The sequence below is a fragment of the Pygocentrus nattereri genome, chromosome 17 (assembly GCF_015220715.1).
Source record: "Pygocentrus nattereri isolate fPygNat1 chromosome 17, fPygNat1.pri, whole genome shotgun sequence".
NCBI lineage: Eukaryota > Metazoa > Chordata > Actinopteri > Characiformes > Serrasalmidae > Pygocentrus > Pygocentrus nattereri.
Window position 1 is genome coordinate 21,363,533 of NC_051227.1, and position 72,089 is coordinate 21,435,621.

Consider the following 72,089-nt stretch of genomic DNA (forward strand, 5'->3'; position numbering starts at 1 on the left):
TTTCATCTGTTGTGTACTTTGGAAAAATTGGTGCTTAAATCAACTTGCAACATCATATACCCTACTGTTCCTCCAACCAGTATAACAAAGTATAGCATTTTCTTTATAATTCTAAGTGTAATTCAGTTGAAAGTGGTAAATACATTACAGATAAGTGGGAATGGATGGCATGTATTGCAATACAGTAAACTTGATCTATATAAAAAAATAGTATCCTGCATCTCAGTGTCAGTATGTTTGGAGTACTTAAGAATGCAAAAATTTACATATAGTTCAGTTTAAACTTTTCAGGTTTAAAATTCATTGCATTTCAACAGTTGACTGAATTAGTAGTTTGTCCTATGAATACCAGCACTCACTGCACAGTTGACAGGTGGAAATATTCCACAAATACATTAACTCCCTTTTAACCAATCAGCAGAAAGCCGTACCATCACTATTAGTCCGTTTTGTACAAATAAAACGACAACAGCAGTTTCGAAAAGGCACAAGCAAAATTATGAAAAAGACAACACAGAAAAAAATAAATAAATAAATAGCTGAATAACGAATTGGTCACATTTAGGTCATACAGTTTCAGTCCAGCTAATATTAGCAGTAAGACTTTAACAGGTCACGCTCCAATTTGCCTGGAAAAAAAAAAAAGATTAGCCTTGACAACACTGCAAGTGACGTTTTTACGCTTTGCTCCAGCGCTCAGAAAGCAAAATGCATCGCAACTTGCCACAGCATATAAGCATGATCTGCAGAGGGCCTCTGGACTCCTCATCCTGTAGGAAATTCAACATCTTTACAAAAGCAGTTGGTCCTAACAGCCAGAGGCTGGGCATCTCTTCCATGGTCCAACCATAGATTTTTAAAAAGTGCAAATCCTACCAACAACGTTGTGCAGCTCTTGTTCTCTCAAAACTACACCCCACCCCACTTCTGAAATCTGTCACTGCAACGTGATTTGCATGTTCAGCTGTCAACTAGGGTGCTGAAAAGTGAATAGACCATCTGAATGATCTGATAAACTGGGATTCAAAGCTTGCCAGGTTCTAATTTAAGCATGCTTTAATTGCTAGAGGAGTATGAGTGTTTGTTGAGTAACCAGTACATTTTGTCAATGTCCACATAAACATGGGGGAAGTATTCTTGACTCAAATTGAGAATGTAGTAGTTTAAAGAGTTCACACTACTCCATGCTAATGCCACATCCTCAATAATTTATAATTATAGCTGCATTCTGCCACCGCATTTGAGGAAGCAAAACAAAGAAACATGTATTTTAGCCACTCGCTAAGCTTGTTGCTTGGGCACAGGTATCTGATGAATGATCCAGTAACAACCACAGCTATACTATGTTCTCAGCTGAAATTCGTCTTACGCAGATCCCTGTTTGGAATCTCAATGGCGCTGACCTGCAGCGGCCAGGCCCCTCCCATGATGCCTGCCTGGAGGGCCACTCCAGTCACCACAGCCAGGTCAGGGTCCACAGACGTGTTTGGCTCCTTACCAAAGTACTGGCTGATAATCTGACGAATACGGGGGATCCTCGTGGAGCCCCCTACTAGAACAATTTCATCGATTTCGTCCTTATCTAGACGCCCCTCTACCAGAACGGTCTCAATGGGAGCAAGAATCTTCTGGAAGAGGTCTGCATTAAGGTCTTCGAAGAGCTCGCGGGTCATCTCCTCTTCGAACACAACATGCTTCTCCTGCGGACCCTCGGCTCCGGTGATCTGCAGATGGAGAGGAACTTTGAGAGTTACGTGGGGCTCCACAGTCAGTCTGAGCTTGGCTGCCTCTACGGCCTGTCTGAGCCGATGGACATCCTCCTTCAGCGTGGGGGCCACTCCGTACTGCTGGAGCACCCGCTCACTGGTGTACTGGAACAAGCGCTGGCTGAAGTCCTGCCCTCCCAACTTGTTATTACCTATAGATAATAAGGACAAAGAGGTCAAATTGTGTAGAAGAATTTGAGGTTGCAGTGTTTTTAGAAGCTGTTAGGACAATGAGAGACAACATGCTGATTTGCATTCGCTGTATTCATGATCAATGTCAATTGTATAGAAAGGATTTTTGGCAGTGTTAGTAGAGCCATTATAAGACAGAACTGATTGATGTCTAAGACATCAATCAATGCTCTCTTAGTTTTAATTCAGAAGCAAAAAAGACCACTTCTGTATTTTATTCCTTTAAAAAAAGTTGACATCTTCATGCTGTTGTTGTACTTATTTTGATGTGTAAATCCTGACATCACAAAAACAATAAATTCAAAGGGCTGTTTTTGCGTTGCACTTTTCATTTATGGACCGTATGGACTGGGCAGTGAATGGCACCTTTTCCAAAATGTCACGGAAAGTTCAGTCTTGCCTGATATGGGCCATTTAATTTATGACATTAATCGTAAGCTCTTGGTGACATGAACTCTGTTCTGAATTTGTGTGCACACTCATTCAGAAACTACCACAGAGCATCCCACAATAAAGACAGCATATTTCTTGTGTAGTGATAGAAAACACAGTAGCACATAGTTCTGCATACAAATCTGTTTTACTATGACCAACATGGACACACCCACACAACTTTTCTGGGGCAAATTTTAAGGTTTTAGGGGACAATGACAAAGTCCCTGAATCTGTCTCCAAACAATGGTTAGTAAGCAAAATACATATTTTTGTTTTTATATTCTTACCTGCCATGGCTCTGGTAAGAAACATGCCACCCTGCTTGTTGAGTAGAGATACATCCAGTGTCCCTCCTCCCAGGTCCACCACAAGTACATTAAACACATCCACTTTATGCAGACCATAGGCCATCGCTGCTGCTGTGGGCTCATTGATAACCCTTAAGATGTCTAACCCTGTTAAAAGAAAGTGATTAATTACTATTAAACAAAAACAGGTATTACTCATGTACCATGTACTGGCATGTACTATTTAAGTTTAGCACTATTTCTTGCTGAAAAGCCCTCATGTTGCATAAACAAAAAGCCTACCAGCTACATCAATTCCTGATTGAAAGTGTTAATGTCTAATCAATAGTTTTAACTAGCAAATGGATGAGATTTTAGATTAAGCAAGTGGTTTATTGGCAGACTGACCAGCCAGGTTGGCAGCTCTGATCGTGTAGTTTCTCTGCATTTCATCAAACTCTGCAGGCACAGATATAACCGCTTTCTCAATGGGAACACCCAGATGCTGCTCTGCCATCTTTTTTAATTTCAACAGAAGGCGAGATCCGATGAACTCTGGACTCGCTGTGAAAGTACCGTTCGTAGACACAAAAAACTCTGCAGTCCCGTTGTTGAGCATTACCTATAGAAAATACAAGCATAATAAAGAAGGCCTGGGTGAGTTCTCTTCATGTGCTTGGGGGGAAAAAAACAGAAAGCCAAAGAATGTAGATAGTGAGGTTAAAGACACATGCAGTTATTAAAGTGAAAAAAAACATTACCTTGAATGGGTAACGTGCACTCTCTTTGTCCAAAGTCTCCTGGTCAAAAGTCTTTCCTATAAATCTCTTGGCATCATAAATCGTGTTTTGTGGATTGATGTCAGATAATTCCTGGCCTTCGTGTCCAGCATAAATGCCAGTGCCATTGAAGGACACCACGCTTGGGATGCTTTTTCTACCCCTATCGTCTGCGATGACCTCCACCTCTCCTGTTCCCGGCTGGAACGCTCCCACTGAGCAAAATGTGGTCCCGAGATCTAGTCCAATCACCCGGGGTTTAGGAGGAGGCAGATACTGTTGTCCGAGATAGCCAGCCAGGAATAAAGCCAGAATAACGGAGCCTGCACAGAAATCCAATCAATAAATTTGAAGAATTTGGCTTGAAAATGGTACCTTCATTAGCTCCAATCCACTACAAACAGCTGAAGATGTGATGGTTACTAAGTAATGATGCTGATGTAATGTGGAGCTAGACTAAAACCAAAAAAAGTGACAGATGATAGATGATGAACAAGCACATAGCTACTAAAGTTAAAGTGTAGTGTAGAACACGTGAAATGGAGCTGTATTAAAACCATATTATGTGGATGATGTGAATACTTATGACCAAGTAACTATGGCCAGCTTTCCAGATTCAGATTAAGAATAAGCATATACGAAAAATAATTTCTAATGTTCAATCAGCATTGGCAGTGTGACTTAGTCCAAGTCTGGCACATCTGTAGCAGATGTGATGTTGACTGAACTGTATTATTATCTACCTATGAAGGTGACTGCTGCACTTGTGTATTCAAGTCTAAATTCTTAAAAAGGCAGGTTCTTCAAGAGTTCTTTGCTAAAGACAATCACTCTAAGGACTATGGTTAAATGGTTTGTATAGGCAAATGGTTCTCTAGACTGACTGAGAACGTGCTGTAACTATATGATTATAACGTTAACCTTTCTGAAAATGGTTCTATATGGCACCAAAAGGGTACTTCACCATGCAAAGAACCTCTTAGCCATGGTTCTATTAGTGACTCTATACTGAAACGTTATCTTTCCTAAAGAACTTTGAAGAACCATCCTCTTTTTAAGAGCGTACCTTTAGACAACGTGAAGCTGTATTTGTACCTCTGTTCCTGTAATACTCAGTAACAGCTGCTATCAGGCTAGCCGGCTAACCGCGTTAGCTACACGCACCAGGAAATTCGCAACCACCACTAAATTGGTCTGTTTGACTCGAGTTAACTCAGACGGTAACCGGCTAAAGTACTCACCAATTGCGGACATTTCCCCAGCCATTTCTTTACCCTGGTGTGATAACTATTCAGCAACTACAACTGAACCGGCAGACGGACATTACTGTGTACATGTACACGTCCAACTAACAGACGTGTACTACGTGTATGGGAAATGTAGTCCATTTCAACAGTAGTGCCGCTATGAGTGTACAGCGCTCTAGTGCTTTTAAACAACATTTCCCAAGATGCTTTATGTCCACTAGAGCAGCCGGGTCTTTCCCAGCACTGTTGCGCCAAATCTGCGCCCCCCGGGAAAATGACGTTTGTTTCCGAAGCTACGAAGATGGGTTCCATTGGACAACGTCACTGTACGCTGTGCGCGTGCGCGCGAGGACTGGCCCATTGACGGCTTTCGCAGCGTGTAAAGTCATTAAACAGGAGCGGCGGTGGGAGAGGCTGCCCAGAGCTGTGTGTCCATTCCCGCAACGTGTGAGGACAGTAACTGTGGTGAAAGATCACCGAGAGGTCGCACTAAAGAGAGAGAAAAGGCAGTTAATCAGGTTTTAATCAGAGAGGACAGGTGACTCCCCTCCACACGGGAATGTGCAGCTGCGAGTGAGGGAGTGAGCCACATCAATCGGCTCACCCCAATAATGAGTCGTCTCTTTCGGCTCCCAACGGCATGTTTGGTTCTTGATGTGTTTCCAAAATTAGTCAACATAGCGATATTTTCTAGCTTGTCATTTTAATTTACAGAAATGACTTTTTTTGTTTGTTTTGTTTTTAATCCAATAAGTCAGATGCATACATTTACATTGGATAACGTTACATCTCAAGAGGATCACAAGACAGGCAGGCAAACTAACGAGTAACAGGGTTTAACCGTGGACCATATTTTCCCAAGGAGATCCAGGAGCGACTCGGCTACAGCATCATAAGATCTACCCATTTGTTTTTTATTAACTTGTCTTCTTTTCTTTGCGAGTCGGCTCCCAGCGTTCAACTAAAAGAACCAGCTCGAAGAGTCGACTCGTTCATGAACGACACACTGCTAGCACGTAACTGTGGTGATGTGTTTGCATGTTTTTCATATACTTGTATTTTTTATTTTTTGTAAAATATAGAGAAATCATCATTAAGTATTTTGGCAAAGAGAAATTAAAAATATATATATATATATATATATATATAAAAAAAAACATGGACAATTCCAGTTAATGTAGCTACTGGCGGGCTCTGCCGTTATGATGACGTGTCAAACAGTCACAGTTGCCTGTAAGTGCTAATTACTAAGTCAAGTGAAGGAAAGTTTAAAAGTTAAAATAGTATTTATAGTACTTGTAAATGATTACATATTCAGTTCAAATAAAGAAAGAAAAAGAATAAACAACTAGAAAAGTGCATTTCCTGAAGATAATACAGTGATTGCACAGCTTAAAATAGCTAAGATGTTGCTATGTGGTTGTTTTAATATCCTAGGTGGTTGCTAAGGTGTTGCTGTGGTTTCTCACATGGCCTCTAGGGTGTTGATAGGTGGTTACTGTAGAATCCCGAGATAGTTGCTAGGCAACGTGCAATCACTAATAAAGACAGATATTGCACAAACGTAACAGAAAAGTAACAAATTGTCTTCATACTGATGTTTTGTATGTGTGTATTTGTCCATGTTTAAACTACTGCAGCATTAAACGTCTAGTATGTAGAGTATAAAAACCATACCTAATGGTATAAAATATTATATATTATGAAATATATGATCACCTTTCAACATAATGATAGTGTCTTTGCTTTCAGTGGCAATGCTTGCTTGTTCTAGAGGTGTTTTAAGGATAAATTTTAGGTGTAAAATGAAAAACTATCCTGTAAAGGAACAGCAATGAAGGCTCAGTCATACATAAATAATTTATTAAATCTTAGGTGAAGGGGTATTTATATACACACAGTAGGAATGTAGTAACACACAACACATCGTTTCACAGAATGGGAGAAAAAAGTATAAATATGAAAGAGAGCAGATATCCTGAAATGATGAACTATAGATTTACAGTTCTATGCATATAACTAGGTGCTATTAATAATAATAATAAACATTTACTGATATTGGCTAATTGAGCTTTGCAGACTAAGTAGGTCTGTGTTGCTCAATACTCATTGCGACATGTTTCAGAGGAAGCAGATGTTAGACGGCGGGCGAGTGATTTTCTATGTCCTCTCTGCCAGTGTCTGCGCACTCTGCTGGGATGAAGCAACCCGAGTCTCTAGGACAGTCGTTACCCTCCTCGTCCTCCTCTTCGACCTTCATCTCCACCAGGTCGTCTCCTGTGGGCCACAGCAGAGTGAGGTTAGGGCTTTCATATACCCTCCTGCTGCCTAATTACATCTCAGCCAAGCAAACCAGGTTTGGGTTACGCGTGCGGCCCTAATGAGTTAATGTTAATTAAATGACTGCATCTCTTGCTGGTTATTAACTGCATGTTGCAGGTCAGAGCCAGAACAGCCCAGCCATGCACCACCTGTTCACAATGAACCCACATCCATGAAGCCATTAATCCTGACCTGAATTCACGCTACCACTCCACGTTTGACTTTCGTGCTGTAGAGATTAACACGCGTGTTTGCAACATTTGTTTGCTTTGGTGTTATTCTTGTAGCCAAAAAATGTTGAATGTGAGAGATCTCTCAAAATTTCTTTCAGCCATCAGGATTAGTTTGATGTAGAGTTTTAGTGCCTGCAAGACACTTTCTATGATTTGCAGTTTGTTGTGGGTCTAACAGAAGCTAAAAGGACCACATCCTACATTATTCATACATTTCACTTTTTTGTCTGAGGTCCATTTGTAATGTTTGTGTGATTTTATGTAACAAAAAACACTCCTAAATGATTACATATATTGCCAAAAGTATTCGCTCATCTGCCTTCATACACATATGAACTTGAGTAACATCCCATTCTTTATCCATAGGGTTTAATATGATGACAGCCCACCCTTTGCAGCTATAACAGCTTCAACTCTTCTGGGAAGGCTTTCCACTAGGGTTAGGAGTGTGTTTATGGGAATTTTTGACCATTCTTCCAGAAGCGCATTTGTGAGGCCAGACACTGATGTTGGACAAGAAGGCGTGGCTCGCAGTCTCCGCTCTAATTCATCCCAAAGGTGTTCTATCGGGTTGAGGTTAGGACTCTGTGCAGGTCAGTCAAGTTCTGAAAAACAACCCCACACCATAATCCCCCACCCCCTGCCAAACTTTACATTTGGCACAATTCAGTCAGACAAGTACCGTTCTCTTGGCAGCCACCAATCCCAGACTCGTCTGTCAGATTGACAGACAGAAAGCGTGATTCGTCACTCCAGAGAACACGTCTCCACTGCTCCACTGTCCAGTGGCGGCGCTTTACACCACTGCATTCGACGCTTTGTATTGCGCTTGGTGATGCAAGGCTTGGAAGCAGCTGCTTAGCCATGGAAACCCGTTCCATGAAGCTCTACGCTGTTCTTGAGCTAATCTGAAGGCCACATGTATCTTGGAGGTCTATAGTGATGGACTCTGCAGAAAGTTGGTGACCTCTGCGCGCTACGTTGCTGTCGTTCCTAATCACTTCCACTTTGTTATAATACCACCGACAGTTGACTGTGTAATATTTAGTAGCAAGGAAATTTTACGACTGGATTTGTGGCATCCTATCATGGTACCACGCTGGAATTCACTGAGCTCCTGAGAGCGACCCATTCTTTCACTAAAGTCTGTATGAGCGGTCTGCAGGCCTAGGTGCTTGGTTTTATACACCTGTGGCCATGGAAGTGACTGGAACACCTGAATTCACTGATTTGGATGGGTGAGTGAATACTTTTGGCAATGTAGTGTATTTCCGACCTTTTTATGTCCCACGGAATTAAACAGTCTATTTATATTTTACTGTTTAAGTAAAAATAACACATTCTCTATGGGGAATAGACTTAAATTTGGCATTTCCTTCTAATTTTATTGCATAATCTCTGTTAATTTTATTAATTAATTACCAATATATTAAATCTAGCAAACAATAATTGTACATTAAAATGTGCAGAAGTGTGTTCTCATGACTCATGTCTGTGACAAAAACAGCATATTTAAAAACATTTCTGTGACTTCTGTTCCATACATGTATGTATAGACTGGAGAGCGAATTGTATGTTTTGAAACTTTAACAGTATTTGCACACTTCATTCTTTATATACCTATATTTCATTTTTAAAAAGTGAAGAAAATATAGTTTTTCATTGTGTAGGTCCTTCAAAATGTGGCCTGAATATTGAAAACATTGCAAACATGCAACACCAGACAGATTGGATACCAGACTCTGTAGTTCAGAATCACTTTGAAAATGTTTTGAAACAGACAGACTCACTGGCCATGTCGTAGATGACCTCTGAAGCAGCCAGTAGCTTGCGCCTGTGCTCTGGATCAGACACATTCAGTTCAATCAAATGCTTCTCTTGCAAGTGCTTTAGGTCATCCACTGTCTGGTAGCCATTCAGGAGCAGCGTAGAAGCGTATTCCTGAGGGAACAGGTTGGAAAAATTGTAAAACAGCAGAGCACATATCTGCGTGACTGAGAAAGACTCTGGAGTGGGACTGCATTTCTAAAGGTGTTCGTGTTTAGTATTCTTACCTCCAAATGCAGTCTCTCCAGTAACTCCAGCAGGGTCTTGGGTCGGGGTCTTTTTGACAGTCTCTGAGGTCTAATCTTTGGAGCCTCCTCGTCTTTCTCAGCCAGCACATCCACATAGATGAACTTGAAATTTCCCACTTTATTTTTCAGCATGCCGGTCCATATTCCCATAGGGGGTTTACTAATGATGTTGATAATGTCTCCAACCTGAAAGGAGAATATTATAAAGAACATAACATTGACTCAGCATTCTCTAAAAAACTCCAACAAATTCTGAGAATACCCCTCATTCACACTGTTCCAGAACATCGTTCCTGTTTCACACCATTCCTAGAACATTCTACCTCAATCACACTGTTCTAAAATGTTCTCTCCCCTTTATACAACTCTTAAATGTTCTCCTCCATTCACACTGTTTTAAAATACTCCCCATTCACACTGTTGTAAAATGTTCTTCCCTATTAACACTATTCTAGAATGTACCCTCCCCTGAATTATAGAATGCACCCCTATTCACCTTGTTCTAAACTGTTCTGTCCATCTAACACTGTGGCAGAGTGTTCTCCCCCTATTTATAGTTCTCCCTCAGTCACAGTTTTAAAACACAGTTTTCCCTATTCACAGTTCCAGAATATTCTTCCTGTTCGTATGGTTCTAGAATGTTCTGCTCATTCATATTTTTTTATAATGCTCCCCCTATTCACACTGCTCCAAAATGCTCTAACATGCACACTGTTCTAGAACACTGTGCTTCAGTTTTGCTCCCCATTAATACTATTCTAGAACACTATGAAATGGGATAACAGTGTACATATACGATATGTGGGAAACAACACTTCTAGGATGTTCTCCACATTTACACTGTTCTTTAAGTGTTGATCTCCATTCATACTGTTCTAGAACATCCCATCATTCATACTGTTCTAGAATGTTATCCTATTTTTACACTGTTCTATAATGCCCCTGTCCTTTATAATGTTCTAGATACACAATGCTCTGCAACATTGTTCCCCACTGGCACTGTTCCAGAATGTTCTCCATATGCACACTGTTCTAGAATATTCTCCCTGTTCACACAGTTCTAATTCCTAATTCTAGTATGTTCTCCTTATTCATATTGTTTTAGAATGCTCCCCCTATTCACACGGCTCTAAAATGCCCCAAAATGCACACAGTTCTAGAACACTATTATTCAGTGTTGATCCCCATTCATACTGTTCTAGAACATCCCCTCATTCACACTGTTCTTAAATGTCATCCTGTTTCACACTGATTAGAATGGTGTCCCCTATTTTCACTGTGCTAGAATGCCATGTGTAATGTAATATCCTCTCTTTCGCATTGCTCTGCAACGTTCTTCCCCACTAGCACTCTCACCCATCCACACTGATCTAGAAAGTGCTTCCCATTCATACTATTCTAGAATGTTCTGTCCATTCAGACTGTTCCTCACTGTTGTTCCCATTCATACTGTTCTAGAACCCACCCTCTTTCACACTGTTCTGGAATGGTTGCAATGTTCTAGAAAGGTGCCCCTCATTTATCTTGTTCTAGAAAGTCCTCTTACGCACATTCCTGTGCAATATTTCCCATTGGCACTGTTCTTGAATGTTCTCCTCCATTCAGACTGGTCTAAAATGTTCTCCCATATTCACTCGTTAGGTCTGCCAATAATAGAATGCTGGTGTTTGTTGGTTTTGAGTTTTATGGCTTTAGATCATCATTGACAAATTCAGTTTTATTGTACTAAAATTTTAAAATAATTGTGTCATCTTCCTGAAAAGACTGCGACAGTTGACATAGTCAGAGGTGAACACTGATCTAAAAAAAAAAGCAGATGGAACGCCGACCTTGAGTTTGAGGGAGTCTGTGTCATATGGACTCGGCACAAAGTCTGTATGCACTCTGGCTCGCCCACAGAACTGGCTGGTGAATGGCACCTCCTCCTCCAGCCTCAGGCTGTCTCTGTTACTGGACACATCTGAACTGCTGGTCACTCCACCTGAGCCAATAGGATATAATAAACTGTGAATACAACCATGCTGTCTGGCCTTCCTCTCTCCAGTAACGAGATCTGACGTGTGGGTGCTTACTGGAAGAGCTCTGTCCACTGTGGAGGCTTTCTAATGAGTTGCTGGTTCTGTGAGAGGTCTTGGCTGCCGCAGAGCTGCCGTCTGCTTCCCCCTCTGCTTCTCTGTCTGTGTCATCACCCTGCAACAAGAAGAGCACAGAATGAGAAATGCAAACCACAGTGCTTGTGTAAATTTGTGTGCGTGTGAGTGTTTACACACAAGGTATCCGTTTTTCACTGAACTGACATTTCCAAATCTCCTCTTACTGCATATGAGGGCTTGCACGTCATCTCCTCAAGCTCAGAGCTGCATTAGTTCCATATTGGTTACCAGGTTTTGCTTGGTAATATTAGTTATAGTTACTGAATAATAGATCTTCTGAGTAAAAATTTCGCCAGTTTTTGAAAGTTTCTTCATCATTCAATCATTGTATTCGATCATTAGGTGATGTAGACTACAACACAAACATGTCCATTTTTAAGAAGCACCTAAAAACGTATCTCTTTTTTTTTTCTAAGTTAAGCATTTAATTAAAACTCTACATCTCGTGGTATCAGTCTTCTAATTTGATCTTCATCATTTTCTTCTGATTCTAAATAAATACTAATGATTTCTTGTATAACTATGTTTTATCACCGGTCTGTGAAGCAACTTGAGCTGCCACCGGCATAAGTGCAATCTAAATAAAATAATAATAATATTATTATTAAAGGTGAATGATGCAGTTAGAGAAACTTCTTAGAAAACCGACTCCGCTTATCTGACTTTTAAACTGCTATTTCAGGTTTTAGGGGTTTACTTGCAGCAGCGCATGGACAATATATTTTAGCTTGTTTTTTTTTTGTTCTCCTGACTCTTTAATACCACTTTCAATTTTAGCTAAAAAAACGTACTCTGCAGCTTTAAAGAACTGTCACTTAAAAAAACTGGAAGTGAAATCTCTAAAGCAATCTAACACTTGCTTTAACACTTGTTAACGCAGAGCTCAAAGTACAGGGCAACAGTGCTCTTGTCAGCTGTTGTCTGATGGACAACAAGCCTGCAAAAAGGACGCCTGTTATCATCAGGAAGCAACAGTAAATGTTAAAAATACAAAAATACACGGACTGACCAATGAAAAAGTATGAAGTTGCCCATAGCTTGGACTAGCTTGGTAGAATAAACCTCTACCATATCCTTTTGGCTTTTGTTTTTGAGTTAATGTCAGCAAAAGTGTTTTTTAGTTGAATCACTTTTGTGCATCAAGTACTCTGACAAAACTAAATTAGAGGGCGTTTCTGAAACATTGGTTCTGAAGAATGAACATGAGCAGATGACATTTCACTTGATAGCTTGTCTCACTTGTGTGACCAGTTTTACCACCTGTTCAGCAGCATGAACTAGCCAAAAAAGAAAAGGGGATTTTGTCCCAGGGCATATGGCTCTGGGACTCTTGGGAACCAAAAGTGAGTCATCTATGGCATCAGTCCAAAAATGCTCTTTTATTATTAAGAGTGAAGGTTTCAATTTAAACAGTGAAACTGTTACAACCAAGGTTCTCAGAACTGAAAACTGTGGCAGTGCACCGTGGTCAGGGTGGTGTAATCCTGATGTACTTCTAGACTAGATCAGGCTGGTTTCTTCATCTGACTCACCATGTCTTCTGAACAGGATTTGCCGTGTTTTTTGCCAATTCTCATGCGCATAGTCAGGGAGATGGCCTTCATCTTCTTCCCCAAGCCACTGTGCTTGTCACCGTTCTCTGTCCCTGACTCACCCTCTGCCTATTGGAAGCACACAACATAATGAGTATTGACATCTATGTGGGCTAACAACACTGCTGCCAAATGCTCAGCAAGCTTGTAGCTATGGTAGCAGGCTCTTAGTTAATAATTCATAACTGAATGCTGTAGTTTGTTTGGCCCTATATTTAGCATCTGAATTTTTTTTCTCCCCAAAGTGTAGGTAGAGTTCCTTATCAGAGTTCAGATCTAATATTTCTTACCACAGTTGTTCCATTTTCCTCAAGCCTGGTCGGGGAGTGGTGATGTCTGAAGCCGTCAAACTTTCCGAAACTGGTGGATCGCTGAACGAGAGAAAGATTTGTCCAATTATACAGCAAAGCAGAAACCAGAGATACCACAACTCCAGTGTATTCCAATTTGTGACATTTTGAAAAGGCATTGCAGGCCTACGGCTCATCAATCACGTTTCCAATTTAACAAAATTTACCTTCAGCAAAAGATCTAAAAATGCTTATCTGTCATCTCTACATCACAAAAGCATTATTAGAATTACTAAACGCAAGGTAATCCATAAAAATTATGGCTTATGACAATGGGGGTGCAGTATTCATCAGTGATTTTTACCCAAACTAAGCAATGCAGGTTGCCTGTTGCATTTCAGTTTTCTAAAAGTTTTTAATAGGATACTTCACTCAGTTTGTATTATAGAAGAGCTTTCTCCCTTTTTTTGTGCCGATCTGACGGTTTGACTTCCATTTGAAGCTGGGTCCCATTGAAACACCAACATCCCCATTATTATTATCATAATATACAACTTTATTTCTAGTAAGAATTGCCACACTTACCTTTGGCTTGAGGTTTTTAGGTTTGTCTGAGACATTTGAAGCTGTCCTCTGAAGCATTGCTTTACTTTCTGTTTAGATCTTATGTAATTTTTTTCTACTTTTTTTAAAAATCCCAGCTAATGTGTTTAACCTCCAACTCTAAAGCCTTAACTGCAGTGTTTCAGCCGATGAGTCTGCCTTTGTGACTTCCTCAGATCGACAGGATGTGACCCAATACATGTTCTGTCTATTACCGAAGCGGTTTCAGTGGGGAAAAAACACTAAATGCTTGTGTTTGCATTTTGTGGTCGTCTTGATAACCACTTCCCAGTCATTTCGAGTAACTTACATAAAGCAAGTGGGTACAGTTGGATGGTACACTGTTTTTCCACCGGAAAACTTGTAATTTTATTATTATAAAAAGAGCGTACTACATTATGGCTTAATACTATGCTAGGTGATTGTTAATAATTGAAAAAAATGGAGGTAAAAGTCCGAGTTTATTTCTTCTCATTTTTGCCCAAGTTACAAAATCTGCTTTCTGCGTAGAGGAAGTGCTAGCTGACTCAAACGTGAAAGCAGATAAGTCACGTTATTGAAAGAGTTCCTCTTATATTTCTCAACTGACGCAAATTTCAGGAATTTCACCTTTTATTTAAGAATTCCTGATTCATTTAGTGATTAATATGAATATGTTATTATCTACACGTGTCATGAACTGAAATCTGCAGTTATGATGAGTTTAACAATTCATTTTGAATGAATCATGGTATTAACAGGTCTTAATCTGCTCTAACCTGTTTAGTATATATAAAACATTTTCTATTTTTTTGTCTTTTTAAAATTATTTGAACATATAAACGATATTAATTGCAGGTTTTCCGCAAAGAATTTATGCCATTAATTCTTCTAAACTCTAGTGTACACTTTGATTATCAGCACCTTTGCTGATATTTTTCCTCTCTTCATCTGGTTGGTACACACTGGAGCCATCATTTAAATAACATTGACTGTTTTAAATTGTTGGGCAGTGTTGCAAGGCCAAGAAACAATTGACCGATGGTATTTAAGAAAAACCTTTGGACAATAACATGGCCTAATCCAGCTGTGTGCAATCAGTCATGCCAAAGTCTCAATCCTGGATTACGAAGCTATAATCTATTTCTTCAGGCTCACGCAAGCCCACAAAAACAAACATCACATGCCCCCCTTTTCTTTGGAGCCCTTTGTGAAAAACATGCAACCTACAGCCTTCATTATAATAGACAAGCAGTCTGATAACAACAGTGTAATAGTTTGAGGCAGATGATGCTTTGAAAGTTAAGAGAAATGCTTGGTCTTTTACTTGAATCAGATCAATAAGCAGTCAAATAGCTCTTCTGTGTGGTTTTATATGAGGGTAAGCCTTGATTTCTCTTCCTCTGTGGAATAACCACTGTGGACTGTGTGGGTCTTTACTCTAAAACCACTAAAAGAGAACAGACCACCACTATGGTTGGACTGATTTACACTGCCTAGTCTGTAAGTGGCATTTCAAAATATCAGCTTAATAAAGCTGTAGTGGTTGTCACAGCACTGCACAAATGTCAGATACCACCTTTCATTTTTTTAAATTCCCAGTTAAAATGGCACTTAAATACACCTTAAGGAGGTGTTTATATGTAAGACTTGGTAAACCACCAAAACTGTCACCGTCAGATAGACAGCACTTAAAGCTTTCGTCTTGAGAGAGAGGAGAAAATCAAGCAGAAATCTATCGATGTTTCTGTACATCCTTCCACTGTGAGAAGACAACTCAGCACCATGGGTCTGAAAGGATGTGTAGCTGTCAAGAAGATGCTACTTAGAAAAAGAAACAATTGGTATTCTCAAAATAATTGAATGACCAGGCCAGAGTCCAGTCCTCAGAATCACTGAATGTGTTCTCGGATTTCTCGGATTGTGAGAAGCAGAAAATTCAATCAGCTTCTCAGACTGAACTTTGGAGGAGTTGAAAAATATCCTTGCCGATTTCTTTGAAACACTGAAAGCAAGTCTACTGCAAAGAAAGGAAGATGTAATGAAGTTAAAAGATGGACATGCTGAATGCTGAAAAGATAAAAAATATTTTTAGTTTACTTTTCTGTTAAATATTTGTTTTCTGTTTTTTGCCGTGCTAAAAAAATGAACTTGATGTCCATTTTAACTGGAAATGAAATAAATAAACTATAATCTCTGACTTTTGCACAGAACTGTATGTTTTGCTATCAAATAAGGGGCTCAAAAATAGAGCTTTTAATGCACAACAGCAATGGACAATATGTTCTGGAATAGGCCTTCATAAGGTACAGTTACACCATAAAGTGTGTTGGGTAGCTTTTGTGCATAGCCATTATGAAATAACTCATTTAATTCAATAAAAACACTTTTTCTTGGCTCTCAGGGAGGTATTATTGAGATATCTGCTATAGAAGCTGAAAATGTTTTTACTTACACTGGAACTAATCTGATTTCTACTCAAGCTTCCACCTGCATTGGTGCCGCACAGATCCACACTGGTGATGGAATGGACCATTCGTTGAGGAGATGAGACTCTATTGAGGGTTTGGCTGTTGATCATATCTTTTCCTGGCATGCTGTGCATGCCAAGGTCATGGGAATGGGCGTGGTACTCGGTGAGCGGTCGGCGGCAGGTGTGGTAGGCTGGAGGCCAGACCTGGACAGGATCTGCAGGGTTACTCCAGCGCTGGTGGCTAGAGGGTGCTGTCTCTCCTCCTCTTGTTCTCACAGGACAGGTGGAGTTCTGGAAGTGGAGCGTTGGGCCTGCATCTCCAGCACCCGCTGCTGGCACTGGGCTTTTGGAGTTAGCTTTAGGAGAGTGGACAATCATATCAATCTGTCCTGTTGCAGACATGGCCAAATCAAAAGTCTGGAGACACTGTTCAGTCTCTTGGAATTTTCCAAGTAGTAATGTTCAGTTAGTAACAACAAACAGGTTGCAACTAATGCTTTGAGTATATTTTGTAATGCCCAGCTTCATGTTCCTCAAGTTGACCTGCTTAGTATGAAGAGCAGGTTTTGCCTGAATAATGATTTGACAGTTTTCTGCAAATGCATGTTGTTAAAAGGTACGGGTAAATATGCATTGGACAGATGATTACACTTGGTTATAGTTTCAAACTTATATTTAATGGCATATTTATTGTACTCCAGAAGAGCAAAACATTTAGATGATGCTGGGTTACTGAATTTTATTCATTGTACTGTAGTTGTAGCCCTCTACAAATATTAGATTTCTCCATAATGTTAAACCAGGTGGATCTAATACAATTTTCTACATTGTGTTAATGTTTATATATCAGCATTGGTATCAGCAGATGTAGTCAGGTCCATAAATATTTGGACACTGACAAAGTTATTCATGTTTTAGCTGTCTACCACTACATATTAGAATTGAAATTAAATAATGAATATGAGCTCAAAGTGCTGATTTCAGCTTTAATTTGATGGTTTTTACATCCAAATTAGGCAAGTCCCCTCATTTTTAGGGAATCAGAAGTAATTGGGCACATTAACAAAAGCATGAATTTAATTGTTATTTTTAACATTTGCTTGCAAATCCTTTGCAAATGGCTGCCTGTAGTCTGAAACCTATAGACATCACTAAATGCTGGCTTTCTATTTTGATACTGCTGCAACAGCTGTCTTCAGTTCCTGCTTGTTCCTGGGGCATTTTTAACTCCAGTTTTGCCTTCAGTAAGCAAAAAACGTGCTCTACTGGATAGAAGTCATGTGATTAATGTGGCCATTGCAGAATGTTTTTATTTTCACAGTATGCATCAAGTCATTGTCCATCTGCACTGTAAAGTGCCAACAAATTTAGCTTTAGAAGTAGTTGCTTCTAACTAGTTTAGAAGAATTTGGCTGAATCTGATCAGATAATAAAGTCATGCACACTTCAGAATTTATCATGCTGCTTTTGTCAGCTGTCACATAATGAATAAACATAATGAATAAATTTAAGGGAACCAGTTCCACTGACAGCTATACAAGCTATACACTACCTCCACCATGCTTTGCAGATGAAGTGGTATGTTATGGATTATAAGCAGTTACATCCCTTCTTCATACTCATTCTGGTACAAGTTGATCTTTGTAGAACATGACAAACTCTTATTTAGTCTTCCTGTTTTTGAGGCTTACCAGTGGTTTGAAGCTTGTGGTACACTTATGGTATTCACTCAAGTGAAGTCTTCTTTTGATGGTTGACTTTGACATAGAAACACCTACCTTCTAGAGGGTGTTGTAGATCAGGCTAGCTGTTGTGAAGGGGTTTTTCTTCACCAGGGAAAAAGGACTTCAGTCATCCAATATTATACAGTTATTTTCTGCTGTCTTTTAATGCTGCTGACCTTACCAGCGCGTTCATTCTTTTTAATAAGGTACAACATATTTGATTTGGCCACACCTGAAGTTTTTGCTATTGTTCTGATGAGTTTGTTAGGATTTTTCTGCATAATAAGCCTTCTCTGGCAGTCACAGCTCTTTGGGCATAATATAGAGAGATAACCACAACAGATTCCAAATGCATATGCAATGGAAATGCATTTCATCTGCTTACTTGTAAGTTAAATAATGAAGGAATAACACACACCTGACACTGAAACATTGTCCAATTACTTCTGAGCCCCTAAAAATGGGGGTCTATGTATGAAAATGGTTTTAATTCCTACACAGTTCATCCGATTTGGAAGTAAATACTCAGAAAGCCTGAAAGCCTGCAAGTCATTAAGTTATTATTAATGCCATTATTTAATATCAACTCGAGTATGACACCTAAAATAATGATCGTTTTTGTCAACATACAAATTTTATATGTATGAATAAAACACATATGAAATGAAAAGGTCTTGTTTACTTCTCAGTGTTTGGTCATGAATGCGCTATGATGTACCTTTTGTCTTGGCTTGAGTTCGAGTCCCAGCAGTCCTCTTTTGACTCCCCTGCTTCCCTGATTTCTGCCCTTTCTTGATGGTTCCTCTCACGTCTGCTACCTCTGAATGAGAGCTTGCAACCTGTCACAGGACATTTACAGCTACATTTTAAACCACCTTACACATCTTTATTAATGCTGAAAGTGTAGTTAGTACAGAGTCTTGCAGAGGTGCCAGTCAGAGTCTTCAGCTCTGTTTTCATAATCAGATCTTGGCAAGTAAAAGCATCTTAAATGCATTCAGTATATCTAACATTCTTCATTGTAAGACTGTTGTCAGATTATTTTGAGATTATTTAAACTATTTCTGAACTGTTTTTGCAATTTATGCAAATTTGTCAAGGGAAATAATCTGTGGGTTCACAATCAGAAATGTTCTGAAGTTGTTCTTGGTTTGAAGGTATATCTGTAGGAAAAACCTTGAATTGACACGAGACTTATATTGAGGACCTTTAAACTTTTAAAGATTTTATGAAGATATATGAAAGGCCCTAGTGAGCCAAAAGTGGTTCTTTCATGATATTGCCCTAAAGAACCTTTTTTTGTAACCCTTACTTTTTCCTTTGCTGTTTTCATATAGAAGAGATTACTGTTTTAAAATGTTTAAATGTACCATTGAATGGCATCTAAGGTGCAAAACAGCCCATGTTAAATTCATTGTTTTTGTGAAGTCATGAAAAGCTAACTAATTTAGTTAAGCCCTAGTCATTCATGCCGAGGTTATAAGGAGTGTTTCAGCTCAGATTGCTTTCTGAATGTGGCACAATATGAGGCAACCAATCAGAACAGAGATAATTTACATATATCAGTCTTAAAGGCATAGTAAGAAAAACAGCCTATTTAATGCTAGAAAATAAAGAGAGGAAAATGATCTGGAATAAATGAATTCAGACCATTTTTGGTACATAAAACCACACAAGTGGGAAAAATAAAATAGACAAATAAAAAGGTAGATGTAAGAAATGGGCCCTTTAAGCGACCATACTGTAGTCATACTGGTCAGAATGTGGATATGTGGAAATTTTTCATTCTAAATGGCCATAAACAACACATAGCTCTCAAACTTCAGTTTAGTGGTATATGCTGTTACTCAGTGCACTATACTATACTATACTATACTATACTATACTATACTATACTATACTATACTGACAGATCATTTTGCTTTTTTATGATATAAATTTTCAAGTAAATTAACTGCTAGTGCAGTGGGATAAGATCACTGTATATGATAAAAATTTCTAGAAATAAATTGAATAATCTCCTAATGTTCTTACCATAATCTCATAATGAGAAATATTAGATACTGCTGACATTTAATATGATTTTACTTTCTGCAATGTATTATTTTGCAGTGTGGCCTTGGCTTAGAGGATCATCTTTGTGCACCATGGCTGCTGCTGGCATTAGAGTGGGCATGCGGACCTGGCAATGCCCACTCTCTCAGACCCCCCCCCCATCTGTGGGGGCAGAGGGATTACATGGACATAATGACGCCCCTTTCTCTCTCACCATCTGTACATCGTTCCCAACGTAATCAGCATTTATGCTAAGTGATTGCCCCCATTTACTGACAACTGCCACCGCTTGGCATTCTGGCTAAATAAAATGCAAGACAACAGTTTAGAGGCCGCCTGCTGATGTGATGTGGGTATGGGTCAGGAAGCTGAATGGAGGTCCAGAACTCACCATGTCACACTGCCTGCTGTCAGGCCAGTCCTGTTGTGGGTTCCAGCCATCATAGTGCACAATCTATTGAGTAATGAAAGCATTGGGAAAAGCATAATTCAGGGCAGACAATTTCTCTAGGAGTAATTTACAGACCATAGCCCATCAAAAGTTTGAGGACACTTTGTTGCAGAGTCTCTGATTTTCACTGTTACTTTTCAATACAGCAATAACAAAATGGCTATAACGATATCTTGGTATAAAAAGCAGGTTTAGCCTAAATAGCACTTTTCAAAACAATTGTTTAAAGCACATATTTGTTTTTTTAAAAATACCTACAAGAATTAATTGCTAATCAGTACCTGTATCACAATAAAGGGATAAAATCCTCTGAATTTGGCATTATAACTAACTGTGAGCCCCCACAGCTGCCTGTATTCAGTACATAATTTAATGCTTTATTTTATTAGGAAAAATGTTGGCTGTGTACAAAGGAAATTGTTGCTATTTAGGGTTTACCATTAGCAGTATTCTGCTGGCTTTAGTAAACCCCCTGCTGGCTTCCCCTAGCATTCAGTCCTGTGGCTAACCTCTGAGCACCCAGTTCTGTGCTGTAAGCATGTAGTTGCCAAAAAAAGAGCATTTCCATTGGTTACAATATTTCCTCGTCACGCCTCTTCTTTGACATACGCTACAATATGATACACTACCGAAGACATCAACCAAGAAAATGTGGTCATTTGTATTAAAACTTTTGTAAAGCTAGATGTCCCCAAATCTTTGATGGATAGTACATGTATTTTGGTGTTCTTTAGGTTTTCTGACAGTTTGCTCATTAGCAGTCAGGACACAACTCTTTGTGACCCTGATTTCTGACATTGTACAAAGCGCTATGTAAAATAAGTGACTTGATAAGTTACCATCATTTAAAATCCCTGTCATGTTATAAATATCTGTGATATGAGTACAAGATGGCACCTGACCTGCACAGGAAGCTCTTTTTCTGTCTGCGTTGAGTTGATTGGGTGGCTTCTATTGTCCTTGGTGTGGATTTCAGCTTGTTTTACAGATCTGATTTGTTCTGGGACTTAATAAAAACATGAAGGTTATTATAAAGCGTCCATAGATACTGGTAATAAATCAGAAAATCAAATGTGTCTCTTTTCACAGAGGTGAATCTTTATTCAGATACTAAAAAAAGCAAAACAAGTCTGTATTAACACAAACAAGGTTAAGGTTCAAACTGAAAGCTTTATTTGCATATTCAGTGTTATCTGAAACCGAGCTCGAACCAAAGCCTGTAACTACTGCGTGGGTAAGAGCTGATTCTCTGCCTGACATCCTGTTTTGCTGTGAAGGGAAAATACCACTTTATTATGCAGAGCCTAGTTTAGTGTTGTATGAAGCTGCAGGCTTCGAAACTTGTTTAACAAGAACATTAACATTTTTTTAGATTCTTCTCCAGGGTTGTACTTTAGTTTATGCATGCCTATGTTAAGAAATACTTTTATTCAACTGTATCTCTTATACAGCATGTTAAAGTATAATTTAAAATGTCTTACTTTGAAAACGTGCTTTTAGCATTCTCTATACACTTCAAGTACACTGGGTACTTACATAAGCTTTTTTTCACAAGGATACTTTATCCAGCAACTTCAGCTCAAGTTAAGTTCATATATTGAAGCTAATTATTCCAGACTCTGACTTTCAAAAAACAGTAATATTTGAAGAAGATTATAGGCTTTATTGTATGTTGTGGTCTAAGATCCTGTCAGATTCAGCCATACGCTTGAGTTCAAATGTCGTGTTTACAATTAAGGCCCTGCTGTTACTTAATTAATCCAACCAATGATGGCCGCAAGCTTTGGAAAAGCCGCTGTCTGGTCAACACTGCATTCTGCTACTCCCGTTTCTCCATTCACTGTGAGGATTTATTCTTGACTGTGACTTTGGGCTGGCCCACGGCTTGAGGCTTGGCTGCAAGGGTGTGCTAAATGAAATCAACTTGGGGCTTAACCCACAATCCCCAGACAAATTTACCTTGGTTCTGATTGTTCTTCATACGAACTGAATCGTCCTGTTTTTTGGAGGCCGGCCAGGCGGCATTAGGGTGGACAGTATTATCTGCGGGAAGGGAAACCAAAAACCATTAAGGATTTATTCTCTCAGCTGAGGTCAGTGCATGCTACACGGCAGATAAAATGTGCTTGCTATGTACGGCCAGCCAAGTAGGCTAGTGTGTCTAGGAGTTAAGAGTTTGCTCTTTAGTAATAGTATTTTTGTCCTATTTTCCTTTTGCTCTTTGTCACAGTTTCTTCAGTAGGTGGATGGTTTCGATTAAGCTTGGTGAAATGCTGATTATTTCATCTTGTTCACACGAGTGTCTGATGATCAGAGTTGGTATATTTTCCAACAGTGAGATGAACCTTTCATGGTTTTCATCAGTTTCCCATTTGCATTGTGCTTCACACCCAGTGTATTATTACTTTTTTTAAGAAACCCAGCTCTTATTTTATGACCCTGACTTGGTGGTTACAATGGATTCTCTGTCTTGTTTGTGCACACCAAGTAAAATTACACCCATGATGGACTGTCACATACTGTGCATACCTAAAGCGTCATTGACAGAAACAGACTTTGGGAGAGCCCTGAAATGAGGAAAAAAAAGATATATGTGAAAACACAGATTCCAACATTACACAAGATAACAACCACATGTACACTGAGAAAAATAGCTCAAGAGTGGAATCTATATATTACATTTCAGCAAAGAGTAATGTTTATGACTACAGTTTAAGACATTGTGCATTTTTAATGTGTATCACTGTGAATGTGCCACTGTAATGTGTGGGAGTGAGAGAATCAGAACACAGAAAGGCGACTCGTTGCAAAACCCAGTGGAAGTAGCCGAGATCTTTAAAAGGATGACTCAAATCCACTTAAGGTTTCTCAGTAGCATGTGATCTCACACACTGATCTCACAATCACAGTCAGTCTGAAATCGAACATGAGTTATATTTTTAAAAACTACACAGGATAAAGGGGCAGACTTTCTGCTTAGTGCATCCTCAGGACAGCAGCCATTTATTCTGAAGAGTTGAGGCCTCTAGACATGTTCGTTTGTAAACTTTCAAAATCATGAAACTGAGTATACTTTCTGAGACTATCCACACTATCACAGAAATTAAGTAGGCATACCTTCTTTTCTTCTTTTTGGAATTAGTGGAGTTGATTTGTGAAATGTCCTGATGGAAGAAGTACAGATATGTTGAATTGTCCATCATGTAGTTAAAAAAAACAACTATAGTACATTTTTCAGGCTAAAAGCTATACACATATCATATTACTTCCAGGCATATGCAAAAGTTTATCCACCCTGTTTTTTCTGTAAATTTTGATGCATAGTTTTTATCTATTTGATTCATAACTATGCTTAGACTGTGGAGCACCTCTTAGGCTTGACTTACTCAATTACCCCCTCATGATAAGCAAGCTGAAGATTCTCTGCAATGGGGAGCTACTATTTTGGAGTTGCTTTTATGTTTATCATTGAAAGGGGGGAAACTCGAAGAGCCCACACCAACAGCCACTTGCTTGTATCTACACTCTTTGTTCATTTTATCGGCTTCACTTACCATAAAGGTGCACACTGGAGTTCTGCTATTACAGACTGTAGTCCATCTGTTTATCTGCATACTTTAAACTTAGTCCCTAAGTCCCTTATCTTGTTCTTCAATGGTCAGGACCTCCACAGAACACCACCACAAAGCATATATTATTTGGGTGGTGGGTCATTCTCAGCAATGACGTGGCACTGACGTGGTGGTCATTATCAGTTTCAGTATACAAAATATAAAATGTACATTAGCTTTTGCACAGTGACATTTTATGTTTTATACTTTTGTCAAATTCAGCAAATAAACAGTACTTGTGCATTACAAGGTAAAGAAAAGTATACAAACAACAAAACTAAACAAAAACAATGTAATTTGACCAGGGGTGCCCAAACTTTGTCATGAATGCTGTCTAGCATAAATTTGTATCTATGTGTTATAGAAAGGTATTTTCCCCACTCTATAAATATTAATTTGCATCCATATGGGTATAATCTGATAATCTAAGCTGAAAGATCCTATATGAAGATAGAGCCATACCCCACACAGTTTTATCATACTAAGTGGATGCACCACAATTTCTGTCATGACTATGATTTCCCCCCGCGACCCTGGCAGAGAAGCAGCTTAGAAAATGGATGGATGGATGGATGGACTATGATTTCCACTGAGATCATCGTATTTCATACAGCATCATCACTTGGATGCATAGATTTATAAAGTACTGTATTAGTATACAATGCATTTCATTGAGTACATCACAATTCTCAATAAACAAGAACACAAAGTCATTCTTACACAGATGTAAAATGATGTTTTTACATCACTTCTCAAATGCTCCTTTGCCAATGATGACAGCCATAGACCTGGCTAAAAGTATCATACCTCATGAATATTTTCCATGTCACTCCCACAAATAGTTAAGTCATACTAAAATAGCAGCACCACAGAATGGATTCTGTGTTTGTCTATTGGTGTAGGGTGTGTTTAGTATCATTTTTGAAATTTTATTGCATATACATGGACATTTGTGACTGCAAACATAAGTGCATCATGAGATCCTGCAGCTGCATGTTTATATAATTTTCCTCGCTTTCAGTGATGCACACTAAAGTGTTAATAGCTCCCCCTTGTGGAAAATCTTCTACCTGCTAAACATTAATGGGTGAGTGAGCAGTTACATGTTACATATATCATTATAGTTATGTATATTTAGTGTACATTATAATTTAGGGTCTGTTATATACTAAACTGGCCACAACTATCAGGATTTTGTCAGTTCTATTCGCTGGCTGTCCACCTATCAGTGCACACCTTTGTGCACCTTTTGTCAGTCTGACAGGAAACACATTTTCCTGAGCAATAAGCCTTTCAGATATTTTAGATATAGTTGCAGGACTGAATAAAGGTTGTAAACAGCGTCAAATTTTTAGCTAGTTATTCAAGTTATTAGAGTTTTTCTTGAGGTATTTCCTTGAAGCTAATGCATAAGATTTTCTTCCATGTTACCTGTTCCTTGCACATACTACTGTTTTTTGTTGTAGCCCTATTTTGAAAACTGCCTTTTTCATCTGTCAAAAATGATTTGTTATTCTGTGATTGGTTATTTTGTCAAAGTAGGCAGTAGAAAGAAATTCACCAAACTCTCTGATAAATTACAGAGTGAGTGAGTGAGTTAATTAAGTACTTATTTACCCACTTTTTACTTAGGTAGATACTTGTTAGTTATTTAGTTAATTAGTTATTTGTTATTTAGTTATTTAGTTACAAGTCAGACTTACTGTATATGATGCTTCACATCTAAAAAAATTTTAAAAAGACAAGTTTCATCATGTAAAGTTATTCAGCATTCATTAATCATTACCATGGACATAGAGCGTCCCTCTGAGCTCCTCCACTGAGTGTTCTGGTCCAGAAGATCAGCTGGGCTGCTGGACCTGCTGGGGATGGTGTATACCTTTGTCTCACCAAATTCCTGAACCGCCTCATACAGGCTGTCCATGGAGCCCTCCTGCAAGGCAACACTGCAGTCATACTGGCCTTCTGACAATGTCAATTATAGGAAGAACAGAGCATGTAAGTCACTAGTTCTGAGCTATAATTACTGTAAGTAAAATGCCAGATGATAGAGGAATGTTATGTTTGGTTTTACTTGGTCTCATTTTTATGTATACTCTAAAAATCAAAAAGATTCTTTGGAGCGCTGCCATAAAATCACTTTGGTTTCCTAGAGAACCTATCAATGGATGGTTAAAAAAGTTGTAATAAGATATAATGTAAAGGCTCTACATAAATAATAGCTTCTTCCTAGAAGTGTACCTCAGCTTAAAGGTGTTGTATAATATATAATATATAATTTTTAGAATTGTTTGCAATCACTGATACTGATACAGGCCAGCAGCTTCAGATAATGTTAAAGTCACCCATCAGAATGGGGAAAATGTGATCTCAGTGATTTTGACCACGGCGTGATTGTTGGTGTCAGGCAGGCTGGTTTGACTATTTCTATAACTGCTGATATTTTCGAGCACAACAGTCAGAAAAGCATTTTGGGTTCCACTTCTGTCAACCAACAGAAAGCTAAGGCTGCAGTGGGCACAGGGTCACTAAAACTGACAGTTTAAGAGTGGAAAAATGGAGTTTGGTCTGATCAATTTTGATTTCTGCTGAGACACACAGATGGTAGGGTCAGAATTTGGCACCAACAGCATGAAATCATGGAATCAATGCCTTGTGTCCAGGCTGGTGGAGTAATGGTGTGGGTAATGTGTTTTTGGGACACTTTGGGCCTGTTAATAGCAATCATCACTTAAATGCCTCAGCCTGTTTGAATATTGTTGCTGAGCATGTGCATCCCTTCAGGGCCACAACTTACCAATCTTCTAAAGGTTACTTTCAGCACCATGTCACAAAGCAAATGTGTCAGACTGGTTTCTTGAACATGACAGTAAGTTTAATGTTTGTCAGAGGTCTTCCCAGTCACTGGATCTAAATCCAAGAGAACATTTTTGGAATGTGGTAGAACAGGATCATGAAAGTGCGTCTGAAAATGCAACATGGACCAGAATTGAGGCTATTTTGAGAGCAAAGGGAGGCCCTACACAGTATTAGTATAGTGTTCCTAATGAAGTGCTCAGTGAGTATAGATATAGATTGACGTGTCCAGCGTCAATGAAACGCAGTTAGCCTTCTGTTAATCCAGAATTGTGCACTACATTCCAACATCTGACAGAAACCAGTGCTTGTAGCCAGATCGTCACTGAATTTATGATGTAGCTATTACAACTACTATGAAATATTACATATTCATTTAAAAATGGTCTAAGTATAAAAAAAGTACTGCAGTCATGATTCAAGCCTTCCCCAAACCGTTCCTGATTTTAAATCTGGATTATTCTCTCAGCAAAGTGAATTTTCACTGATTTCTACAACACATGCAACTTTACGTGATGTTTTCTTTTTCTGACCCATTAATATTTCCTGCTTCCTTCTCAACACCAAAGAAAGAGGAACTCCAAAAGAATGCAAAAACAAACAAAGCCAGTTCATCAGAGGAACACAACAGAAGCCCAGCCTCTAATCCTCCTGCTTTCACATTCACTTTATACATCCCTATGGCATTCCAAGCTTCAACATTTACCGGAATGTTTCCGCACCACACCTTGATTTTCAACCAACTGTGTGACGCATGATCACGAGTGAAATGAAGACAGAAGAGTCAGTCTTACCAGAGAGAAGCAGAAAAGGTTCATTCTGGAGCTCCGTGATAAACAATAGGACGGATGTGGAGTCAGCAGCAGACACAGAGCAGCTGGACTTTGCTGCCTGCTGTCCTACAGATTAATACTGAATGAAATCCCTCCCGTAATCCAATAGATGCAGAGGACCATTACTACTCTAGACAGAGCTCACAACACAAACGCCTCACTGTAGCACTGCCTGTGCTTTATAATGAATGCACTTACTATCTGCACTGCTTATTTGCAGAGTATTTCATAGAAAGTCATGTAATGTGTCACAAATGTGCATCAGCTGAAGAGTTCTAGAAATCATGAATTTTCAGGAAAACTATTTAAAAACTAAGTTTTGAGGAAGAATTTGAACTGGCTCATGCCCTGAGACTGGCGGTACCTTCTCAGGTTCATAATGATATTGAAAAAAAAGTACCCTTGAAAAGAGCACAACAGTGTTCAGCATCACTAAATTACCCCATTCCCAATGCGTCCTTTCACAGCAACTACTGACAGGTTAGAAAAACTTTGGCAAAAATCCCATGTGACTTGAATTTCTTTGTGTCCTATTGGTAAATGCAGCTACTAGCCTGAATGGAATTAAGCAAGCTGTAAAGAAACACAATGTTGCTTATTTACAGCAGGGATAGAAGAGTGCTTAGACCCCACCCTGATGCGATTGACAGGCTGGGAATTCTATGAAAATGCAATTAGGTCAAAATCATTTTGCCACATAATGAATGCAATAGGCGAGAATATGTCATTGTAAAGAGGAGAGGTGCTGTTTTCTTTTTACAGTCAAATTATGCCCTCTTTCTAGTGTGGTGTTCTGCTTCATAATGCTGTTTATTAGATATATTATAGAGTTTGAGGTAAATCACATTTTAATTATCATTTTGGCATCATTATTGTATAACCTTTTAATGCCTGAATGTGCATTTGTGGAAATTTATTTAAATGAAAATGAAGCTACTTATGAAGCAACTAAATTAAAATCTTAAAACTTGAATTAGAATTTTTCATTTCGTAAACAACATTGCATAAATGAGTGGAAATTCAAACATAAGAATGCACTGCCATTTTACACATTTGAATTTGGCTACTGATATGCTTCCATTTGATTGATACTAAAATCAAGATATAAATAAACATACATAGCAAAATCTAATTTGAAATTTATTCCACCACATTATTTACTAACATTACACATTCGCTTTTATGAGATTAGTAAAAACATTATGTAAAGTTTGCATAACCTAGCAAATAAAGAATGTCTTTGTGGTCAGTCATAGATAGGTCAACTACCTAAAGCCCAGCTTCCTGTCTGGGCTAAATCACAGCTTCAAATACAGGATAAATGTACTGTGTTTCTCCACTGGGACGTAGAAATGTAGCCTGCTTAAATACTGCAGAGAGAAATGCTTTATTTATGACGTGTCATGTCAGGCATCTTCCTCTGGGAGAAGTCTGGGAGCTCATGTTTTAAATGGCTTCACACATCAAAGTTCAGGACTGGGAGTCTCTCAAAAGTCTCTTACCCATGGTGTCTTCCTGATGAGAAAAGAAGGATTGTAGCCCACAGGCTAGGCTGTATGTGTTTTGGGAAAGAGGAAATCCACCGAAGTGAGAATACATGCTGCGACACAGCAGTGGTGGACCCTCTGCTCAAGCTGCTGCTACTTAGACTAAGTGCATGTGATGTCTTGTCAGCAACCTTTTCATCTTTTATTTGTGGAACTGTGCTGAAATAGGCCTGATGATGGCTACTGCTTAACCACATGCTATGAACCCTGGGGGTCTGAAAGTGCACAGATCTTTGCCTAGTAGAAGTAGGTCAGTGTGAGATAGACCTGAGAGCTTATTCTGGCTTTGTTGATGTGGAAGTGTGCTCAGCCTCCACACTCCAAGGAGATTTTGCAAAGTTATCAGCATTTGTTGTGCCACATTAGTAATCTCTCACTCTCATTTCCAAAGGCTCGCCTACTTTGGCTCTCTGTTCCGTGTTTAGACCACATGCTCTTTTGGATGTGCAGACAGCGGCCCCAAAAATATTTGGACAATTGTGCCTTGCTTAGAAATGTATTTGTGTTCATTGTGCTAGGAAACAAAATGTCTACCATGAGTTTGATGTTGTACTAAAGGTTTTCATCTGCAACAAATATCATTTTGTTAAACGTTTTGTGACGTAACCTGACGTAAGCCATGTTTAAAATGTCCAAATATATGTACTTGTTACATTGGTGATTTCAAAACCTGTTGTTTTGAATGTGTCATCAAATGTCCAGCAGTTTTGATCTAAGAAAATAGATTTACAGTAGTGCAAAAGGAACATCACCCGACGTCATTATTGCATTTCCATTCAAATGGTTATTAGGCTGTTTTTTTTTTTACATCAGCAAAAAAACACAAAACAAGCATTTAACAGGAAAGTAATCAGAAACCTCAACAGTATTAGTATTTAATGTGTCCACTCTTCAAAGTTATCATAGCTTACATTCTTTTTCAGGAGACTTACTTTCAGCTATAAGTCCTTTTAGACTCTTAGGCCCAATCCCATTTCTTACCCCTTGTTGCTGCCTTGCCCCTTGTTACTGAGTTACTGAGTGGATGAAATCTTCCCCTAAGAAATGGGACTCTCAAATAATAAATAGCATTACTTCATTAACAGGCTACTAGTGGTGCTCTGTAGGCGACCCTGCCAGTCTGCAGTGATAGAAGCAGGAGCTGTAAAGTTTAGCAACCTCACTGCTGGGCTTTAGTTACATTTAGGGAATCATATGCCTTCAAAGAGTTAATAATCATTTATTAGCGCCCACCCCTAATACTTCAGTGACATAGAGCTGAAGTCAGCTATTCACCAGCTTCTTGTTTGAATTTTCCCATTTCAACTTAAATGGTGTAGCAGTTCTGACGCCTGAGGCAAAGTAACCATTTAAGGTGGAATGGGAAATTCAGCTAGCTAGCTACCGAGACATTAGCATACTACTTTAGATTTTTGTGCTTGTCATGAAGGAAAGGACTATAATACATTGAAAGGACATTAAACTAAAATATTATGATGGTTATTGTATTTTTAAGAGAGAAAATATTCACATTTGTGGGTTTCTTTGGTCGCTTGTGCAGCCATCTTGCCAGTTTTTTCTTTTTTCTCATGACACTTTGTTTGGAGTGTGTCTCTGAAAAAACTCCTTTTGGAGGGTCATGTAGCTCTAACACTTTTCCTTATGATGGGTGGTTACTGACTTTTATACAATGCTGTATCTAAAAAACCAAATTGAAACATTCAGTATCTCAGTTGCAAACCTACAGTAGCTATTACATTCCACCTCTACTTTGATGGTCCTTGTCAGTAAAACTCTGCCTTTCTTCTTCTTTTGCTGCCTGTTTTTCGACATTTTTATTCTTAATCAGAGTAAGAGGTCAAATTCTCTGAACTGCTCTTTCTCTTTTGCTCTTCTCTTGGAAGTTGGAAATTGACAGAAGTGCTGCATCAGTTCAGCAGATCAAGGCCTTTGGATCTTAATCTTTCTCTGTCCAGTAGTGAATGTGGCAAGATAAAAGACGTTAAGTGAGTGAGTGAGTGTGTGTGTGTGTGTGTGTGTGTGTGTGTGTGTGTGTGTGTGTGTGTGTGTGTGTGCAGGCACTTGCTGGTTATTTTTTTAAATCCTCAATCTCTTTAATATCTGGCTGCACTCTAATGGCAAAAGGAAATAAATGCAGAAAGACTAATACACATTTGACCCATATTTCCCTGTTTGATTAAGATTATGAGTAGCAGTCTGATTTATCTGTGCACAAGTGGGGCCATTTGTAAAATTGTACACTGAACAGGTGACTTTATTTATTTATTTCTTTATTTATTTCTTAGTTAACCAAAAAATGAAAGGGATCAGGCTAACCTGTATAGAAAGCTGCAACATGTACTGTATTGAAAGACATTAAAGGCCACCAAATAAGTTTGTGTAATGAATGACTGGCTATACAGGTAACATATATATCACGAATATCTCAGCTACACATTCTTTCAGCCCCATAGTGGACAGAAAGGATGGAGGATGGGTAGAAACACCTGTCAGTTTTGAAGTTCAGTTTAATTTTTTGTGGAGATATCTCCTAAAGAATGAGTCATTTTTACTTAATGGGCATTTTCGTTGGAAATCAAATAAAACAAGGGTGGTCACTGACTTTTTCACTGTATATTGTAGTGTATTTTATTTTATCGGTCAAATTGTGTTACATTTAGTTACCAATGAAATTCAATTTTTTCATTATAAATGAAATGATCAGATTAAGGCTTAATGTTTACACAAATTGCAGAATTTCATAGTATTTGGTATGTCCCTGTTTTGCTTTAATGACAGCAGATGCTCCCTGATCTCCACACATTAGTGCAAAAGCTTTTGATGAGTCGATGAAATTCCCCTGAAAGTCACCTAAACATGAGCTTCAATTAAAGGTAAAAGACAAAAAAGAAATCTGACCTTTTTGAACAAAGGCCTCAGTTTGATATACTGACATATATATGTGGATCTGATAATAACCTAGATAATAAACTTAACCCAATACATACATACACACATACAAATATATATATATATAAGCTTTATCACTGTTCTCTTAGTCTGATATCTTGCATCTACGAAAGACTGCTTTAACTCAAATGCACAAAGACAGATACACACACAGCCTGAGATTACACACTGCCATTAACTGATTCTACTTAATTCATAAATTCATAATTCAATACAGATGCATGGCCCAGAGACTTACATTGTATAAGAGCCACTTCACAGAGCCAGGGGTTTGTAATGGTGCTTGTGTTTATGTCACATTCATGCATTGTCTGTATTTTTGTGTACTCTATTACATTGCTAACTTACACTTGCAAGCTAGAACTTCCTTGTTGCATGATGTTCCCAGCTTGAAGGTATGAAGGCAAAGTGCTTCCTCCTCTCAGACTCCTGACGTGGAGGCCTGTGTAGTCGCTTGAATTTGAACTTGTTATTGCCAGAAGTATTCAGTCACCCATACATATCATTGAATTCAGGTGTTCCAATCACTTCCATGGCCACAGGTGTATAAAACTAAGCACCTAGCCATGCAGACTGCTTCTATACACATTTGTTAAAAAATGGGTCGCTCTCAATAGCTCAGTGAATTTTTCAGCTTGGCCCCTTAGTTCCAGTGAAAGGAACTCGTAATGCTTCAGCAGACCAAGAGATTTTACAATGTCGCGCTCTCAACTTTGTGGGAACAGATTGGGGATAGCCCCATCCTGTTCCACCATGACTGCACACCAGTGAACAAAGCAAGGTCCATAAAGACATGGATGAGCGAGTTTGGTGTGAAAGAACTTGACTGGCCTGCCTGCCTGGTCCTGACCTCAATCTGATAGAACACCTTTGAGATGAATTAGAGCGGAGACTGCGAGCCAGGCCTTCTCGTCTAACATCAGTGTCTGACCTCACAAATGCACTTCTGGAAGAATGGTCAAAAATTCCCATAAACACACTCCTAAACCTTGTGAAAAGCCTTCCCAGAAGAGTTGAAGCTGTTATAGCTGCAAAGGGTGGGCCGACTTCATATTAAACCCTATGGATAAAGAATGGGATGTTACTCAAGTTCATATGTGTGTGAAGGCAGATGAGCGAATACTTTTGGCAATATAGTGTAATCATTTAGGAGTGTTTTTTGTTACATAAAATCACACAAACATTACAAATGGACCTCAGACAAAAAAGGTATGTGGTCGTGGTCCTTTTAGCTTCTGTTAGACCCACAACAAACTGCAAATCATAGAAAGTGTCTTGCCAGCACTAAAACTCTAACTACATCAAACTAATCCTGATGGCTGAAAGAAATTTTGAGAGATCTTCACATTCATATTAAACCCTATGTGTCATCATATTAAACCCTATGGATTAAGAATGGGATCTCACTCAGGCTCATATGCATGTGAAGGCAGAGCGAATACTTTTGGAAATATAGTGTAGCACATCGTATTATATTTTATATAGAATAATGTATCATTATTATTATTATTATTATTATTATTATTATTATTATATTTTGGATTTCAACAACCATTACACTATTTCCAGTGAGATTCAACTTTTCCATAGGAATACAGTTCACATACGTTAGCATCACGGTCACAGATTTAAACAGTTTAAAAGTGAAACAAAAATGCAGACAAGCAGAGACGTTGCAATCTTTTAATTAAGGATCAGAATTTTCCATGTTATAATAATGAGAAAGATTGTTTTTTCTGCATTATTAGATATCTGAGCTGCGTATCATATTGCGGCAGCATTGCTTCAACTGGGCCTCAACCACACAGGTCCTCTTGGCAACAGTAGACGTTCAGTCCAGGCACACAGAACTCCTCGCATGTCCGAGAAAGTGAGTCATCTACAAAAGACAAAGTCAGGTCAGCCTCAGTCTCATCATTTAATATAGCAAGTCACTGCAGTCAGACCCAAACCTTGTATCCCTATTTTTGTTTTTAGCTTTTGACATAATTTAAAAATACCTACTGTCTTTTATATTGTGTGTAAATTTTAAGATAAATAGACCAAAACAAATGGCCAGAATTACTTGAGAAAAGTCTGTTTTCCATTGATGTACATTAAAAGTAAAGTATGGTTTTTCCTTCTCCTGAAAAGTTGTATTTTGGAGATACAAAATTTTGGTCTGACAGTAGAGAAATATAGAAAGGCTTTCATAGTTGATTCTTCTAATGAGGGACGGCACATCATTTCTTTTTTTGACTTTTTCTTTTGGGGAAGAGGAGGGTCACAAACACAGTAGTGAACACTCACATGTCACGGACATTTTGCAGAAGTTGCTTGATTCTGGGCATTCTGTAGGAGTCTTGCAGTTTCCATCCACGCAGGTATAGCATTGGAGGGAATGCACTGTAGAAAGATTGGGATTGAATGACCAATTTAACTTTTATAAAGCTTAACAGTTAAAGTAGCGAACAGCACAGGTATTTGGCTTTCCAGAAGTTGCTAAATGTTTCCTAGACTTCACAGAGTAATTCCACCAATTTTTCAAATTACCTGCATAATTCAGTCATCAAAATCTAAACAGAGTCATTCAGAGAGGTTTGATGAGAAATGGTTTGTTGTAGGGAAATATGCAGACTTGGGTTTCTTTACAGTGGTGGTGATAGGAACCAGAGGTCGAGCCATTTTATTTACTGTATATACTTTTATATATTTTTAAAATGTAATGATGAAATCTTTTTACCTTACAAGGCCTTGTGTTTACCTCTTCACCACAACACATTTACTTCAGACATCTGGTTTCTATCACCACCAGTGTGAATCTATTCTGCCTAAGTGAGATTTCCTATAGCAGAGCGTTTCACATGAAGCCGCTCTGAATGAATTTGTTTACATCTTAAACACTTCTTTATGCAAAGATTCTGAAAAAATTGAAAAAAGAATAAAGAAATGTAAGAAAAAATATTGACTAAAAAGGATTTTATTGGTGATGAAATGCAAAGAAAGGAAAAGTTATCGCAAAACAGTGCAGATTTCCATGAGTTTTTTTCAGGTGCTTTTTGAATGATAAATGACTTATGACTTATATAAAATATGAAAATAATTTATGACAGATAAAAATGATTTTTAACAAATACAAATGACTTTGTGGATGATAACAAGATGTGCAGAAGGACAGTGCTATGGTGAAAGCTGGTAACTTTCCATGATTGTATTCTCATCACTTAGTGACAGTCTATAATGTTAACGTTGATGTAATCCAAAACACTTACATCCTGAACTCTTTCAGAAAAAGTGTGAAATAGCCATCCAGAGGCAAAGCAGCGAATTAATATCACCATATAATCTCCTTTGATACTGGTTTCATAGTGGACGCCATATTTATCAACACTATATGAAATAAAGGGTCTTTCACGTATTAAAGTTTAAAATGAAATGAAGTTGTTCTTACCAGTGGTGCTACACAGGAGCACAAGTACGAGAGAGCACAGCAGCAGTTTCATGTTGGTTGTTGGTCTGACGGTAGTGTGACGGCTGAGTACCTTTATTTACTGGAGTCACACAACCGGTTTCCTTAAAGCATGCCAGCAATGTCCCAAACAGGTTTCACGTGTCTGTATATGAGAGACGTACTGATTCAAAAAGAAAAAAAAAGTAAATCACTTTTAGCATGAACACATTCTCCTTCAAAATCTCTTTAGGGCACTTTGTATGTGGAGATAAACTGGCCACTTCATTAAGTACACCTCCTTGTTTCTATGCTCATGGTCCATTTTAACAGCTCCACTTAATCTGTAGATGCACTTTGTAGTTCTACAATTACAGAATGTAGTCCATCTGTTTCTCTGCATACTTTTTTAGCCCCCTTTGTTTTTCATGGTCAAGACCCCATAGGACCACCACAGAGCAGGTATTATTTGGGTGGTGGATCATTCTCAGCACTGCAATGTCACTTCAAGTCTCTTTCTTGAGTAAAAGTGCTAGTAATTTAGTAAAAAAATACTCAAGTTGAGTAAATTGCATTTTTTTTACTCAAGTAGAAATATAAAAGTACATTCAATTTTTAATGAGTATCTTTTTAATTTAGGCTTAGAGGTACACATGCTCTCATCTAGAACACCCAAACATGTTTCCATGTTTCATTTTCTTTACAGGAATTTGAGATGGAACCCCAACTAAAAAACTGTCAACTTTTATTTTAGCAATCAAAACTGAACACCAGACCAAATAAATCCCTTAAGTAAGCCCAGGGCCGGAGTGGGACTTGTTGTCAGACTGGGAGTCTTTTTGATGAAGACCAGCTCACCCCAAACTCTAACACACACACACAAAACATACTAATGTCCTGAAATCTCATTACGTCAGGCTGTAGGCTATTGCTTACATTACAGTACAGTCATCACCTTACCTATTCTAACACTTCCACGCTGACACAAAACAATAGTAATCAATTCAAAAAGCTGGATTCACATAAAGACACAACCAACACTGCAGCACTTTCACTGTAAATCATGTGTTCAGTCACAACAGGCACAATTTCTATCCAGAGAACAGACACCATATTTATTATCAAAGCCAAAACATAGGTCACTGCCACAGCAGGCAGACCCAATAAAGACGACATGAAAGTTAAAGCAAACAGCCGATGCGAGAAGACAAGGAAAAACAACACAGCCTAAACGTAATCATTGTAGGCAAAAGCACAGTGTCACAGTGGGTATGAAATATGGTCTATATGTTTCTTACCTTTTATGACTCAATGACATTTTCTTAAAGCTCATGCCTGCTTTTGTAGTAAAAGAGCCCTGTAAGAACCATATTTTCAGAAAACCACGTTTTTGTCCAGTGCTAAAAAGGATAATATTGTGGCCAGATTCACACTGTCACATTAATCTCCTAAGGCTGATATTAACTTCTTATCTAAGTTTCCTTTCTACCTTGAAAAGTCCTGCAGTTGCATGTGTCTGAACATAACTGCTACGTCATTTAAGGTAGAACAGGAAATGAAGCTAACTTCAACTTCATCTAATTATTCCACTGTACAAGTCTCAATCACAGTAGGCAAAGCAAGGCCATATCACTTCAATAGAAATGCCTGACTAAAAAATACATAAATAAATAGAGAGATAGAATAGATACATTTATAGATTTATAAAACTGAAGCAATGAGCATGTTTTGAAAATGTAGTGAGTAAAAAGTACAGGACCACCACAGAGCAGGTATTATTTGGTTGGTGGACTATTCTCAGTCCAGCAGTAACACTGAAAAAAACTCCAGCAACACTGCAGCAAAAACACACTGTGTTGATCAGAAACTCAAGGCCAGCCAGCAGACAGTGTCCTCCGAGGCCATGGAACTACGGAGTGGACTAAACTCTCCAGAGCCCTCCAGTGGGAGAAAAGAGTCAGATCACTAACTCAGTTTACACACAGTAGAAGAAAAAGGCAACTCCAGGGCTGAATTAGTGCTCTGTTTTGTACGTGGGCCATAGTCATGGGAAAAAAACAGTTGTATGGAGCTGTTGGTTAAAAATCTAAAATAATTATCCTCTAGACAGATTTGTGAGTGTTTTCTGTGCATTTCATATGAGCATTAAGCTTAAAACAAGAACATTAGGTACAAACTTCATAGACTGAGACCAGATCCTCTGAAATGTAATGTAAGTACACTCATTTGGATAAAATGATATACAATTTTATATATATATATTTATATAATGTAATTTAATGGCAGAGATGGCTTAAAAAAACACCTCTTCCACTGCAGAGGGACTAAACAGCAGCACATCTCAAGACACTCCAAGCACTTAAACTTCCCCTTTCAGATTGACATTAAACTCAAAATGCACTTAAAAAAGTATGTATTTTGTGCCAAGCACAAGAGGTGCTCCACTTTTCCCCACTGAGTAATGAGATGAGTGTCATTTGCTTGGCAAGGGCAGATTCCTAATTTTAAAAATGGAAAGATTTGCATAGATTCTTCACTTTGTTGGCATTGAAACTTCACTGGAGAGTCTGCATGCTGCTCTTTGGCACAGGAGCTCAATACTAAAAAGAAGGAACATAGTCTAAAGAGCTAAAAATCTCTTCTCTAATTGCTTCCTGCAATTACTGCAAGACATATATTGTCAGGTATATATATATATATATATATATATATATATATATATATATATATATATAGCTCTTATGTGGCACTTTAAGTACACTGCTCAAAAAAATAAAGGGAACACTCAAATAACACATCCTAGATATGAATGAATGAAATAGTCTCATTGAATATTTTGTTCTGTATAAAGTTGAATGTGCTGACAACAAAATCACACAAAAATCATCATCCATCCATCCATTTTCAAGCCGCTTCTCCGTCAGGGTCGCGGGGGGATGCTGGAGCCTATCCCAGCAGTCTTTGGGCGGAAGGCAGGACACACCCTGGACAGGTTGCCAGTCCATCGCAGGGCACAAAAATTATCAATGAAAATCAAATTTATTAACCAATGGAGGCCTGGATTTGGAGTCACACACAAAATTAAAGTGGAAAAACACACTACAGGATGGTCCAACTTTGATGTGATGTCCTATAAACAAGTCAAAATGAGGCTCAGGATTGTGTGTGGCCTCCATGTGCCTGTATGAACTCCCTGCAATGCCTGGGCATGCTCCTGATGAGGTGGCGGATGGTCTCCTGAGGGATCTCCTCCCAGACCTGGACTAAAGCATCCGCCAACTCCTGGACAGTCTGTGGTGCAACGTGACGTTGGTGGATGGAGCGAGACATGATGTCCCAGATGTGCTCAATCAGATTCAGGTCTGGGGAACGGGCGGGCCAGTCCATAGCTTCAATACCTTCATCTTGCAGGAACTGCTGACACACTCCAGCCACATGAGGTCTAGCATTGTCCTGCATTAGGAGGAACCCAGGGCCAACCGCATCAGCATATGGTCTCACAAGGGGTCTGAGGATCTCATCTCGGTACCTAATGGCAGTCAGGCTACCTCTGGCGAGCACATGGAGGGCTGTGCAGCCCTCCAAAGAAATGCCAGCCCACACCATTACTGACCCACTGCCAAACCGGTCATGCTGAAGGATGTTGCAGGCAGCAGATCGCTCTCCATGGCATCTCCAGACTCTGTCACGTCTGTCACATGTGCTCAGTGTGAACCTGCTTTCATCTGTGAAGAGCACAGGGTGCCAGTGGCGAATTTGCCAATCCTGGTGTTCTCTGGCAAATGCCAAGTGTCCTGCACGATGTTGGGCTGTGAGCACAACCCCCATCTGTGGACGTCGGGCCCTCATACCACCCTCATGGAGTCGGTTTCTAACCGTTTGTGCAGACACATGCACATTTGTGGCCTGCTGGAGGTCATTTTGCAGGGCTCTGGCAGTCCTCCTCCTGTTCCTCCTTGCACAAAGGCAGAGGTAGCGGTCCTGCTGCTGGGTTGAGGCCTACGGCCTCCTCCACGTCTCCTGGTGTACTGGCCTGTCTCCTGGTAGCGCCTCCAGAAAGCATAGGTACTGAGAAGTGGTCTGTGGTCCCCACCTGCAGAACCACTCCTTTATTGAGTGTGTCTTGCTAATCACCATGTGAAATTGATTGTCAATCAGTGTTGCTTCCTAAGTGGACAGTTTAATTTCACAGAAGTTTGATTTACTTGGAGTAATATTGTGTTGTTTAAGTGTTCTCTTTATTTTTTTGAGCAGTGTATATACATACAGTATCATCATCATCATCATCGTATATACATCATGTATACACATCTCTGAAGGGACTGGATATAAGTAAAAATGTACTGAGTGTTAGTCACTACTAGCACTAACTGTAAAACTAGTTAATTGATGCAAGTTCCAGGCACAAATGGCCCCTGACTGGAGACTAAAGGAGTGCTACTAACATTAGCCAGCAGATGCTGCTATTGAACTTGTCATGCAATGCCATTTAATTGAACTAACTATGCTCTGTATTCAAACTTTCTGCCTGTTTACCAGTAAGCTTGAAAAGTGTCATCCGAGGAGCAGTACAGTAAATCAATGAAAATGCATGGATATAATCCTGAAAACATGGTACGGTTTTCCATTTCAGCAGAATTTACACAGCTAGCACACTTCTAACAAATATAATCTTCCAGTCAAATCTATTCCAGTGAATAGCAACAGTTAAACCATTCACACATACATGACATCAGCAGATTGGTCCCCAGCCCCAGGAGGATGGGTGGGGGGCCCATTTATTCCACAGCAGGTGAAAGTCCATCTCTCATACAGCGTAATGCCACTGTGTTGAGCAGGCCAGGGTGTAAAAAGCCATGGTTTTCCCATCTCCTGCAGTAAATTGCCAAAACAGAACCTCCTCCATTAAGCCCCATAAATCTTAGTTGATGTGACAGAGGGTAATGAAGCAGTGTTCTAATATGCCTGCCCGTCTGTATGTATGAGTGCGTATGCCTGCAGCTAGCAGATCACAACAGCATAGCCTACGCTAAAGCTAGAGGAGGAGCTAGAGGTGGTCAACAGTGTTCTTTACAACTTAGCCACTGCAGCTAATCCTATAGCCACCTACAACAGGCTATGGATCAGCCAAAATCAACAGATCATTTTGTTTTGAATTCTAGAGATATTTGTTTTCCAGAATGGCAGCATAGAAATATACCTATAGTCTCATGCCTAGCTGTCTACCTAGCTGTCATGTTCCCAGGGTGCGGGATCCAATGTTCCAAACCCTATGTTCCCAAAACCCTATGTTGCCAGGGCTCTCTGTTCCCAAAATGCTTGATCCTCTGTTCCCATGGCCCTATGTTCCCAGGGGCCTCATGTTCCCAGGATGCATGGTTCTATGTATCCAAAACCTTATGTTCCCAGGGCCCTATGTGCCCAGAAGCATTGCCAAATACAATTTTATTCATTGTATTATAAAAATATATATTATTTTGCAAAGAAAATAATTAAGAAGATACACAATTACTGCAAACACCAGATTTCTAAGTCAATGTTATGTCACCTAAATCCACCAGGAGGCACTCAGCATAAATCATCAACAGTTCCCAATAGCAAAAAAATATTTAAACCAGTGATTCTCCACCTGGAGTTCATGAATCATGAGATGGTTGAAAGGTCAAAAATGAACACGGCCCATTCTGACATGTCTTTGAGAAAGACTTTTGCATAAAATCCCAACACTGGTAATATTCCGTTGTCATTATAAGCTAAAGAGAGCGGCTGCAGTGAAAGTATGAGAACATTGATTTGTAGTGAAAATATAAACAAGTTACTAGTGCAGGGGGCTGCAGTAGCAACTAAGCCACGAAGCTAAACAAGCAGCTTACTTTTTATTATGGGATTTTTAACATACTATCCTACAGACTGTCCACATTCTGAGAATTGGCTTGGCAAGTCTTATGTCTAAATCAGATAATTTGGTTACTTCACAAAAGAATGTATTTTTGCCACTTAACCGTATTCAATTTATAAAGTAAACATTCATTCAGAATGACTGAGCTACTGAAAATCTGTCAGATGTTTGAAAATATACCCATAGTACGTTAAATCCCAAACAATTCTGTTTGGTTATGGTCGACAATGTCATGCTCTTTCGTCTGTTTGGTAGTTCTGGGTTGTAATAATGTTAGAAACAATGTTTTAAACATTGGATTTTTTTCTTATTGTATAGCAAATATTTTAACGTTGAATTTTATTTTGACAGGGTTTATGTTCACAGGATCCTATATTTTCTCAGCTCTTTAAATGACACATCATACCTCAATATGATACATTAAGGAAACTTAAAGGGTTTCTAAAATTATGGTTTGAGTGAGGTCACATAAGTTGATTGAGGCAACAAAGAATTGCAGATTTTTCAATAGGAATTGGCTTGCTTTCAGCTAGGCTAGCCCCGGTGAGCTAAATAACTAGTTAAGCAAACATTGTTTTTTTAAGAAATCAGATATACAGTGATGTCTGGGCAAGTTCTGCTCCTGAAGAACTTGAAGAAAAATGATTAAAGCAACCTGGGGCCATGAGAACCTTAAAATTTTCAATGAGGGAACATAGGGATATGTGACCATGACAATGAGTATGGTCACTGGGGGAATCACTAGGCCAGTTCAGGGGGCTTTAATATTATTTAGCTGTATTTTGCATTTATTCTTCATTATTCAATGAATAATGGTTGGTGTAGTGTAGTGGGTAACACCTCTGCCTTCTACGCTGTAGACTAGGGTTCAATCCCCCACCTGGGTAAACACCCTACACTATACCAATAAGAGTCCTTGGGCAAGACTCCTAATACCACCTTCGTCTACTTGTGTAAAATGAGCAAATTGGGAGTCGCTCTGGATAAGAGTGTCTGCCAAATGCCATAAATGTAAAATGTAAATGTAAAAAAATTCAACTGTGCCATCATCTCTCCAAATATATAATACACAGTCTGAATCAGTAACAGATATCTTCATACCTACAATATGGATTTGTGCAAACTGTGGTCAGTATAGCTGGCTATCAGGTTTTTAGCCTGTTGATTGTTAACTAGCTAACATTACTGTCATATGAGGTAAAGAAAGGGGATACCATTAGTGTTAGCTATGTATTGTTTTTACTATATATAGCTAAAACTGGTGTTACGTTGATCATAAACCAGTTTTATATCCCCAAATTCCTCAATCTGTAGATGGTAATTAAGAGGTGGCAGCACTGTAGAAGGCCAGTCAGGTGAGAAGTTTCTTGCCAATTCAAGCTAAAAACAAACTAATTGATTTTTGAGTTCTTGTAAATCTGAGTTTATAAAAATATCATATTACAAACACAGCAAGGAGAGAAAGAAACAAATCCTTTTCAACCTATATTCAATTGAATACACTACAAAGACAAGATATTTAATGTTCAAACGGACAAACTTTATTGTTTTTTACAAATATTCACTCATTTGGAATTTGATGTAAAACGTTCCAAAGAATTTGGGACAGGGGCATGTTTACCACTGTGTTACATCACCTTTCCTTTTAACAACACTCAATAAGCATTTGGGAACTGAGGACACTAATTGTTGAAGCTTTGTAGGCGGAATTCTTTCCCATTCTTGCTTGATGTATAACTTCAGTTGTTCAACAGTCCGGGGTCTCCGTTGTCGTATTTTGCACTTCATAATGCACCACACATTTTCAATGAGAAACAGGTCTGGACTGCGAGCAGGCCAGTCTAGTACCCGCACTCTTTTACTACGAAGCCACGCTGCTGAAATAAGCAGGGACGTCCCTGAAAAAGACGTTGCTTGGATGGCAGCATATGTTGCTCCAAAACCTGTATGTACCCTGTATGTACCTTTCAGCATTAATGTTGCCTTCACAGATGTGCAAGTTACCGATGCCATGGGCACTAACACTTCCCCACACCATCAGAGATGCTGGCTTTTGAACTTTGCGCTGACAACAATCCGGACAGTCCTTTTCCTCTTTGGCTTGGAGGACACGACATCCATGATTTCCAAAAACAATTTGAAATGTGGACTCGTCAGATCACAGGACACTTTTCCACTTTGCGTCAGTCCATCTCAGATGAGCTCGGGCCCAGAGAAGCCGTATTAAAACAGTATGAAGAATCACATGGCAGAGTTTTAACTTGCACTTGTAGATGGAGCGACAAACTGTGTTCACTGACAGTGGTTTTCTGAAGTGTTCCTGAGCCCATGTGGTTAATATCCGTTACAGAATGATGTCGGTTTTTAATGCAGTGCTGCCTGAGGGATCGAAGGTCACAGGCTTTCAATGTTGGTTTTCTGCCTTGCCGCTTACTTGCAGAGATTTCTCCAAATTCTCTGAATCTTTTGATGATATTATGGACTGTAGATGATGAAATCCCTAAATTCCTTGCAGTTGCACGTTGAGAAACGTTGTTCTTAAACTGTTGGACTACTTGCACATGCAGTTGTTCACAAAGTGGTGAACCTCGCCCCATCCTTGCTTGTGAACGACTGAGCCTTCCAGGGATGCTCACTTTATACCCAATCATGACACTCAACTGTTTCCAATTAACCTGTTCACCTGTGGAATGTTCCAAACAGGTGTTTTTTGAGCATTCCTCAACTTTCCCAGTCTTTTATTGCCCCTGTCCCAACTTCTTTGGAACGTGTTGCAGGCATCAAATTCAAAATGAGTGAATATTTGCAAAAAACAATAAAGTTTATCTGTTTGAACATTAAATATCTTGTCTTTGTAGTGTATTCAATTGAATATAAGTTGAAAAGGATTTGCAAATCATCATATTCTGTTTTTATTTATGTTTTACACAACATCCCTACTTCATTGGAATTGGGATTGTAATATAATAGAATATAATAATAATAATACAAAAAATAGAAAATATATTTATACTGTGAAATGTTACTATGACCATGTCACCTAGAATATTACACATGTAAGCACAACTACAGGCCAAAATCCCATTCTTTCCGATTGCCCAAACTGACACTGTATCAACCTACACTGTATTTGAATCACATATTCAGGATCTGCAGCTTATCTAAGAGAGGGAAGCATTGCTGGACTGTAATAGCTTTGTTCAATCTGTGATCTGTGTAGGTGGTCAGATGTAGTAAGTCGTAAAAGATCTGTGCTTAAAACAGTATGAAGAATCACATCTACTGTATGCTAACCTGACCAAATAGCCATATTTTGCTACATTTTCTGCCTATTGCTACTCTGAAAGTTCATGATGAACAGACATTTTGATTCCATTTAAAAAACATGCTCCTGGGGGACTATGCCCCCAGACCCCCTTGGTAAAAGCATAGCCCTGTCCATAAATCTCTAGTGAAACCCCAGTGGTTGCTAAGATTTGGAAATGAGGGTAATGCTAGCTAAATCTAACTTTAAACCACAAAGCATTTGCAAAAAAATCAATAGTGCAACTTCTAACTGGTCTTGGGACCCACCAATGATATTTTGCCAAAGCTAAACCTAAATTGGCTTCTTGCTTTAATCTCCAAGGACAGGATCCATGTCTTACAGTGTATCCCCTCTCATACAAGCTCTGAGCCCACAGCAGGAAGATGGCATTAAACTCTTCGGCATCTCATACAGTACATATGTTCTGCTTGTCCTTGTCTCTGAATTGGAACCGAGCTTACCACAGCGAGACGTGGCTGGCGCTTTATCGCGTAAGCCCCCGGTATACCTAATCAAATAACCAGCCAAGCGTGAAGCCGTCCTCCACTCCGTTCCTTCACGTAGGCCTAGCGATGAGTGGCTCACTGAATCAAACAGGACAAAGGATTAAAAAGACGTAGCTGGATTCTTCAAGATGGGCCTTGCTTCTCAGCAATTAGGTGGAGGGGTATTACAGAGACCTTGGGTGGTAAAATGTAAAGATCATGGACGTGGGGAAATCTATGGACGTCTCAGAAGCTCTCAACTTGGTGCTGGGCTGAGTAAAGAACAACAAAATTGCCACGGAAGCTTTTCTGAAATCTAATTTCACACTGCGAAGTGACATAGTCGTCCAGTTCCATGAGTGCCAACATTCGTTTCTCAGTATTCTCCATTTTCCCACAGAAAATTCACACAAGCAAATACGAGTAGTCAATAGCGACGGATCCTCAGCACTCCCTCTGCCTCCGTGACCTTTATAACCTTCTTGTCGTGTTGCGAGATTTTTGTCAGGGTTCGTGCCCTGTGTGACCTTGTGTTCCTTTCAATGTGCTGTGCCGCAGACAGTGTCCTGTCAGGCCTGCAGTAGATGACCTTTTGTCCTGCTGTTCCACCAAGGCACGCGGGGCCATTGACCTCTCTGCCCTTCTGTTAGAGTAGAATGTCTCCTTTTATGAAGCATCCTACTTCGGCCTGCTCCATCAGCACATTAACCGAAGATAAGCTGACTCTGTTTTTCCCTCGCAGACTATCAGAAGCAGCAAGAGAGAAGTAAACTGATGCACATTTTAAAAACAGTTGAAAACTCTACAGAGTTGATTTCACAAACACAGTGTGCTTTTTTCTTTTTTATGGTGGCACTGCAGTTATTTCTAGCATCTACACTACTTTTCAAAAGTCTGCAATTACTCAGCATTTCAAAGGGCCCATATCCTACACTTATCTTATATTTTACTGAATCTACTTTTATTATAAGTGTAATTAATTTCACATGATTTTAATGTAATGTTTGCATTTCCAACCTCTATTTTTCTCTTAAAAGTGAACTAACTGTTTTGTTGCTCTACCTTTAAGATGTAAATATGCAAATAACCTCTGTTCTGATGTTGTACCGCATTGCACCTCATTCAAAAAGCAGTCCAGGTTGTAAAACTCATTACAGCTCCCTATAATGTAGGTGGACTAGGTGAATGTGTAAAAGCATATATTTATTTGTGATATCACAAAACCATGGATTCAGAATAAGCTGGTTTTGCAGCTTAGTTTCCATACATGGACTGTATTGAGTAAGACATTCTGATGTTTACATGCTATTTCAAACTATTTTATTTCAATAAAGCAAGAAAAAAATCAGTTTCCATAAAACAGGCTCTTTAATAATTGTTGATATTTTATTCAGTAATACTCTAAACAGCCTAGACTGGAGTTGGTTTATAAACCTTAGACTACATTATGAACTTGACACCAGAAAGCATATGTTTTATTCAATACCCCAGGTGTTTTATGGGACAGAGAATAAGTTATTAAATGATAAATAATACATTGTTATTATCTCTTCATAGCAGTTTCTTGTCAAGTTATCTCTTTTGACATTTGATCAACACTTTTCAAATATGATGCTTTCTTGGTGAATTAACTAATTAAATCTATGAAGATACAAAAGCACCATATGAGTCATTATACATTTAACCTTGTTCAACCTCTCTCTCTCTCTCTCTCTCTCTCTCTCTCTCTCTCTCTCTCTCTCTCTCTCTGTGTGTGTGTTAACCATGCTAAGAGTAGTCACAGTACTCCCAGTATGTTCACCAAACACCTTCTAAAATCTTCTCTTTGGGCCACTGTGTGACTTTCCAAGGCCACTAAGAGTGTCACAGGAAGTTTTTAAAGCTTGGCCGTGATGTAATAAAAATAAGTCAAAAGAGCAGGAAGAGGAGTTACTCAGCTGAAAGAGTGGTTCAGAAAGGGGACACAGAGTTCAGACAGCGAGGGGCTTTCATCTGAGGCTTTTGGAGAGTATCCGGACTGGGCCGGATAGAGGGAGGGTTATGTGGGAAAGCTGGATCCAGGTGCTTTCATTGTACTCAGCAGCCTAATACTCCTCCTCTCCTCTCTCATCCGCCATCCCCCCCAGTTCTCTACCACCCCCTTCCTTTCAGCGCCAGTCTTGGGCAGATAGATGTCCCAGCTGCATCCTCTTGGTCACCCTGTGCCTAGTTTATGTTGAGTTTTTTTGGAACAGAGGCCTCCCTGTGAGTCAGGTCATGTGAGCATATTTGCGTGTGGATGTGTGTGTGCAATGTATGTGTCCTAGGGTCACGAGAGGTGGGGGAAAGAATGTCTGGTTCTGTGGATGCGACCCTTAAATAAACCTCAAAGGCAAGTTTGACTTTTTTTGCAAATGTCACAAAAACAATGCCGCTTAAATCAGATGAATTGTAAGAGTGTGAATCAATGTGCAAGAGTCAGACACCAGCCTCCAGTTATTTGATTTCCAGTCAGAACAGCCATTAAGTTGTTTATTTTTCAGCTTTAACAAAAATGCAGAAAACATATCTGTCAGACAATTGCTCAGAAGACTCAACGACAAAACATAGTATGAGTTTTCTCTGTATGTAGTGCGTCACTCTTTGCCCTTATTGCAGCTTCCATTCTTTTTAGGAGACCTCCTTTCAGTTTTTCACATAAGTCTGCAGAGATATTTTTCCACTGATCTCAAACACATTCAATGATGTTGAGGTCTGGTCTCTGACATGGTCAGTCTATTGTTTTGAGAACAGTAGTGACTTTGTTTGATCTTCTTTTTTGTCTATTTTCTTTGTGTTCTTAACAGCTACACATCCTTTCAGACTCATCATGTCGACTTGCCTTCTCACAGTGGAAGGACAGACAGAAACGCCTGTGTATTTTCAAAGCTGAGTCAAGAATGGAGCTTGATTTTCTCCTCTTGCTCAAACACGAAAGCACTTTTTATCTGATGGTATCAGCTTTGCTGCACAAATCTAGTCCTGTTTTCTCAAATATCTATTGAAAAATTAATAACTTGCATTTAATATCTATTTTTACTGGAAATTAATCAAGTCAAATGTTCTCTCTGACTTGCTCACTTCTCTTTACATTAACTTGCATTACAAAATTAGAAAGTTTTTGCCTTCTGCAAAGTTACTATTTTGGAGATCAGTGTGTTTTCTGGGCAGCCGTGTATAACTATTTTCATTAATATATTTTCAGCAATGTTGACATATTTTGATAATATTTGCAGGTACATGTGTAAAATGATTCTAATATGATGCTCCACAACTCCCACTGTATGGGTTCCAGCTCATTTGGAGGATGTTGTAAAAATTAAGATATATTGGACATGTCTAGAATGATTAACGGAGCTGTAGATGAGTCCGTATTGGTAGAGAAAGCTGTAGAACATTGAGAATTGAGAACATCTGGAATTCCTAATATTTAAAGCTGCTTAATCAAATATTAAGGCAAATAACTAAAATAAATATAAATAGATAATCACTGTTTATTACTTATCATATAATATTTTTTTTGTTGGTTTTCCCAACAAAAAAAAAATTGAAATACTGAATGAAACATCTTGAAATACCTTCTGGTGTCTAGCTTATAGAAAACTCACTATGTTGTGCAGTGAGCTTTGCTGAATGCTATTTTTTGAGGATGTAACCTTACTGTGCCCTGTCCTTAGATGCTGGTGGTAATCTAGCTATAAACTAGGGCTCTGTGGGCAGAGCCGCTTCTGCTGTGGGGTCTCAGCACCTGCACCATCACTTCAGCCTACAAAATCACCAACATCCCAAAGGCAAAGTGGAGAAATATGAAGAGTGGTGCTTATTGAGAAATACGGAGAGTGGTGCTTACCTTCTTGAATGAAGCAGTTAGAAAATATATATTGGGAATAGAACGGCCTTCTTGAATCCATAAGACTTTTTTCAACCCTCTTGAGAACTGACATTCTAAAACATGCTTTGGCTCACTCACAGCTATGTTACCATGTTCTATTCTGAGTTGATACAGTCCTAATAAGACTTGCTACTCATTTCTCCATCACTGACATTTGAATGGGCTGATATGAGTCACGTCAGGGGATCAGGCACTGATTCACTATGAGGCACGGAGTTAGCGCTGAATGCTGCTGTCCATTTGAAGCTTTGATAAATGAAGGCATTAGGGTCTCTAAAGCCCAGCCTGCTGCACTTTGTCTGGGATCAGGCCGCTCAAGCCCCCCTGACGCCACATGGATGGCCGCACTGGCCACTCGGTCCAGAAACGTCACTCTCACCTCCGGTGCTAATGAGAGAGCTCAGCCAGCCATTCTGCTCCACAGCAGGAGAGCCATTGTTCTCAGTCACAAACACTCCCCTCACGGTGGCTTTGGTTTGTGGGCCGATCTGTAGGATATAACAAAAAAGGTACATCATAGCTTCCATGCATGGGATACATTGAAAAAAAGGGAAGCACATAATTTCCATGTAAAATAAAATGTATTATAACAACACAATTACTACCAAAAACGGTGAGCTGAAAAAATTGTGCAAATGTGATATATTTAATATAACCATGTGGACATTGTGTGTAGATACACTCATATGTCTTCAGAATAGAGAAACTAAAGGGGAATTCCACAGATTTTTTTTTCTCCAAAATTTCTGCATAATTCAAGTAGATTCATAATTCTGAGATTTAGATTCATCTGATGTGAAATGGTTCATATTAGAGAAACTTAGCCACACTCATTTCTTTACAGAGGTAGTGATAGGAAATGACCAGTGAACCTGCATGTGTCTTCTAAGTTTTATGTTTTGTTGATAATGGTAAAGTAGGATTACAATTAAGGTAATAAATTTGAAAAAGTTTTCCTTGCGGACTATTTTGAAATGAAATGCCTACCGTAGGCATAACATTTCATTTAGCAACTTCCTGTGAAGTTGCTTTTTGAGTCAGCTCTTGAGACATGTTTCTGGTCACCACAGCTGTGAAAAATTTTGATTCAACAAATTCTCTAGAATGGAGCATTTCATATTGAACCTATATGACAAACAGTTTAATTATATAGAAATTTGAAAGAAACGGTGTAATTGAGTCCAAGTTACCTTTTGAACAGGCAGTATTCAGAATAGAGTTACATTTTTAATTTGTAGAGAATAATTTTATAACAATTACAATAACAAGAAATAAATCAATCAATTCATGAATTAATTGTTAATCTTTAAATGAAACACCATCATGCTATCAGGCAAATCTGCTAATTGAACTAAAGAGCAGTTCAGCAAAAAGCTTCTTTACAAACATTGATAAAACCCTGAGTAGACTGATCAATCAATGTGATGGTCAGTTATTAATCTCAGTGTTAGTGAGCCCTGCTAAAGACTGAGTAAACTGATGAATCAATGTGATGGTCAGTTACTAATCTCAGTGTTAGTGAGCTCTGCTAAAGCCTGAGTAGACTGATGAATCAATGCGATGGTCAGTTGCTAATCTCAGTGTTAGTGAGCTCTGCTAAAGCCTGAGTAGACTCATAAATCAGTGTGATGACCATTATTAATCTAAGTGTTACTGAGCTCTGCTAAAACCTGAGTAGACTGATAAATTAAAATGATGATTAGTTTCTAATCTCATTATCACTGAGCTCTGCTAAAGCCTGAGTAGACGGATAAATCAATGTAATGGTCAGTTATTAATCTCAGTGTTGAGCTCTTTTGAGACATGACTGAATTGAACAGTGTCCTCAGTACTGGGCATGTTCACAAGTGATAACATTAGCACTGATGTTGTACTGGACTTCTACATGTACATTTTTGTGGAATGATGTTAATATGTCAGTGAATATGTTTAGGACAGTGCAATTCAACCACCTCTAAGTCTTCTAAATATTCTGTGTCCACATTTGAAAGAACTAACATCGTTGTTTTTTTTTCAGTGGAATTTTAGATCTCTTGATCCAGCTTAAAGTCACAGAATGTGAGTCATTCAAAACTGCTATTGTGGTCATGATTTTTCTAAACTTATGACCATTTTTTTGGCCTGTCTTTCCAAGGAACACATGACTCAAATGCTCAAATGCATCACTAGCTGTACTCAGGAGTCTGTGGTCACTCTGTGCTGCAGTGTGCCAATCCCCTGTGTCCTCAGAGGGACCCTTGACCCTTTGTAACCCTCAAAGAAGAGGTGTTCTTGATTTCCTGCCCTGTCAGTGACCTGCAAGCTTATCATTGAAGGTGTGCATCAGTCTGATCTTTCTTGACCTTTAACACTTCCTGCCAGTGCCTGGATGACTTATGAGGAGACCTGTAGCAGGCGTTTATCTTGTTTTAACGCATATGCAGTTTTTATGTTAATGTGTGCTGTACCTGCAAATTTAAATTATATGAATATAAATAAGTTCATTCATGTAAAATAATGCAGTATTTGTCCAAGAAAATGTAAAAAATGTACAGTAGGTGTATTTTAAAATTATTTTTGTATTATTAAGCATTTAATAGGTAATCCCTGATGAGATATGTGTATTAAAAATGAAACAGCAATTAAATCATAATTCTGTCTGACCCATTTTTGTCTCAGTGGGGATCTTGTCTGTAAAATAAAAGACAATTAATCTCCTGGTGCAAGCATTTCCCAAAAGCTTTACCTATAATTGATTTATTTTACTTTTGCACGTAGCATATACATAGATAGATAGATGGATAGATAGATAGATGTCTGTATGTAAGTATGTATGTATATATAAACCTTATATACATTAAGTTAGATGATGTGAACACCAGATAAAGCAGCTGTTTATTATTCACGTTAAGTTGCAATGATGGTGCATGTCAGTAGATGGTCAGCAAACAATTGGTTGTAGTTGAAGTGTTGGATGTGGGAGAAATGGGCAGGCATGAAGTCCTGGGTCAGATCTTTATAAGCAAGGTCTTTGGGGAGCTACATCCAGCAGTGGTGAGTACCTGCTGACAGTGGTCTGAGGAGGAACAAACCACAAAACAGCAACATGATCCACAGAAAGGGTAGTGTGGCACAATTTACAGAAATTTTGAGTGATGATTACATGAGGAATGTATCAACACACAGTGCATTGCATCATGCTGTGTATGCACGAGGCATAGAACAGTCAGAGTGCCTGTTCTAATCCCTGTCCACTGTTGAAAGCGTCTACAATGAGCATGCAAGTGTCGGAACTGAAACAATGAAAGAAAGTCACCTGGTCCAATGAGTCTCACTTTATTTTACATCACGTGGATGGCCAGGTATTGTATGTATACGCCATTACCTGGGGAAGTGATGACAGAATGCACTGTGGGATAAAGACAAGGCAGTGGAGGGAGTGTGACGCTCTGGTTAATGTTCTGCTGGGTAAACCTGGCTCCAGGCATTCATGTGGACGTTAGTTTAACACATGCCACCTAGCAAAACATGGCTGGTATTCCCCAATGGCAGCAGCCTCTTTTAGCAGGATAATGGGGAAAAAGTTTGGGACTGTTGTGAGGAACATGATTTCAAAGGAATTCAAAGTGGCCTCCAACTCTGCAGAACTATGCTTTCAAATCTGATTGGCTTTGAACTCTTGGTGGTAAAGTGTTGCACAGTGATGAATCCTTTAACAGGCCTTTTTGATTAACTGTACTTTAAGAAACTGTACAACAACAGTCTCTTAACAACAGAAGGCAGTTCCTGTAAGCATAGAGTTAAAAATGACATATTGGGTGGAGCAGTTCATTTTGCTAGTTTAAAGGCTTTAGTGTGAGTTTTGTCTTTGTCAGAGATTAATCAGAATATATGTACATATTTTAAAGCCAAAATTGAGAAACAAGAAGTAATAAAATTAAGACATAAAGACTTAATTAAGCCTTTCAGACAGAAGCAGATAGGCTATTAAGTTTTAATCACATTTTAGAGACATTAGCACTGGGAATGCCATATAATACCACATGAATTAAGCAACATTGTTCCCACATTGTTGATACCCCTGTAAAAATTTGACTATTAAAACATTACGCCATAGTATACTGTATATAGTAACAGTAATATCTTCCTAAATAAAATAAAAATATAAAAAAATAAAAAAATGTGAGTGATCTGAATTACTTTGGAAGTAGTATTAAGACTGGCTGTCACGCTTGCCTGTTCTTTCAGCATACATTAATCGTGATATCACTGGCATTATCAAATAAGTTGCCAAGCTGAAGAACAATAAATTTATTCACCCATTTTTTTCTGAACCAAGTCTGTAACAACCAACAAAGTATTTTCATCCCTCCATTGAAAAGCCCTATTAAAGCAAGGCCAAAAGGAGGGGATGGAACTGGAAAAGGATGGGAGGGGAGGGGGATGCAGAGGCTGCCTTGTGTCTCCTTGAGGACCTCAGCGCACTTCATCACATATTCCTTTTCATCTCTGCGTCCTGAGCTTCCAACAGCTTTCTGCACCAGCGCCGCTGGAACGCACACTACGTGACCGGGGTGTACCTGCCGGCAGTGGGAATTGACCTGCTATCCTCAGTTTGGATGGCAGTGGCAAGCGTTGTTTTTTCCTCCTTTACCGTCAAGGTCAACGTGTCCTCACACAAATCCATAAGAGACTGGCCTAATTATTGAGTAACAACAGGCAGTGCTGAAATAACCTAATTATTCTTGGCATGTATTAGATAAAGGGCCTTATTGCCTGCTTTCCTACAAGGGGCCTGTTGAAAAAGGAATTTGATTTCCCCAAATACTCCTCTGCCAGATCCTTCCCAGTGTTAATTGGGTATTTCGAGCACTGAGGGATACCTCTTCCCAGCAAACTCAATGGATGGCTCTCAGAATTAAATATGTGGAAATGATCCCTGCCGAACATATTATCATTTAAATCCCTCTCTCCTGTGGCTGAATATTAATATCGCAGGTTATATATCAGCCAGTGAGTCAATCAGGAGAATAATGAGGGCTTTAATCATGGTCGTGATGTCTGCTTGGACGAATTTGGGGTCAGTGTGTTTTTTTAGTGCTCTCTAGAGAGACAATATGTTTCCTTCCTAAATCTGTTTAACTCCTACCAAAAGGTGGCTTCTGCTGTTTTGGAAGATGTTAAGGAGATGCATAAACTTCCCATTCCCATGTATGGTTAGATATAGCTTATCTCCCAAATAATTAACCCTAAAGCAATTTTTCATCACAGTATTAAGGAGAAATCGCTTAAGCATGTGAAACGATATTGAAAGGTAGAGCCTAATGATAGTAGACTTACACATCTGACCCTAATGAATAATGAAGGTTGACTTACATATCTGACCCTAATTTTTAGAATGGATATAAATAAATGTCATTCAGAGTAGTTCAATATGAAATTCTCCATTCTATAAAAACGGGATTGTTCACAGTGGTGGTCATAGCAACGAGGCGTCAGGAAAGTTCAATGCATCTAAAAGCTAACATACAGTAAGGTATGGCATGAAATGACTGGAACTACACTGCCTGATGCCTCAGATATTGTTTTGTGATAGTTTTGAAAAGTTTTTTAAAATGCATTTTTAAATAGGCAAAATAATACCCAAGGAAAAAATACTTTGAATACTATTTTATAGATCTGTGTGGGATTGTTTTTTAGTCCCATTCCTGCCAACTCCAGCAAGATTTCATCCTGCTCTGGCAGAAAATCATAATCATTTGCCCCGCTACTGCCCGCAACCGAAATGTTTTGGCCCACTCCACAGTTCAGTTAAGGCGAACTGACATCCAATATCTGACATGGTCCATTCACAAGTATATTATTCCCTGCTGAAATTGTACAGTAGTCATGGTCATCAGGCTCACTGTGAAGTAACCATGTGCCATTTATTCTCAGTAGTGCGTCCTGCTATGCTGTATGGTTTGGAGACTTTGGCTCTGTCTAAAAGACAGGACGCTGAGCTGGAGGTGGCAGAGATGCTGAGATTTTCGTTGGGAGTGACAAGGACGGACAAGATTAGAAATGAGCAAATCAGAGGGACAGTGAAGGTGGAGCAGTTTGGAGATAAAGCCAGAGAGGCCAGGTTGAGATGGTTTGGACATGTGTTGAGGAGGAATAGTGGATATATTGGTCAAAGAATGTTGGAGATGGAGCTGCCGGGTAGAAGGAGAAGAAGTAGACCTCAGAGAAGGTTTATGGATGTAGTGAAGGGGACATGGAGATGGTTGGTGTAAAGGTGTGGTTGGTGTAGAGGAGGCAGTGGATAGGGCACGATGGAGGCAGATGATCCGCTGTGGCGACCCCTAAAGGGAGCAGCCGAAAGAAGAAGAAGAAATAAAGCAGGAATTAAACTGATTGGTTATTTTGGTGTTTTACTGGACTTGGCAGCTGTGGCCCTTGTACTCAATGCTCTGCCATCTCCATAAGCTGTGAGAAATTCCATGTTGTTCACATGAACAGTTGCTTTGCAACTCTTTAGAATGACTCATTTTACCTGTTTTACTGATAACATTTTACATTGTTTATATATGATTTAATGATTGTTCTACTTCATTCAGGCTGTTTATTAATTTGTGGGATTTCTATTCATTCATGTTTCGGCCTACTCCCACCTGCAGTGGGTCGATATTCCCTCCCGCTCCCATGCACAACACTGAAAATTAGCAAGAAATTGTGATGGGAATTGTGAATCTGCGGGAGTGCAGTATTTTACCATTACACTATTTTACGATTACCAACTTTATATATACAAAATACAGAAGACACATGTATGTTCAAATATTGGATAGCAAATAAAATGGTTATATTTGCACTGTAGACATCACAACCTTGGTCGCATTTATCACTATTTACTTCTATAAAGAAATGCAAGTCTATACATTTCTCTACAATGAACCACTTCACATCCAATCACTCGGAATGACTTTGTTTACACTTCATCTATTTAATTATGCAGAGATTTTGGACAAACTGTTGGACTTTAAGAAGAGAGATGAGATACTGTCATAAAAGGAGGATGAAGAAATGCAGTAGTGACAAGATAAGAAAGCAACAAGCTTTTTCATGCTATTCTCCAGAGCAGATGCTTCCACTAGCAGTAGACTGTGAATGCGAGATAGTGATGGTGATAATGATGACGCCTCAGAAGAGCGGAGAGGTGGAAAAAACAACATATCATAAGACATGCCAGCGTTGTTCTTCAGCGTGAAGCTGCTGGAAGATGCTACGCCTCATGAAACATATCCTGCACAAACACCACAAACCAAGACAAGCGGCACTGCTTTCCTGTTTTGGTCTGACATGACTGGAATTAGATCCAAAAATAAAGTATTATGATAATGTATCTATTTAGCCCCTTAAATGGCCATGGCCTGCATGCAGGCCCAAAGTTTTATTACACACTTCTATAATCTAAGAATAGCTAAATCAATTTGTGCTATAGCACTGAGTAATATGCCTTAGTGTGTGTTAAGCCTGGGATTATAACCCCTTATATTCTAGACATGGTATTCAGTGATACTTTAAGAAATAAAACACAAGAGAACAGGTTGTTCAAGTGAATCACTGCTGTGATTTGGTCACTGTAGATCAACACAGCTGTTTTTTTTGTGCTAACCCACAACCGATCATTCTTTTGCTTGTATATAGCAGTTTAGCAAAGTAAAGGAAACAAAGAAGGGCCAAGGAAGCATACAAGAGCCAAATATTGTTTCCAGCAGCTTACAGTGTTACAGTCACTGTTCTTGCATAGCAACCTGGAATGATAAAAACATGTTGAAAAAACTGCCCCAGTCATGTCTCCCATCCCCACCCCAAGCTCTGCCACCTTGTCCTGTTCACCTGTGTCTTGTTTGTAGTATATCCCCCCTTAGTAATTGTGCTCAGGTATTTCTTGATGGTGTTCCTAAGTTTATTGTTTATTTATTAGCTCTTACCAAAAAGTGACTTCTACTGTTTTGGAAAATGTTGAGATGAGACATAAGATTCACATTCTAAAGTTCCCAAGTATGGTTAGATACAGTTTCTGTCTTCTGATAATTTAACCCAAAAGCATTTTTGAATAATTTTCATTAAGAAATAAAGGAGGAGTCACCTTGACAAGCACAGCAGAAACTAAAGGTTAACTTAAATATCTGACCCTACATTATTAAAAGGGATCCCCAATCATATTGTTAATATGTAAATTAATTCACTCAGAGCTGTTTGATATGAAATGTACCATTCTTGAGAAACTTCACAATTGTTCATAGTGGTGGTGAATGGAACCAGATATCTGAGCTACCTGAGTTTAAGCTTAACTTGCTGTTATCAGATCGTTTCCAGTCAGTTTTCATCTTTCTCTCTCCTGTTCCCCCCTAGCTCTGCCACTTGTTATCCTGCTCACCTGTGTCTTGTGTTTACACCCTACCAGTCATTCTGTTTAGGTGTTTGTTGTTGGTGTTTCTCTGCATATATACACGCCTACTGTCTTCTTCTTGGTCTTCACTTAACATTGTTTCTTCAGTAGCCATAGTTTTTTGTTGTTTTTCCTAATGTTTATCAGCCCTGTTAAGCTCCATGTTAATGTTACTTTTCTTTGTATTTCTTTCAATATTTTCTGTTTAGTCTCTAGTTTGTTTTCTTTAGTTTCCTTAGTCCTAATTCCCTAATCTTGCATTTGTGCTTTTCTCTGTTTTCAGTATCGACGGACTGCAAGAAAACTACTAACTTGCTCTTGCTTCATACTCCCTCATCTACTTCATCAGCATCCATATTACACAGATATAATAACAGGCCCTTAGAATGCAAGAGGTTAAAGTAAAGTAAGATACACATAACATGTTTTTGTCTCTCACTGTGGCGTTTAATCTTTATTTTCACTGACTACCGTCCATCTGCTTGTCAATAGCAGGTTGTGCAGTGGACAGAAGACAGGCAGGGGTTTCCCTGCAGGGCACATAGTTGTGAACCTCATTGACCGTGTCATTTCATGTTAGCTTTATAGGCTTATCGATGGCGCACTTATATGTTAGCGAGGCTTCTGCTGTTTGACTGATTTGCAAACTATAAAAAGTCAAACTCAGCAGGCACTGGGAGAATGCTGCAGTTAGAATTTGGGAGCATGCTGCCAGAAATAGTCCAGAGATTGAAGAGATCAAATGGTATTGTTGTCTGCTTATGAAAATTAAGGAGGCTGACACGGTTTTCTTCTGCCATGTTATTTGTCATTTTGAATTAGAGTCAGAGGATCTTCTGGGGATCAGGGCTTTAAATACAGTTAAGTGACTGTAGGCTACTGACACTGGCATCTATAAATGCTTCTGTGCATTGCTTTGCATTTTCAAGCCAATTTTTATGGCTCTTATATTAATTTAATAGAGGTTGGGCTTCTTTTCATTATGTAATGGCCTGCTGTTGTTGATGCAGTTAGTGCTTGTGCAGCAGTACTTGGACGGCAGTAGATCAATGGAGAAGCTGCTAGTATGTTGTTCTCTCAGGAAGAGCGAGTGTGTGTATTTGCAAGCAAGTGTTGTTTGTTTGGAGAGGATATGGGAATGAAGAGCAGTCAGGGCCGAGCATGATGTTTGAGCTTATAGGCAGTGATGCACGAAATAGAGCTCAGACGCATGGCCTGCTTAAGCCTTTCCCCTTGTCCTCCCCAAGATACCTACATCACTCCATTGATTTTACTGTGAGACGAGGGGTGGTGGAGGGGTGCAGCGGCGATGTGTAGGTTCCGCTAGTTTGGCCACAGTAAGATGCTCATTTGTAGCCATACTTTGTGCCGTAAGGACAAAAAACACCTTACAGATGATATTTTCACATTTTCTACCCACAAATGTAAGAATTTGAAGATCACATAGTTGAATATTGCCAATATTTCAATTCAAGCAGATTTTGTAGAAAAATTAAATATTTGACTTATTTTGCATTCTTAAAATGCTCATATCCTACATTTCTGTGTTTTTTATTTTTTCGCCCTGAGGTTCACTTATTATGTATGTGTGGTTTATGTACCAAAATTAGCCATCGCTCATATTTACAGTACAATTTTTCAACTGTTGTGTCTTAGAATTAAATAAATACGCAATGGGCAAATAGTTCGTTTTTGTTACTGTCGCCTTAAGACTGATATATGTATATGAGCTTTGTTCTGATTGGCTGCTCTGGCTGCTCTGCGCTTCATTCAAGAAAAGCAGTCCAGGCTGAAACACTCCTAACTTCAGCTGTATGCTGAATAGGTTGATATATGTAAATATGTTGGTTTTTGTGACATCACAACAACAGTGAATTCAATGTGGACTGATTTTGCTGCATAGTTTCCATATATTTCCATTGATAACAGTAAAACAATAGTAAATCCGTAAAGTTTTGGATATGATTGTGCCTTAAAATGCCCTATGTGTACTTGTCTGTCATGACTGGCTTTTAAAAATATGTTCCAGGCCAAAACTATCAGGCAGTGTGTTCAGAAAGAATTCATGTGATAACATTCTGTGATGTAGCTTTTAGAGGCTTTACTCTCTACAGACATCTGGTGCCACTGTGAATTGCCACCCCTTTAAATCACCACCCCAAAAGGGTTTGGATTGATATCATAGATGTCACTTTTGGTTCCCTAAGGATCCTGTTTTACAGAACAATTTTGTTAATGTGATGTGCAAATGTGAAAAAGAACTGCTAGATAATTTAAATGTTCTATACCAAATTAAACGTTTTCCTAGAACCATTCTGGAAACATTAACTTCAATAGTACATACAACATATATTGCGCCGAAATATATATAATATGGTATTTTGGCCTTCATTGTCAAGCAAATGAACTTACTGTCATTAAAACTCTAAACCCCAAGGCACCATGAGGGCTCACTGACCTCCAAAAGCAAGTTACCAATTTAATGAACTTCCATTACAATAAATTACACATAAGCCTTGAATGCTAATCAGGCCTTAATTGCAAAGCCACTACCAGTGGAAATTGCAAGGCACTGCAAATGACAGATACTTGATCCTGATCAATACCAGCCATGCTACTATCAATTGCAAAATCAATACTGTTTTACTCGCTTTCTCAATCTTCACGTTTGCTGCAAATAAGGACCCTAACAGAGTAGCTATGGATGAACAGCTTGAACAGTGAGTGTGTACCTGCCAATGGATCAATACTGTAGCTTCCAGTGACCTGGGATTAGTGTGTTTGCACCACAACAACAGTTAGATGTGCTGTGGTTTGGTGGCTTAGATATGATTTCAGTTTCTGACTCAGAACAATTCAACTTTTTAAATGTAGTAGTGAATACAGAGAATAAAGTTGAATAAATAGATGTAGAAGAAACAGCAATGTGTAAATGTCAGAGTTCCCTATTTATTTAATGTGTCATCAGAATCGACAGTAATGCGAAATTCTTCATTTTTTAGCATCAGGGTGAAAAGCAGAAAGCATATGTTGAATTCTGTATAAAAGATGTTAATTTCTTTAGAATTGAGAAGAAAGTTATGCAGAAAAAAATCTGCAGGAATATTTCTCCAAAGTTCAGTCTTAGAGGTTGGTTACATTTTCTGCTTCACATGATCTGAGTAATACTAAAAACATTAAATGATGCAGAATGATTCTGGACTCTGGGGTGGTCAGTCTATTGTTCTGATAATTTTTTTGTCTGTTTGCTTTTCTCAGTAAGAGCGTCTTGACAGCTGCACATCCTTTCAGACTCACAGTGTTGAGTGTCTTCTCACAGTAGAAGGATGGACAGAAACAGTTGTGTATTTTTTCAGATCTGAAGCAAGAGTGGAGCTTGATTTTCTGCTATCTCTCAAAGATAAACATGCGGTTTATCTGCTATTGACTGTTTTGGTGGTCTTCCAGTCGTTGCCCACTTGTTAGGAGTCCAGTTTTCTCTGTATCTTTAATAATTTTTTGAATTTCCTTTGACTGTCCCCTTTCTGATGCATTTGCATCCTTTTACATCTAATCTCCTCAGAAGTATCATCAGTAAAAAGAACAATTTGTCCTTAAAGGCTGTATTTAATGAATGAAGGAAAGGTATCTGACTTTTGCACAGTACTGTATGTAGTACTTGTTGTTAAACTACTACAGCTATACTACATTCTAAATTTCATTCAAAAATTAAAGTCATCTCATGAACCTTACATTACAATGTCTAATAAATGTCATTTAATCCACCAAGACATTGGCATATAAATATAAAAATAAAAAAATAACTTCTTGCTGGCACTGGCTGATATGCGTCCAGTTTGAGCCAGTGAATGCCATCTGTGACTGGCGAAGAGATATGAGCAGTGAGTGCATTAGCAAGGCCTACACAGAGGGGGTGGAGGAAAGAACTGTTGTGTTATGCCTACACTTAGGCAGCCAGTAACCATATAACCACATGAGTCAGAGCAACACTTGGGTTAACACGGTTGCATAAACGGAGGATCTGCAGAGACTGGCTGGACTAATGACATTCTGCAAAAAGAGAACTGGAAATAACAGCTTAAGGGTCACTGTCGGCAGTGTTTTTTCTTCTTGGGTTGTCCAACTTTGTAAAATATCCCAAGTTAACAAAGTTGCGTTAATGCAGTAGTATATTTAAAGAAGTATATTTAAAAGGCCCAGTTCATGGAAATCCAGACTTTCCTTTTTGACATTAAGATTGTACTGTGTAACTGTTAATAAAGTGCCTACAGCCCATATCAAAACCTCCTATCTCCAAAATAGTAACTTTACAGGCGAAGGAAAAAACATACTTTACTTTTAATGTAAGTCATTGGAACTAAACATGATTCCACCTCATTTTGGCTCATTTGTTTTGGTCCATTCATCATGAAATTCACACACAATGTAAAGGACAACAGGCATTTTCAAATCATGTCAACGTCTGAAAAATGCAGATACAAGGTTTTGTTCTGATGGCAGAGATATTATATCTGCCTGTTCAGCAGTTTAATGAACCTGTTCGTGCTGATGCTATGAAGAGAGATTAAGCATGGACTGCTTTCTTAATGAGACACTATAACAGGAAGCCAATCAGAACAGAAATCATTTGAATGTTTCAGTTTTAAAGGCACAGTAACAAAAACTAAACAGCTTGCTAAATTTATTTTTATTTTTGAAAACTGGTATAATGCTTCAAAATGAAATTTTCCTCAGAAAATATGCAAACAACGATGTTGGGCAAGCTAATTTCTGTTTTGGAAAAGTGAAAGTCAACTTGGTTGCCATCATGTCAACTCTAGATACAGCAGTGAGTGATCAAATGAGTTCATGTTGCCTGCACGAAAAAAGTTCACAATAATTGAACAAATGATAATAATGCTTCATCTGAAAAATTGCATTTGGAGATCAAGATCTCAATTGTTGGTCATTTAACTGATGTGAAGAAACCTGCCGTCTTTAACGCTTGAATGAAAAAGGAGTAAAGAAGCTCTACATCGAACTGCTGCTTTGAGCACATACATCCATTTGATCAAGCAGCCTGGCCACTTACTTTGACCACTCCTGTCCTTGAACCCAGGCATCAGCTTCACTCAGCATCAAACTTTAAGACAGATTGGACTCTCAGTGCGTGTTGCGTGTGGTGTGATAACCTCTTTGTATGATGCAATGCTTTGACATGAGTGTGACACTCCACTTCTGCTTTCCTCCATGTAGGAAGTGAAAGTTGTAATGCATAAACTGAAAGCAAGAGCCTTGCAGAAAGCAAGAAAAAAAAAACACATTCTCATTTCCTGCATCTCACAAGGCTGCACTCACCTTGAGCACAAAGTTATTTTCCTGGAATAATAACGAAGGGCATCGCAGATAAGGAGCTCCGTTGGACAAGGACAAGTTTGAAAATCATGGCGTGTAAATGCGCCGCAATTGCAGCGGGGCCCTTTTGAGAGATCGCCGGTGCTTTAAATTGCAAAAGATGGGCGTCAAAATGGATGAGGCATCTTCAGCCCCTCTCCCGCTTGCCTTTGCGATTTGCAGTAATTACTCATTGAATGGGGGGGAACATCAAGGAGCTGCTGACGCCGTCACATTTTTCAGCAATAACAGCGCGGTCTCGGTGCGTCACAATCATCCAGTCACCTGGAAATGCACATCCCTCCTCTGCAAAACAAGACACAGTGGCAAAGCTAAAGAGTGCTGTTGTCGAAAAGACTTTCGTGTGCTTTCCCTTGACTGCATATCGATCAACATGCACATGTCGGGAGGGGCTGGAACATGACCTGTATGACCTGGAGTGGCATCCTTCCGTATTATATTGTATCGGAGAAGAAAATGATGACAGTTGAAAAAGAAACGGTGCATTCGGTCTAATAGCTGACCCATGTAAAATCTGTGCTTATAGACAGAGATAAGGAGATATAAACTCCTGGTAGAGAGAGTGAGTGAGAGAGAGAGAGAGAAAGAGTGGGGTCTGATAATAGAGGGCAGTACAAGGTTGCTGACCTGCAGATCATTCTGAGGCTTGTGTTTCAGAGGCAGGCCAAGGTCAGCCTTCTTAGTTTACCTCTGTGGTTTCATCATCTGTGTTTTATTTAGTATCACAAACAAATCGAGAGATACCCTTAAACAGAGATCAATGCGTACCTGATCCAAATGTCACCGCTTCATTTTTCTCCCAGTGAAAAAAAAAGAAGAAGAAAAAAAAAAAACTATCTGCATTATATGAGCTGTAAAATGAAATAATCATGGGGGGAATAATTGCCCAATGGGAATGCAATTAATTGTACTGAAAAGAGCATCTGAATTTATGGTGTGTGACAGCATGGATTTAAACACCTGCTTTTTCAGCTTTAGGCAACAAATAAGCATTATCGTATAAACACGGGTTGCCTTTAAAATGCTGTTTCTTTCCTCTGAACGCTGAGCAATGAGACTTTGAGTCTTTTTATTTCAGCATTGCTGTCTTCGGTCTCCTAATCTAATCTATTAGTCACATAATTGGAATCATTCAATATTCAAGACATCCACTTCCATTATTTTCTGCTCATAGAGCAGGCTTATGAAGCTTGTCCCTCATTGCTCAAGACCATTTTCCCACTAATAGTATGAGTCTTTTGCTAGAGCAGCACTCAACACCCACCTATCCCAAACACCCACCCACTCACCCATCCACACATGCCACTACTTACACTCACACACACACGTATGCTTGTTTTTATGTCCTGTCAGGAACTAGGACCATGCTCTCTCTTTCTATCTATCTATCTATCTATCTATCTATCTATCTATCTATCTATCTATCTATCTATATATATATATATATATAATTAATACATAGTGTTGCTATGTATAACTCAGTAACCAAAAAGAAATGGTTTTTGTCCTTTTAGTTCAAATTTAGAAATAAATAATGTAAATAGCACCTTACAATCTCTCATTTTCTAACAAAGTCAGGACGTTTTTGTCCTGAAAGTGTATGAAAACAAACATACACACACACCAACCATCATTTATTTAGTGTTTGTCAAAATGGCCCTTAAGTACATGTTATTAATTTTCAGTGTCAGGAAAAAGGCAGACATATTTAACAGAGAATAATTAAACAACTGGCCTCAACAACTGAATATGATATAAAACCTCAGGATTTAGTGAAGTGCTTCTCTAACTGAGAAGCAGAATTTTTCAAGGAAATCTGCAGAGAGATTTTTCCACATCTCCAAAATTCAGTCTTAGAAATTGGGTGCATTGAATAATCCCAATTAATCTCAATTGCAAATTTAGACACATCAGTGAATAAAGCCATACTGCAGTTGTCCAGTCCTGGCGTTCTACACTCTTAGCAAAAAGGGTTCTACATAGTACCAAAAAGGGGCTTTTTGGCTTGTAACAGTAGTGGAAGCCTTTTTTGATATATACAAGCCTTTATAAACAGGTCCTGTACAGAACCATCTACAGCACATTCTCCATCAACATGAAGAACCCTTTCGTTATGCAAAGAACTCTTTAATCATGCAAATGGTTCTTTATGGAACCATTTTCTTTACTAAAGAACCCTCAAAAAAAAAAAACATCTTTTTTAAGATTATAATACACATTTTTTGTTTATTTCCTTCTTGCTTCATGACAGCTACATGCCGTTTCAGACTTATGGTGTTGTCTTCTCTCAGTGGAAGGATGGACAGAAACACTTGTAGATTTTTTCAGGTTTAAAACAAGAGTGAAGTTTGATTTTTGGTGTTCTACAGTTCTTGCGTGGTTGTTAGGAGATGGATTATCATATATTTAATCTCTGAAATATCTCCTTTAGCCATTTACATACACATGAGAAATAAATTTAAAGGCAGCTAAAGTACGTTTGAGTGGTTACTTGTGTGAATGTTAGTGTTTATTTGAAGGGGAACATAAAGTCAGTGACTCGTATGGAACAGATTTGTTAGTTTTACAATTGTAAGTGGCAGAACAGAAGTTAAGAGTAGGCAAATTAAATACTAATAGATTTAATATTAATCATATTGTTGGAGGCTTTTGCATAGTTTCCTAAATAATTTTAAATTTCTAATTTTGAATAAATGAAAAGGTGGTCTCTGACTTTTGTGCAGTGCTGAATATCACATTTTCTCTAACAGTAATAATAAGTGCTAAACTTGGCCTTATTCAAATGTACGGATAACCAGGCAACCCTGAGCGTAGCTGGTTTTTAAATGTCAGCATCCTCAACATGCCCTGCTAACTGTGGCTGGAGGGTCAGAGGACATTAACCTTTCGGCCCGTAACCGGGGAATAAGGGTGGATTTGCAGTGAATGATGCAGTCTGGCCCTGTATGCCGGGATGCGTGCCCCAGACTACCTCCCGCTGTTCTAGTAATGAGTAATCAGGCCAGCAGCATGTCAATAGCAGCACATGAACTAGCCTGACCCTGCCTGCGCTCACTGCCCGGCAGCCCAGCAACACGGCTGGTAAGCGGCTTGACTTGAACCCCCCCTCCTTTTCATCCGCCAATCCAACCCACACTCCATGCCCTGCTCTCTTCTCCTGAATGTATTTCTGTCTGTCAGTCCATCTCTCCATCTCACCCGGGATATTCCTCCTTTAAGGAAAACAGCAGACTTGATGCTAGTTGTCAGGTTACATTTTGTTAGAAACAGTTACAGTTCGAAGAGGAGAGCAATACTGATCTTGTGCCTCCTGTGAAGGGTGGAGAATACAATCAAGGTATCGTCTAGAATCATGCTCATCTGATCCCAGAAAGAAAAGCAAAAAAAAGGCTCAAAAACTACCAAGGTGCCCTTTATAAACGAAGACACTCTGTCCTCTTTCTCTATTTCGCCACGTCCTTTTCCTCCTTTGATTTTTTGGCTCACTGAAAGAGAAAATGATGTTGGAGAAGACTGCTTTGGCCACAGCTGGATAATTCTTCTCTTTGCCCTAATTAAAGATCGTTTCTTTAATTATGCTGCTTACTTCAGAGAGGGAAGTGCCTGAGCAAGATCCAATTTATTAACCTGGGACTCAGCAATCTGAGAAGGATCGTAAAAATCAGAGCAGTGAAAGTTCTAACGTAATCAAAACCTCATTCTGATCCCTTTCAGCTTTTGAGTTGATGCATTGTGCTGATGAACTGAGATGAATTGTTTCAGAACTTTACTGAGCAAATGCTGCTGTCTGTGCAAAGACGAGACTCATGATATCAAGTCAAAAGTCAGAAACCACCTTTTCATTCAATTTCCACTCAAAATGGCAAGTTATTGATTTTTTTAGCATTGAGAAAAAAGTATAAAATGTATATTTAACAGACAATTACACATATTTAGCATGTCCACTCTTTGCCTTTAGTATAGATTCCATCCTTTTCGGGAGACCTGCTATTAGTGATCAGGGATATTTTTCCACACATCCAAAGTTCAGTCTTAGAAGTTGGTTGTATTTTGTGCATCTCACAATTCACACTCACTGGACTCTGGACTGGCCAGTCACTTGTTTTAAGAACTGCAGCTTCTTTGTTTGATTTGCACAGTTTCTTGATTTTTCTCTACTTACTCTTCTCAGAAATGGATTCTTAGCAGATACACAGCCTTTCAGACTGATGGTGTTGAGTTGTCTTCTCACAGAGGAAGGACAGACAGAAACACCTTGCATTTTTTCAGAACTGAAGCAAGAATGGAGCTTGATTTTCTCCTCTCTCTCAAAGAAAAGGAGAAAACTTTGTGTTTCTGAACCATTTCTGTAGGACAATTATAAAGCGTTGACAATATTTAGGGCCACTTGTGCTATCAAATAAATAAAAATGGTTTTGATATGACAGTGATAATATGCTTGTGATTCACTGACATTGGTCAAGTGAAGTTTCATTGATTACAATGAATGACCACCCCTCAGTAAGCCAACCACTGAAAATCCAAACAGTCCTTATTTTATTCTTCTACATCAGCAAACCTCACCATAAGGAAGCACCCAGTATGGGTGGCAAGTCTTGTACAGATGAGCTTCAAGAGGGGTCCATTGATGAATAGAACTACTTCAGCTCCAAACTGGGTTATATTTCAGCAGACCTTGTGACACTGAGCACCAATTTTGAGTCTGCCCACTAAGAATAGATAGCCTTAGTCCAGCGCACAATGCTGTTGACTCAGAACAGTCCTTGTGATTACAGGCCAAGGCCCTGGTAAATGAGTTCAAGCCAGGGCCCTTGAGACAATGCACATAATGCTCCACTTCCAAATCCCTTGACGACCCTTGTTCTTTTTTTTCCCTTTCTTTCTTTACTCCGCTGTTTTTGAGAAGCCTCATTTTCTTGCTATCTGATATTCTAATGAGATAGAGGCAGAGAGGAGGGTTCCACCCCGACCACCCGCCGCACAGGCCGTGGGGATTAGTCCAAGAGCACAAAGTAGGTCAACAAGATGCGGAAACAAAGCATGCTGGGAGAATGAATGGCACAGGAACAGGTCTGACACATCACTGCTGCGTCGGCCTAGCAGGGCTCCAGTCCCTGGACATGTAAGCCTCACGCCATGTGTGGCTCCTGCAGCCGAGATGCCTCTCAAATCTGAGTGACACATGGGCAACCCTGACGTGAGTTTTTGGAAGGAATGTAGGCCAACCACATAAAAGCATAAAACAAACTGATAGAAATTATTTAGCAGCTAACTATGTGTCAGTAACTATCCAGCGAGCCCTTATTTATAGAGAGCTTTTGCATATAGAGCTTATATCTAGTTAACCCAGCTGCTAAAGCAGTGCTAGCTTTGAGCATCTCTCTTTTATTTGTTGTCATCCGTCGGTTAAAAACAGTTAGGAGTACTGTCATCGAGTTGAGACTTTTTATCAATCCTTTAAAATAATGTCATTTGTCATGTTGTGTTATCGCCGTTTTACTTGGCTGTTTCATGAAACTTTGCTGAAAGTTGAGTTTCAAGACACATTACATCATGCAATTCAAATGCAATTTAGTTTCTTGTACTTTTCGTGCAACTAAAATTTCATGAAAGGTTTACCATGTAAAGCCAGGGTCACCATGCCCAATGACAAACATTGGCTAGAGGGGTAGAAATCACTGGCATGGGCAGAAATACATTTTGACTAGTCTTGTGAAAGTGGAAACTTGGTAATTGCAATTTCCAAATGTGTTTTGTCCCCCAGTGTCATTAGATGAAGCTACTGCCTATTCCTGACAGCATTGCAGTGGTACCTATTCCAATGCTTCCTCCTTATAAAGATACAAAACAATAGTGAGAAGGTGCTCACATCAATCAGAATGCAGGATTCACATAAACCCAACAAACACTGCAACATCATTCACTATAAAGCATGCCTCCATTGACCACAGGCACCGTGAAAATGGCTTAACTGAGGTAAAATTGGACAGTTGAGATGTGCAAAGACAGAAAAAACAACACAGCAACCTTAAAAAACCTGAAAATAATCAGCCTAACTTAAAGCATCACTATGGTGGACCTGAAAATTGCTTACATCTTACCTTTGATGACTCAATGCATTGACCTAGATGTTTGCTTTAATGTTTTGAGAGCCTATTTGAGCATTCTAATAAAAGAGCATTGTAAGTACCAAATTTGTAGACCACTGAGAACAACAATGTTTTTCAATTTTGTTTATGGCTTTGGAAATGGGTAGAAATTATCTTGGTTAGCACTTCACCTTTGCATGCCTAATTCAAACACTGGGGCGCTGATAAAGAACTGAAGGCCTGAGGCAATAACGGATTGCTAAGCAGTGATCAGAGGACTGAGAAAAAAGGTGGACCTTAGTGGAGATCATAATAATTTGATTGACTATAAGAAAATAACAATTCTCATAGAATACAAATTGCATTTCATTATCTTAAAAAATGCAGCTTAACTAATGTTCTGTCCCCATTTGATTGGTGGGCTAGTGATAAATCTGGGTTTGCCCAGGGGTACTCAAGCCTATGGCTGTGCTGCTTGTTTAAAGCTCCACAGCACTGGACTGTGGAGCAGTGGAACTGTTTTCGTGAGTGGTGGAGCTCATCTTAAACCCTGGGGATGAGTTGGAGTGGAGTTTGCAGTGTATAACTAATTATTCAACATCAGTTCCTGACCTCACTATGCTCTGGTGGTTGAATGCAATCAGATACTCACAGCAATGTTGCCATATCTAGTGTAATGACTTTCACAGAAGACAGAAGAGATGAGGCTGTTACTGCAGAAGAAGCACAACAAATTCTCCTTTTTCAGAAGAAATGTGATCAAGTGTCTACAAAATAAACTAAATATAATAAACTAAACTAACCAAATATTTCACTTGCTCACTGATCTTCATGAAATCTGTGAGTTAGCCAGTTGGCTAGCTTTTGACTCTATGCGCTTCTTATCTAGAATTCCTCAGAAATTCCTGTTAAATTTAGAACAGCTGAAAACACATGAATTATGCAGTATGGTAAATGAAAAAGCCTTAGCGTGTATTCATCCCTTTGACAGCACAAACCTCTCTTGCGACCCAGAATCTCTGACACATGATGCACAGCCATGATACTGAGCCTAGCACAAAGCTAAGTGACCAAATCCTGCATGGAAAAGATGGTGAACAACTTTGCCTGGGTGGCTGGGCCTGACTTTGACTGGTAACATGTATTCAATATTATATTACACACAGAGCTTTGATAGACTAAAGCTCCATATGGGGTAACACTGCAGCATAGCAGACCTCACCACAGAAGCCTCCTTAGAGCTGAAGGCCTATTTAGTCAGCTTCCATTTATCATGTTCTTTAAATGAAGGGAGCACACAATGAGCAATGAGATACACGTCCCATTCAGGCTGATCTGAGGATTAAAATGGAAGATCTCTCACATGGGCGAGACACTAGCCCAGGGCAAAATAAATGTGGAGCTTCAGCACATTGATAAGAGGTATGTTCGTGTAGAGATTAACATAAGCAATTTGTCATGGAAAAGTTCAGCGTTTGATGGGGTTACCCCACTCAAATGGAGCCTCTTGGATTATAGTGTTTCTCCACAGTAGAGAAGGAGATTAATGATTTTAGCACCATTATGAGACCAGCTGCACACCATTTTCAACTTAAAAGCATTTAAACTGAATTGGAGCAGATGAACAACAACAGAATTCACATTTCAGGTTTTGTATTTGTCTTAACTTGTCTTTACAAAGAACTTAATCATATGTTACAGGGAGCTAGCGATAAGTTAATCATTTAACCCATGACCTAAAAGTTTCCCAAAAGTGAAGGGGACCAATAAGAGACTAGTTAAACACCAGCTAATCTGAACTGGAGCAATCTACAATTTAGTGACAATAATAAAAATGAACATTTTGGCAGGATTTTATACCTGTTTTGTATGAATAAATTGCTTATGTGGCAAAGAGAAGAAGCCAGAGGTTCATAGATCATGCATCTTTCAACCCTCCACCTACAAATTTCCTGAAGCTAGGTCAATGATGTTTCATGCTTAAGCAACTGAAAAAAAATGAGTAAAAATGGGAGCATTGCCCATGAGAGTGGCCAATGCCTGTGGGAGAGGTAGGGAGAATGTACAAGGGTAAAATATAGACTGTGATGTTAGCACACATGGCTGCACAATGTGCACACACAGTGAGGCCTGTCCTGCACAAAACGCCAAGTCCTCCGCCCCCACGCTCCGCTCTGCTCGGCACTCACATACAGACACAGAGAGGCCCAATGTGTCACAGCTCTGCACATGTAAATGCATTCACATTCTCTCTCTCTCTCTCTCTCTCTCTCTCTCTCTCCCCCTCTCTCTCTCTCTCTCTCTCTCATCTTCATATCTCACTAAATCTAACTTGCCGTGTCTTTTTTTTTTTTTATTCCTTTCCAGTCACATTCTTTTATCCAAGATGAATAAACACACACATTCACATATATCAGTTGTTTCAGGCAATATTAACAGCAATTATGATGATTATTATAAATGGGTCGTTCTACAGAAACGTCCCTAGCATTTTAAAATAAAACATTACGCTCAATTATATAGAATTCCAAGCACCCCAAAAGTGTGTGAAGGCTGAGTGCTATCTGAGTGCTTTCTGCTATTTTAACTGCAATAATCTGTGCATGATGATGAAATGTGTGAATTGACATAAAGATATCAAATGACAAATAAATATTCTAAAATATATAATGAAAGTTATGGTCCCCGGGATTCGTGTCACTGATGTTAC

The 72,089-nt window shown here is 39.0% G+C and overlaps 3 protein-coding genes across 4 annotated transcripts; all 3 read right to left on the reverse strand.

The window, feature by feature from the left end:
• Window positions 1-1,038: 1,038 nt before the first annotated feature.
• On the reverse strand, window positions 1,039-4,830 carry hspa13 (heat shock protein 70 family, member 13). Its single transcript, XM_017707213.2, has 5 exons — window positions 4,701-4,830; window positions 3,442-3,782; window positions 3,089-3,302; window positions 2,681-2,848; window positions 1,039-1,918 (listed from the first exon to the last, which is right to left on the reverse strand). Exons 1-5 carry the CDS (start codon window positions 4,723-4,725, stop codon window positions 1,350-1,352), a joined length of 1,317 nt encoding a protein of 438 aa, XP_017562702.1. The 5' UTR covers window positions 4,726-4,830; the 3' UTR covers window positions 1,039-1,349.
• A 1,718-nt stretch (window positions 4,831-6,548) lies between these two features.
• Window positions 6,549-28,021, reverse strand: samsn1a (SAM domain, SH3 domain and nuclear localisation signals 1a). Of its 2 annotated transcripts, none has more exons than XM_017707215.2 (16): window positions 27,918-28,021; window positions 26,054-26,200; window positions 23,774-23,820; window positions 23,186-23,223; window positions 22,616-22,699; window positions 21,559-21,662; window positions 20,597-20,659; window positions 18,869-18,989; window positions 16,409-16,782; window positions 13,372-13,452; window positions 13,022-13,150; window positions 11,409-11,526; window positions 11,166-11,317; window positions 9,316-9,522; window positions 9,052-9,202; window positions 6,549-6,983 (listed from the first exon to the last, which is right to left on the reverse strand). In XM_017707215.2, the coding sequence occupies exons 1-16, from the start codon at window positions 27,939-27,941 to the stop codon at window positions 6,844-6,846; spliced, it is 1,980 nt and encodes a 659-aa protein (XP_017562704.1). In that variant the 5' UTR covers window positions 27,942-28,021; the 3' UTR covers window positions 6,549-6,843. The 2 variants fall into 2 exon arrangements, with proteins under 2 accessions (XP_017562704.1, XP_017562703.1); XM_017707214.2 differs by having other exon boundaries at window positions 11,166-11,323.
• A 6,100-nt stretch (window positions 28,022-34,121) lies between these two features.
• Window positions 34,122-35,988, reverse strand: ly6d (lymphocyte antigen 6 family member D). Its single transcript, XM_017707177.1, has 3 exons — window positions 35,883-35,988; window positions 34,742-34,837; window positions 34,122-34,331 (listed from the first exon to the last, which is right to left on the reverse strand). Exons 1-3 carry the CDS (start codon window positions 35,932-35,934, stop codon window positions 34,249-34,251), a joined length of 231 nt encoding a protein of 76 aa, XP_017562666.1. The 5' UTR covers window positions 35,935-35,988; the 3' UTR covers window positions 34,122-34,248.
• Between the last annotated feature and the right edge of the window lie 36,101 nt (window positions 35,989-72,089).

What these genes read in the sequence shown, in the direction of transcription:
- ly6d (XM_017707177.1), bottom strand. Translation starts at nt 35,934, where the DNA reads ATGAAACTGCTGCTGTGCTCTCTCGTACTTGTGCTCCTGTGTAGCACC. An exon ending in GCTCCTGTGTAGCACCACTG is followed by an intron (nt 34,838 to 35,882) that starts GTAAGAACAACT and finishes ATCTTTCTACAG; the next exon opens with TGCATTCCCTCCAATGCTAT. An exon ending in CTGCAAAATGTCCGTGACAT is followed by an intron (nt 34,332 to 34,741) that starts GTGAGTGTTCAC and finishes TGTCTTTTGTAG; the next exon opens with ATGACTCACTTTCTCGGACA.
- samsn1a (XM_017707214.2), bottom strand. Translation starts at nt 27,941, where the DNA reads ATGAACCTTTTCTGCTTCTCTCTG. An exon ending in AGGGACGCTCTATGTCCATG is followed by an intron (nt 23,821 to 26,053) that starts GTAATGATTAAT and finishes TTCTTCCATCAG; the next exon opens with GACATTTCACAAATCAACTC. An exon ending in TTCTGTCAATGACGCTTTAG is followed by an intron (nt 22,700 to 23,185) that starts GTATGCACAGTA and finishes CCCTTCCCGCAG; the next exon opens with ATAATACTGTCCACCCTAAT.
- hspa13 (XM_017707213.2), bottom strand. Translation starts at nt 4,725, where the DNA reads ATGGCTGGGGAAATGTCCGCAATTG. An exon ending in CAGAGCTGCCAACCTGGCTG is followed by an intron (nt 2,849 to 3,088) that starts GTCAGTCTGCCA and finishes TTCTTTTAACAG; the next exon opens with GGTTAGACATCTTAAGGGTT. An exon ending in TCTTACCAGAGCCATGGCAG is followed by an intron (nt 1,919 to 2,680) that starts GTAAGAATATAA and finishes TATTATCTATAG; the next exon opens with GTAATAACAAGTTGGGAGGG.